Below are 72,089 nucleotides of genomic sequence, written 5' to 3' on the forward strand. Positions count from 1 at the left end.
GCCTATGTGTTGAATTCATATCAGTAAAGCATTTAAAGGCCGCATTTATACAGCAGATGTAGCCTTTGTATTCTATACTACAGTCACAGACTGTCTGTTTTGTAAAGCTGCATCACTTTTATGAATTTTGTTAACTTGGATCCCCATGGTTCTCCAACTTCAAAAAATAAATAAAAAAAGATTTTACGTAAAATATTTCTGTGATGTGCACCAGTCATCCAGCTCCGCTGTCACAAGGACCGATACAGGAGATCATTCCTCCCCACTGCAATCAGACTGTACAATAGCTCACCTCTGGCCAAATCGGTCCTTCTCCATTAACACTGTTGCACTGTTGTTTAATTTAATTTAATTTAATTGTATTCTATTCTATTTGTATACACTTTGTATTTAAAAAAAAAATAATAATAAAAAAAAAAAAAAAAAAAAAAAATATATATTTATATATTTACTACCTACTACTAGAATTTTTTTTTTTATTGTTTTTGCTGTATCTTCCATGCTGCTGTAACAAAAAGTTTCCCCTTGCGGGATCAATAAAGTCTGTCTGTCTGTTTATCTTATCAAAGGAAGTGATTACATATGATTTTTTTTTATCAGGTTATTCTTAATAAAAATTAAAAAAAATTATTCATCTCCTTGCAATTCTTTTGCTAATTTCAACAATTTTACCGCAAAAGAACTCACTTAAAACTCTGCACATTACATCACAATTTTTGAATGTAACAATAAAAAAAAAAACTGCAAAATCTTGGAGGGGCTGATCTATATATTCATAAATCTCACTACCTTAATACTTGAATATTTTTTGAGTCTACTTGATCTTTTTCTCTTTGTTTCTGTCTTTGTCTCCTCTTGATCTCTTAGAAGAGGCCTAATGTGACCCTTGTTACTCAACCATGCCACCCTCTCTTTGACTGTCTTCCTCCCTCTTTACTCCCACTCACCGTAAGTGGAGGCCCTGGCCTGGACTGGTCTCCTCCAAACACATCTAATTACCCCAATGCCAAGCATTTCCCATCCATCACATAATCTTTCGGAGACAAGGTATTAGCGCTCCCCGTCCCGTCGGCCAATTACCTTCAGCCTTCTGCTCGAGTCACCTGCATTGCAAATGTGACCTTTACTTAGAGGGCTGATTGCATGTTTCCGAGAGTGTGTGAGAGAACGCAGGGTTTTTGAAGTATGTGTGTGTGAGCGGGAGAGAGCATGTGATCTCCAAAAAGGTGTGTTAAGAGAATGAAATTGTGTAAGTGCGTGTGTGCACACACATGCAAGTGGTCATACATAACAGCCTGCATATGCTGCAGATGCACGACTTTAGGTGTGTTCGGCTGAGTATAATGTGCAATGTGCGGGATTATGTTTGTGTGTATGTGCATGTATGAAGTGCAGAGCTACTTCGTGTGTGAAATGCCTGAAGGCCGTGTGTGTGTGTGTGTGTGTGTGTGTGTGTGTGTGTGTGTGTGTGTGTGTGTGTGTGAGTGGGCCGGGGCAGTGAGCAAACCCTCTAAGACACCCTCCTGACCCCCCTCACCCTCCCTCATGTGATGGGCTGTCGTGAATGTTAATGTTCTGTGATGGCTGTGAAGCAAATAAGTGTTTCTGACACAGTACAGGCTCCCATTACAGGAGCAGGCCAAATGGGCTCGCCAGTGCCTTAATGAGCAGGCAGATCAGTCAGCCGCAGCCACTGTACCAGTCCCACACACTGCTTATGCAGGGACGGACCTCAACACCCTTGACCAGACCCAGGGAAAAAAACTGACTTCCGCTTATGTTGTCTGAAAACCTCTTGAATTCAGTGTGTTTCTTTAAAAGTGCAGGCTTACTTAGAGGCCAGGGACATTTTCTGTCTTGAAACCAAGTAAACATTATATTATATGCCTTTGTGGTATTCCCTGTAGATTTGACTGAAAACAAGACTCTTTACCTCTGGAAAGAGTTGATTTCCACATACAACCAATATTAAAAAAGCAACCCATCATTTTAATTCAGCCAGCCGACCATGTGACATAATCAAATCACTGTCAACATTTTTAATTAACATAACATTCCTGTTTACTCTAGGAATAGAAAAGAGAATATACAACACCTATTGTTTGTTGAGAAGTAAATGACCTGAATGCACTGTATACTCGAAAAAACAGAACCCTGTGTGCCCATTTCAATGCGTTTCTGAACCAGGGTGACCAACAACATCAAAAGATGAATGCAGAAAATATTTAAAGACCCATTCCCTGAATTAGTCTGTCGTAGATCGGACTGTTTACACGGTTCATGCCATTACATTACATTACATTTCATTTAGCTGACGCTTTTATCCAAAGCGACTTACAATAAGTGCATTTCAACCATGAGGGTACAAAAGCCAGAACAACAGGAATCAAGTAAATACAATTTATTGTATTCCTCTGAATAAAACTATTCATTTTAGATGGGGACCCATGCATTTTGATGTCCCAAGTAATTTCGAAGTTGGTAAATGTCACCTGTCAAATATGCTACAAAACCAGAAATTGGGAGTGCTTGCAAAATACCCCTCTGAAAGGCAGACTAAGAGCCTTGTCCATCGTGAAGTCCCATTTAGCCTGGCAGCCTGTGGACACTGTAAATTCAGTCCCAACCAGTCCAGTGCAGTTACAAGCTTTTGAACAAAGACACCGTCTCTCTCCTCTCCCTCTGGATTGTCAAGAGAAAGTACAGCTTGTAGGTTTGAGTCAAACGGTTATTTCTGAGGAAGGTGGAAAAACACATCGCTTGGCTGACTCATCACAATTTGGATGGAAAATGAATCCCCCTTCTTCCACCTGAGGAGAGATCAGATAGCAGGAAAAGCTAAGAGGAAGGAGGGTAAAGATAGAGAAGGCATGGAGCAGACATTAGGCTTGATTGAGACGCTTGGCAGACGGGGAATCACGTAGCGAGTCAGAGCACATCCTCACAGTTGGCCGGGCTGTCTCTCAAAACTCTCCAAATAGTCTAAAGTCGACCTGTTGGAGTTACTGAGTCGTCACACTACATGTTGTAGCCCAGGAGCAATGGGCCCACAAAAGTGTCTCTTTTCCTCTCTCTGCGGGACTTGTTAGAGGTGCTATTTTGGAATCTATCTGCCTTCATTCGCACTGCTGCAAAATACTGAAAGGTGTACCACACACCTCATACAACTCTGGTTCCTGGTGAAAAGCAATCTGAGGGAAATTGTCGGATCGGAATGTTGAAAATTTGAATGTTTTCACAGCAACTACAGTGCAAGAGTAACAACTAGTTTTCATGCATGGCCACAAAGCTGCACTTGTGTTCAGGATCACAGTACAGAATATCCTGGGCCATCTTTGACATGAACATCAGATCCAGTTTTGATCAAATGCCTGCTTTTTCTAAGATGTACAATGAGGAAGAAGAAGTAATGCTGCTCGTCTGGATACTTCCCGTTCATAAAAAAAACATACAACAAAAACCCACAGGTACTAAAGGATTGATAGGAAATTCTTAATACAAAGGGAATATAATTTTACAACAGCCTCTCCTTGCAAAGGGGCTTGCAAATAGTTTATACTACCTTAGCTTGGATATATGCTTCTTGAACTTCCATTTCATTGAAAAAAAAGTTTTTTATTGAGTCAGACGACACTGATGCACTACTTTCAGATAATCTAAGTGGAACTTTAGAAACGTTTTCCTATAATGACACTCAAAAGGACAAAACAAATTTGACAGGGAAAGACACCACATGGACACAAGACAATAAAAACAAACACCAGAGATAACTTAGTGAAAATATAATTGCCAATTAGCCTAACAAGACACACCATTGTTAAACAGTAATGCATAAAAACAACTAAATGCAGAAAGCATTTTTTTTTTCAGTGGCTGTATAATGCAGATGTTTTTCCCAATTCCATCTTTCTGCAATACATGCACACGGCAGCTATAATGTACTGCACATCAAAAGTAATTTAACGGTCCCTGAAAATCTTGTCTTTGTGGACCATGTGCAGGTGCACTCCAGGACACAGTGACATCACTGCTGGGTGCGGTTACATGTCTAACACACGTCTGATGTTGAGTAGGGTAGGTGAAATACTCCTCAAATCTTCCAATAGAGAGGGCTACAAAACATTGCCTTTCAGCCAGGTGTTAAGTTACTCTTTCTGTTTAAGGAACATATGAACTGTTGGTTCGCCACGCTCACATTTTCTGGCTGCAGCAGGCAGCTGTTATCAGCAACACAGCTCTAAAAACCCAATGTAAGCATCCCGCTCCACACCAAAAGACAGAGAAACAGCTGGACATAGTGGTGCATTTAGCAGTTTCATAGTCAGAATTGTTTACATTTTTGAATAGCCTATATATTTTGAATGAAGGAAGGATCTGGGAACTGCACCAAAATTAGGGTGAGGTGGTTAGGGTGGATGGATGCCTTTAAAAAGCACACAACTGTAACTGTATAGGCCAGGATGCACACCCTCATTATCCTTTGTTTTGACTTCCCAAATATTTTAGTTAACACCGTTTCATCTAAACATTAATTGAAAATATATTTTCCTCCTAAATTTTCTTGCTGTTGCAAATTAGTTTATACATTATGTATACGGATACACACACACACACAGCCTAAACAAATGTTACTTTAAGGAAGGAATGCTAGTGTTGCTCTAATGCTATGCTGCTCTGTGAGTGCAGGATTTTAACTGTTGGTTAATTAAACTTAAACCCACCTGCGGTCCTTCTGAGTTTTGTCCTCCTCGGTGTGCATGTCTACAGTGCTACAGTTCACATGTGTACTTGTGACATGTCTCAGGAAAGGTACGATTCTTGTGATTGCATTGCTATAAACAATTTCAAAACCAAATCACCACAGCTTTGTCAGACCACCACTGAACAAACAAAAGATTGCAGCATTGATGTGACTCACCAATGAAGCCTCATAGTCCAGATATGATCCATAAAAGTCAGACAACAGCGGTCTAGTTAAGTCAGCAAAGGTCCAGTAAACCCAATCCAGTAAAGTATCACATCCATATCATTTGGAATTTTGTGGCAGGGGTTCATAATTGTCCACTTTTTCTTCACTACCTGGAGTTAGCAGTAAATATTAGCGCTGGCTTCCACGTAGGTCTGCACCTGGTCGGCAAGCTGCACTTTTGATTGACACTTGGCTTCAGCCAATAGGAGCTTCCATATCGTGTTTACAGATTACAATAGCCAATCGGAGTCTGTGTTAAATGGAGGTGGATGTCTCGCATTTGTTGTTTACAAATCCAGCCAGTTGGAAGTCATGTTGGTGATGATTGATGTTTTGTGTAGTTAATGAAATTCTGAACATGAATTTATGCTGCATTGGTGAGTGGGTTTAAGCAAAGACTATCAGGTGTAGAGAACTCCCTGCCATTCAGAGCAGGTTTGAGAGTTTTATCATGAAAAATAATGCCTGATCCACATTTTGAAAAATGTTATAGTGCAATCTGTATGGCTGCAAATGGTTATATGTGTTCTCTTTTTAAATACATGGCATTTTTCGACAGAGTACTTGTTATGTCTCCAAATCTCTATAAATGGCATTTTCATCTTGAAATACATTGACATACCCTTGGACAAACGTCTAAAACAGACCAAACGTTGTACTACAAACGGTTCAAGTACAGCTTTAAGTTTACTTTCAGTATACCTTGACAAAGTGCTCTAGACAATTTTTACTGGAATATGTCAATGTTGTGTTTACAACTTTTTTCTGCTGCTCTCCAGTGACCTCTGCCAAAAAGGAAAAAAAAAAATGCAGAAATGTAACTCATAGCTACTCTGAACAAAACCTGCAGGTTGATAATAAGCCGCTCTACACACTTTGGGATTTGAAGTTTCGATTCAAGTTTAAATTTATTTTATGTGCACTGGTTACTTTTTTGGTGAGTCTAGAACAACAGGAACAGCCCAACACAGCGGAGAAAGGTCTGCATCAAATTTCGTCTACGTTTTTTTACGAGATTTATTGTACAAAAAAAAATATCCAATACTTTTGACAGTTCAACATTGACCCAGCACTTAAAGAAAGCTTTTGTTTCCACAGAAACCTCAGGGCCTCATTTGTATGTTTTGTTGGACCTCCTGAACACAATGGAAAATGGAACCAAAGGTCAGTGTTAAGTCTCCCCTGGCTTTTGTTCTTTAAACAACAATATTGTATTGATCTGTCCTGAATGATAAACACAAATGTCTTGGTAAAACACAGTCTCTTTTGACCTTTAGCAATTACTTCTACATGGCTTTAGCGGTACTGGGGATGAAAAACAATGTCTAACTAATTTTCTTTTGCTTTTTTTTTTTTTCCTTTTTGTGTGCATGTCTTGCTCAAGGAAGGTTTTTGGGTAAATATTTCACAGACGTGTCTCTTTACATTGTAAATGAATTATGATAGCAAGATACTGTTTCAAATTTACATTTGATCTACAACTAACTCTGAGGGCTTGATTCAGCATCGCTTCAACCAAATGAAAATGCATTACCAAAGATGGTTTGAGTATGTTTTTGAACTTCGATCAAGTGCAAATTAGTGGAAACATCAAATATACATATTCATTAAATTCCCTACTGACACAATACAGAACATCTTAACAAGGGAATATTAGATTTATGTTTGCAAAACCACACATAGCTGGCTGATTATCTAATTTGGAACACTTTTAGGACTGAATCTGCAAGTATTGTGATGTTAGATATTTGATGAAATCAGAATCTGTTTGACTTATATAGCAGGTTATAAATAAAATCACAATTCTGCCATACTACACAGACAGAACTCTGATGCTTGCTCAGTTATCTGGTGTCAAGCTTAACTGAGTCTAAGTTGTCCGACAGAGTTGAAGTGTGTCATGATGACCCAAGATTAGATCCTCTTGAATTTACTGACCTCAAAAGAGGGTGAGATTACAATCCTGGACCTTTTTGGGGACTACAGCCATTAAGCATGGTAAAGTAGCATATCATCTCTGCATCTCTATGCTAGATACACCTATTTTAGTTGTGGTTTTGGACCTACTCCAACTTACAGTGAAGAGTAGTAAATATGATATGAAATGGATAGTATTTTTCATTCATAGCATTAGTGGTTATGAATTTGGGGGAAGACTCTCAGTTCAGCACATCAGTCAGGCTCTGCACAGACGGCAGACGGAGATGATGAAAAGCACTGCACCTCAGGCTAAAACCTCTTGACCTGTGGAAAGACTGCGGGGAGGTGATGGCAGCAAGCGGCTGATAAAGGCCAATCACTGGGACCTCGAGGCACATCCCGGACATGTCCTTTTGGCAGTCGGGCTCTGAGCACAGCCACAAATACACACACGATCACACACAGGCCATATCTCCAAGCAGGAAGAAGAAGAATAACAGGAGGCACTTCAGACCTTAAAGCAGCAGGGGTACATATTCTACACCTCACCACAGTGGCAAGTGAATGATGACAAGATAAAAGACTCTCAGAATTAGATATGCCATTCACCACAAAACTCCACAGAAATGCAGACTTTGGTTTTTCAACAAACTCCTTTTCTCTGCACATTATATCAATCTATGAATTTGCCAAGTTCAACCATGCCAAGCACTTGCATCAACTGACATTTAGATGTTATTTAATCCTAATAAAAAAATATGTTTTTGAAATGTTATGATCACACACCTACAGGCTGTTTTGTTTAATCTAGCTTTGAGTATACATTTTTCTAATAATAATACAGTATGCTTCATTTTAATTGGAATAAAAGGCCATTCGTTCCATTGATTGTTGAAAGAGCAGCTCAGGCCACAACAGCACCGTGCCTAGACCCACTCATGTGTGTATGTGTGTTTGTGGGTGTGTGATCTCTCCGCTCTGCCCTTTGTGTGTGGTCATGCTTCACATTTTCCATTTAAACTTTGATCACATTACTGCTATTCTCACCATATTAATGTTAGTCAATGAATAGATTAAATATTCAATTAAGCGTGATGTGCACATGTGTGGCAATGTGTTTTAGAGTGATTCTGTGTGTGTGTGTCTGTGTGTGAGAGAGGGAGAGTTCGAGTGTGTGTATGTTGATGTGTAATGATGTGTAAATATATTTATGGCTCAGGGTCACAGTGGTATTAACCTGACCCAGGCTGGCTTTCTCTCTGGGGAAGCCCCACGCTGCTGATTGTTCAGAGTTTCTGTCAGCTTTTGTGGGCCTTCTACAGCTTTGAACAGAACACGTGTGCGTGACAGGAAGCTTATTTAAAAGAATAAAGGAAGTATAGTAGCACTAAGTTATTAAAATGGTTCCATAGTTTTCAGGGTATCAATTATAGCATTGTGGGAGGGAAAAAAAAAACCTGACTACCATGTTGCACAAGACTGGTGGACATTTTTTTCATAAAGTGCAATGAAGCTTTGTATTAATCCCTTGACTCAGCTGCCTCACAGGAGGACGACATACTGTGCTCATATAAGCACTGCTTTTACCAAGTGGGGAGGAGGCGTTCAGTTAAATGTCCCATCAGCCAGGCATATGCCAAAGGCCTACATCTTATTCAAGTTTTAAACCTCTAATTGGGAACGTTTAAAAGGCGTTTAAGAGTGCCCTTTCTTCTCCCTTTTCTCATTTCCCATTTAATGTGTTGTGTCAAAGTCTATTACCTCAGTTGGACGTTTCTGTCCCTTAAGTTAAAAAAAAAAGGAAAAGGGAGGGGGGAAAAAGGGGGTGGAGAGAGAGAGAGAGAAGGGTAGGATAGGGTGGAGAAAAAAAAAAAAAAAAAGAGAAGCCATCAGCTGAGGTTTGCCAGGTCGATAAAGCTTTTAGATTTGGAGATGTTTTCAGGGGGAGCCCATTTCCTGCGGCTAAGAGTTGTTAATGGAGCTTAAGGAATTATCTTATGACTCTCGGTTTGAGAGCAGTTTATTTCAGCCCGGACCCTGCTCCTGTGTCAGAGTGGCTGAATATGCTGCTGTCAAACCCGCTTAATGAAAAGTAACGCGTCGCTGATTACAGTTCTATTTGGTCTCTATGTAAAAAGCTCCTGTTAATTTACCATCCCGCTCCCTCTGTGCGTTCGTATTTGCCATGGCTGAATGATTTAGTTATAGCCGGCCTCGCTCTCTCTCTCTCTCTCTGGTTCTACATAGTCTACCTCTCTCCGAGGATCTGCCCCCCTCTCTCTCTCTCTTCCCCTTGTCTTACTTCATGTCTCTTTCTCTCAAATAAAAAGCCACTTGGTTCAGAGGTCTAATAAAATCTGTCTTCATGCTAAATTAATTACAAGTCGAGGCTATCTTATCTGCGGGGACTTAAACTCCCCTAATTTTCTATCAGCAGCTATGAAAAATTAAATGCACCATTTTGTATGCAGGCTAAACAGGTTGACGTCAAGTAAAACGTGAATATTATTTTTTTCCCAATAAAAAAGAAATCCCTGACAACACAGGCCTTTTCCTCGATTTTTATTTTGCGGTTAAGTCAATTTTGCTTCACTGTAAATGCCGCAGGCAAGGTAAAAAAACAAAAACAAACATACATCCTAGAGATATATAGAAAATCCCTTTTGTCCGCCTTAGCACTTTCTTCCAAGAAGGGGGGGGGGGGGGGGGGTCTCGATCGTTGGTGCTTTTTCCCATTAAAATTCATCACTGAAGCCCCCACCCACAGGACAGACAGAGTCCCCCGAGTGCTCCACTTTCGCCATTACTGTCAAGTACCCTTGACTCCTTTCTTTTTGCCCTTTTATCTACAACAACTAATTCGAGTTCCTTTGCCCTTTTCACTTTTAGACGACGTGAGTGCCTCTCGCGAAGCCCTCTCACTTCTCAGCGGAGGAATCAGCATCCAGGCTCTTTCCCGTAGCTCTAGGGCCCCCGCGTCTCATAGGAAATTGAGGGGTTAGTGTCAAAACGAAAACTCCTCACTTGAAATTATTTGGCGGGGGCCTCCGTTTTGAACCCATTAATGGACGTATGACGAATAACTTACCCTTTTGACAGCTGCATCATGGACGATGTTGAGATATTTCGATAATATTATCAGAGAGCAGGGAGGGGAAATCAATAGCCTGACATGAAATATGACTGTGAACATCCCAATTACAGCCTGTTTAGAGGGAATTAATGAGGCAGATCTTAGATGCTGATATTGTTCTGTCTTGGGGGTTGAGCTGCCTCATTTTCTCGCTGTCACTAAATGAGAGTGAATGTTTACTGACAAATAAAAAGGTGGGAGATGTTAGATCGCGCATGTTTTAGAGGGTTAAGAGTGAATTGGAGCGACAAAACTGCTTTATTTAATAGCAGAATGCCTTTAAAAAAAAAAAAAAAGGGAATTTTCTACCCAGACCTGTACAGTAAGCATCATGTTTCGTAGTTGTAAGCGAAATAAGTCATAATTTAAATGAAAGAAAATAGTAAGGCCGAGCTGCAGGCATTTCAGTACCACAGACAGCAACTCTCAGCATTAAGCCCACATCACAAGCCTCTTCAGAAAACGACTGCTTTTATTTTCAGTGAACAAAGTTGAAACGCTCTCATCCACTTCCCAGGAGAGCAGTGCATTTGTGAGACTTTTTATTTTTTATTTTAATAGTGATACTCAATTGCTGAGACCTAAATAATAAATCAATTACATTTGCATGCGCATAGTAAAGAAACTTTCCCAAAGAAAAATCATGTAAACCTTAGGCCTATTTTTTTCCAAGATGTAAACTTTTAGTTATACATTTCGATACGTTTTTGTGCGTGCGTTGAATCAAATAAGCCAAACGGATCCTGATGCTTCACGTCTGCAAATCCAATGTAACAGTATATGGCTACAATTGCTTTAAAAACGATTAAAACATAATAAGGGAATCATGAAGACGCAGTAGGCTCTTCTACGCGACTTTCCGTCACAAAAAAGTACCTCTCTTTTTTTTTTTTTTTTGCAATAAAGGGTCATTTGGTTTTGTTAGGAGCAGAAAAGTTTGTTGATAGTTTTTGGGAAAGTCATGGCACTGTCTTTGGCGGAGTCTTGATGCTGCTGCAAGGCCGCCGCGCTCCTCTCCGCCTCCAGAATGGCGCCTTTGGTGTTCGTGGTCCAAGAGACGGCGGTATTGGTCAGAGCCTGGCTCAAAGTGCTGTGCCTGAACAAGGGGTCGTGGAAAACCCCGTCCACCCAGTTTCTCAGGGTCGTGACCGGCGAGTCCTGCCTGTTGTCCAGGACGGTCACGGGTGAGGTAGCGGCGGGGGAAGGGGTGAGGGAGGAGGGCGGTGGCTGGCACCTCAGCATACAGGACGGGTACTCAGTCTGATTCAGGGACGTCGCGGTCTGGGCCAAAGACCAGATCCGAGGTTTGCCGTCTAATATCTGGTGCCCTTGTTGTTGTTGTTGCTGATTATAGCACGTCTTTGCCTGCTGCCTGCTGTCCGCTTGGAAGTCCTCCGGGCTCGTTTTGAGACAACTTTTGCCCAAGTCCTGCTCCCCTCCGAGAGAAACGGGGATGGAGATTTTTAGAGACGTGTCTTTGATGAGGTGCTCTGCGGGGCAGTCGCTTGTCGTCGTTGACATGTGCGTGTTCATGTGGTATCGGTGCTTCAGCTCGCACTCCGAGCTCTCAGACTCCAGCGTGTCGAAATCGTCCAAGTCGCTCAACTGGAGGTCCTTATCAGGCCGACTTCTGGTCTCTGGGAGAAGGAGAACAGAAAGGATGTCAGTGGAAGACATCAACAGAACATGAAATATGATATATTAGACAATCACTCCTCAATCAAACAATAAACCTCTTTCCAGTCATAAGTAAAAATGACACCTGTTTGGTTTAAAATAGAGCAATGTTAAAGCTGGAAATTAGGAATAAATATAACGTCCAACTCGTCATTATTACCAAATTAACGATCAGTTTTATAATACAAACAATTCTACTTTAATATAATGTATTAACTGAATCAAGTTGGGCATATAGCAGAAATGTAAATAAGTTAAAGTCAGCTTCATCACTGAAAAGGTATCTCAACCTATTGGTTTGACCCTCCAGTGTGTCCCTGTGTAATACTGACTAGGGCCTGTATAGTAGCGCACCATAAATTCTTCATGATGACCAAAGTCTGATGGCAGGCATGTGCTGAAAAGTTCTGCAACTGATGCTTTTGACAGGTTTCATTTTTCATGCAGCCTATGTTAGAATAAAATGAATCATTTTAAGTGGCTATAATGCAGTTTTACAAAACAAAACAGTTAAACTAATTGTATGGCAACAGTGTAATTTGTTCCCAATACTAACAGTATCACACACTTTTGTTTTTGTTACAGATATGAAACTAAAAGACAAGACTGATTGTGTTTCAGAGATTCAAAACACTAGACAGCCTGTCCAAACTAAGGATCTGCATACAGCTTGTTCTAAAATTCAGCATTTCAAAAATGCAACAATTTGCAAATTTATGCAAAGAAAAAACATCTGTCTTGAAAGTGTTACAACAGCAAATTAATAATAATAATAATAATAATTTAAAAAAAAACAGTATATTTAAGTTTTTTTAAGATATGCATTTGCTGTGGAACTTAAAATAAAAAGTATAATTGCATTCATCTTCTATCACCATGATACCTCAGAGTAGAATTAACGTACAGTCAAAAGTTATCCTACGATGTACTTTACAGAAGCTTTACTTTACTCCTACAAGGCGTTTGACACTGACCATCGTCGTTGTTCTCGCTTTTTATCTGCTCCTCCTGAGACCCGTCCTCGTCGTCGTCATATCTTTTCTCCTCTGAGCCCTTGTTCCTGGGCGGCCACGTCATCTTGTTCTCCTTCTTGAGCCTCCTCCTGGCGTTTGCGAACCAGGTGGAGACCTGCGTCAGGGTCATTTTGGTGATGATGGCCAGCATGATCTTCTCCCCTTTAGTTGGGTACGGGTTCTTCCTGTGTTCCTGCAGCCAGGCCTTCAGCGTGCTGGTCGTCTCACGTGTGGCGTTCTTTCGCCTTGTTCCCCCGTCCATGGAACCATATCTGTTAATGACAAGGAATATGACGTGTAATGCTAGATGCCTGACAATTTCTAAAGCATTGGGTTTGGAAGTTTCTGTCCTGAAAAGCCTGACAGAGCTGTTTCTTGGAATTTTCCTGAAATGATGGATAATATGCTTCATCAGCCTTAAAGTCTCATTCATATTCTTGTGTCCTGCATAAATATATACATATGGCAATATAATTTTATAAGTGGATATCATATGAGAAAAAGTAAAGTGAAGGGACATGTTGTCGTCTATTGTAAAGGGAAAAACAGCGCTCTATCAAACATAACAAAGTGCATGCTCTATGTCTTACCATGCTGTAAAATAACTTGCAAGACATGCTAGAATAGGCTTCTATGAATTAAAAAGAAAGAAGTTTAAAATACTTTAAAAGGCTCACATTACAGAGGACAAGAGAATGAGAATTTGTTTCATACAATGTCCTGATGATCCAAAGTTCTCGAAGCACTGCCTGCTCTGGTATCCATGGTTAATATACTTTCATTATCATTTGAAAATGTTCAAAAGATTCTAGCGTGCATGTTTTATCAGTATTAATACAGAGTAATATAATGTATGCACTGCTTATTTTCCTACCGTTTTAATGTATTACTACCTATTAAAACCATCCTTTACGCAGCGTACGGCTCTGTCCCTACTCCCGCCTCTCTCAAAAATATCAACCATAAACGTACATTTAAAATGCATGGTGTTGATCTTCAGTCAGCAGTGAGCTGTAAAAATCCTCTCACGGGAGGCTTTTATGAGGCCTTTATTGCTCTGTATAGCTTAGTGCAGGTCAAGCACTGCTAAGGGAATCAGAAGGAGAGGAGCGCTGCACTTTTCCTTACCCTACGTTGCTCCCTCGAAGATAAAATAGACTGTAAAATTGCTTTATTGAGTGTAATGATGAGCCCTCAGGTAAAAGACGGATGCATGCAGACTGATGTAGGCCTACTTGTTTATCTGAATGCGCACAACTTATGTTGGGCCTTTTGCTGTGTATGCACTTATACTCAGATTCCTCCAGATTTTGTTGTAAAAGAAGCCGGCTCATTGGTTTTAGGTTACATGACCCCTTGTTTGGCTGCAAAGCTTAGTGTCAGTATGATATAGAGCACAGCATATTCTTGTGCGTGATCAGTTAATGCAGACACTTATAAAAGAAAGAGAGTTTTCCCCATGCAGTTCTTTTTGAACTGGCTTCATTAAAGTTGATGGTTCTATTCAGAGGAAATGCAGTCAGGCAGCGTTATCATTCACACACTATATTTTCACCATATCCCAGACTTAATTTGGACGTCATTTGATTATTGGGAAGACCTTTCAATATGGCAGGCATGCTCTTCACAACAGCTAAGAGGGCTCATGTTTCGATGAAAGTGTTTCTGAAGCAATTTACCCCATCAGAAAAGAAAGGTGTCCTGAGATAAGGGTGATCACCCAGTGTTGCTGGACGTGATGAGAATGGCCTTGACCTCTCAGGAGTGATTGATTTAACGCCTCAAATATCACCTTGTACTGCAGCACAATACTTTGAGAGTTACCTTTTGCTTAAATTTTTAGTCCCATCCCGCGTCTGTCACCTTAAACAGCTGGCATAAGTGTCCAATTCTTTCTGACCGTGGACTAAAACTACACCCTTACATGTCTTTAGCTCACTTTAACATCTCTACCACATGGTACCAAAGTAGCTTATACAGTTCAAACTAAATGGCCTGATGTTTTCATCGATAATTGAGCTTCTAAAAATGATTTAAAAAAAACCATATACATACCTGTCATACTGATACTGTCCCAGGGTAGGATCATAAGGGTAGTAGGCTGTTGCCTGGGTTATTCCCGCATGCGCAGAAGCTGTGGCATCTTTATCAAATGTACCCTGCAATCATACATGAAGACAAGTGTTATGAAGAGTGACACAATTAGGAGGGCAATTTTGGCTTATGAAGTGACTCACCTGGTGAGAAAAAATTAACGAGAAAAGTAGGTGTGAATTGTTTTTTTGTTTTTTTTAAAGCTGCTATTAAGAGTGATGACAAATTGAGTAAGAAATACAAATATCAAAGAGTAAGAGTGAAACATGAAAAAAACTACTGTAATATAAGTTTTCCAGGGGTTGCATTCTGTTCACATACATATATTTACATAACAACTTCAACGACAAAACTTTTTAAAGTCAAAGACTTTAACTTTTTTAACTCAAATTAAGTTTTAGAAATCAAACTTCTGAAAAAAACAAATGGAAATTGTAGGTTTACATGGTTAAGGGCAAATATATCTGTGAGATGATTCCTAGGAGGGTCTACAGACAGATAAGGATCCATGTAATTATTATAAAGCAACCCATCAATTAGAACATCAAATAAGTATTCATAATATCTGTCTTACTACAAATTCACTAATAATGTCAGTAATTAAATGTAACATTAAAGTAAACAATATTCTTGGACCAAAGATCCATGTATTATTGTATTGCATGTAATTCTGTTAAAGTCTGTTATAAAAATGTAGGATAATTAATTTGTAATGAAGTTTGAATGATTTGATCAAATACTGAGTCTTCAAAGTCAAAATCTGTCTGAAAGTACATTTCAACTTCTTTTCACTGCATGTCTTATTAACAGGAACACTGAAGTTTTTTTCTGCCTGGTTCTATGTCTCAAAACAAACTGACACAAGGGAAATATATGTTTACTAAGAAGTTAGTTTTAATTAATAAAACCAAAATAAAAGTTGCCTTGAATGATGATGAGAGAATAAATCACGCTCAGTAAAAGCTTTGTATTTTACGGTGCAGAGCATAAAAAAAAAAAAAAAGAGGAGAGGTATGCCTGCTTGGACTCTCTGCACCCTGCAGCTCCATAAATCAATGCCAAGAGGGATCAGATGAAGGGCTTACCAGCGAGTAGAAAGCCGACGCGTCCGTGCCGTATGCAACGTAATTCCCATAGCCTTGACCGCCGGTGTAAGGACTCCCGTACACACCCAGCGCGGCGGCTGAGCTGAGTTCATGCCTCGCCGTGGCCAGTAGCCGGCTCTCGTACACGGGACAGTAGACTGGTGTCTGTCCGGACGCCGCTACTCCGGAGTCGGCTATGGGTCTGCCGGTGGACTCGCAGCAAGTGGTCACAGAGTTGGTTGTCATCAGGAACTGCAGAGCACGAGAGCATTTTTTTTTTTTTTAAAGTTATTGGTATGCTTTATGCGATGCTGTACTGTAACAACATATTGTGTTTATTTTCACAACAGATTGAAGTTAGGTTAAAAGTTAAATTTTTCTAAAAGGGAAAAATCGGATTAATAAAATTACCTTAACATTCTACTGTTTCCAACACAGTTCACTTGTCTGACTGCAAAATTACATATGAATTAATACATCTTGACAACATTTATATTTGACTTCTTCGGAAATAATCTAAGTGGTCTTGCGCTTATTCGTATAAACTCACATTGTCAAAATGAAAGAAGTAAAATATAACATACAATGACTTATAAAGACTGCTATCTGATGATAAATGATGTAGCGTATTCGTGTGATAATGTGCGCGTAAAAACGTGTCCAAACCGAGCCGTCTATTAGCCTCGATCCAAATGAACCACATGCCTCACAAACAGATACAACACGTTTTCCCAACATCGCTCAGTAATACCCAAAGTAATGCCCAAATGATTTTTTTATGGCTCAAAGCCAAAACAAAACAGCAGCTGGGTTAACGCAAAACACACACGGCGTGTGCCGAACAACTTGGCATGTGTGTTCCAGAGCAGATAAACATATGGTTGACATTACACAGCGCCTATTATCTTACAGAAATCAGTGAAACGAGAGGTCGGGGGTCTCGGTGGTTTCTGGTTTCCCTCGCTTTTACCTTTTTTTTTTTTCTTGCTGGAGAATCACCGGTATCACTGGATGCAACGCAAAACCTTTCCGATACCCGAAAGGATATTAAAAGTCTCCCCGAATCTTGTCTTAAGTGCGTAAAAGGATCAAGATGAAATCGATGAGACAATCAATCGCTGCAATATCAAAAACAAAACTAACAAAGGCAGTTACGTGGACTTACTTGTGGAGCAGACGAATAGGGGTATCCAAATTGTGGATATGACATGGTAGAGAGGTCCCCCAATATCCAGAAATAAAGCGAGACTGAAGGTCTCCACTCTAACGCGGGCTGCGGCTCTGTTTGACTGTACCAATTGATTGGTAAGCACAGGCTCCTAGGATGCTTATAGGACGAAGCAGAGTAGCATGTTTAATTTGTGTAAAATGCCCCCCCACTCAAACGCCTTTCAAAGGGAATAAAATAATAATAAAAACAAGATCCTAATCCTTTTTTTTCTTTTTCAAAGTCTATTACAAATAAATATATGAATTAAAGTGAAACGAGTCTCTTTGTCTAGAATAATCACTTTGTTGTCAGATACATATTTTTGCCTTATAAAAAAGTAGTATAAAAGACGTCAGCAGCAGAGGCAGGTCGTTTTAAACGGCGGCGACTCTGACGTCAGAAGTTTCCCACTCTAAAAATGACCAGACTGTAACTTTAATATGCATTTTCTTTCTCGGGATGACGACAGAAAAAAAACCCCCAGAAAGAACAATCCAAGAGGAAAATGTTTCAAGGGGGGAAACAAGGGAAGAAGGACCTTTTTAACAAAAGATGTCCCGGAGATTAATTTGGTACTCCCAATCAATCAATTAGGCCAATCAGTGTCTTGAATATGCAAACGTGTGTATCAGTTTAAATGTATTAGCCCTAATTAAGCACATTCCTATCATTCCTCCACACTGATGCTAATCAGAGAAGCAACTAATTGATTTTAAATTAATTAGTAAAGGATATTGCCGTACTGAGCAGACAAAAAACAACACATTAATAGTAAATAATACAACATGAAATAGCCTACACTTACAAATATTAACATTTGTTTATGTATATTTTTGTTTCATATTAAGCCACAAATAAAATTATCTATCTATCTATCTATCTATTTATCTATCTATCTATCTATCTATCTATCTATCTATCTATCTATCTATCTATCTATCTATCTATCTATCTATCTATCTATCTATCTCTTTCACTTGTGTTTTGGTCAGGTGGAATTGTGAAACTGCAGTAACCAAGTAGGCAAAAAAAACAACAACCCAAAACTGACTCGCCACCGTGCCAGCGCCGGTACGCGCTGCCTTGCTTGGAGAAACCCGGGTTGAGACATGTGGATAGCCCCAGGGGTCACTCCTCAAATTAATGATGATGTACTCCTCCTCCTTCTCCTCCCTCCTCCTCCTCCCTCTCTCCTCTCCAGCTGGATCTCTGCCTGCCGGTGACAGGTCGATTGAGAGTGATTGATGACTATCTAGGGGACCGGGGCCAACATAATAATATGATACCGGCACCTTGCAATAATTGCTCGCTTTCATTTACAGATGAAAGAAGTAATAAAGAGCTATAAAGAAGGACAGGCTTGTGCTTCGGTTAAGTAACTTGTGTCTTGCTTTTTCCCCCTGTTTTATTTCGTGAGGAAGTTGGGGTGCTGTGGGAGGATGGGCTCTATAAAATGTCTGTTCTCTCATTCATTTTGACAAATTGAATTATAGGGGGTTAGTACCTCCAAGCAAATGGCCGCATTAACGCTGTGAACGGGGGGGGGGGGGGGGTCAAAAGGGATCAGCCAGCCCTTTTTAATTTGCATTAACTCTAATGCCACCTTAACATTAACAACCCGTCTGAACCGCTCAAGCATACACTCTCTCTCTCTCTCTCTCTCACACACACACACACACACACACACACACACACACACGCACACACACACGCACGCACGCACGCTCACTCGCTCGCTCGCTCGCACGCACGAACACTCACTCACTCACTCACTCACACACACACACACACACACACACATACACACACACACACACACACACACACTCACTCACTCACTCACTCACTCACTCATTTTTTCCTATTAATTTATACTTTTTGTTAGATTAATTGGTGTTCATTTAACATGCAGGGCATTAAGGCAGGATGGTACCCAATTTATCTTCAACATCCAATGAGCAAAACGACAGAGACATTTTTGACACTTTGATTTTGGGGATGTCACTAACTCACACACACAGACACAGAGATATGGACATGCCAGGGCTTCGAGTTGTGTCTACTGCTATTTGCATGCACCTCTTCCTTGTGTACAGACAATGGGAGACAGTGGAAAAACCTGATAGACACATTCACTGAACTATTCGGCCCTCACCTCCTTCCCCCTTCCCCTCAGTGTATACCTTTTCATTATCCACTGCGTTACCCAATGTTATCAGGCGCCTTTAATAAAATATTTAGGCGCACTAGTGTATGCTTTTAGACGGAAAATGAAGGCGACGGCAGGAGTTCATGCTTGTTTAGCGTTTAAAGATTAAAAGAGAAGGTTCTGTTTTTTTCTTGGACAGATGTGGGGAAGGAGGGATGCTCTGCGTTTTATGTGGAGCAAGTGAGCGAGAAGATGCTTTTCCCTGTCAGGACAAAGGGGCTATGGGCCTGTGCTTCTGTCCTGATTATATTTTCTTTGCTCCCCTCCCTTTTTTAGGTGAAATCAAACATGATTATCACCAGAGAAATGAATAATCTAGATTAATGTGTGATTTTAAGGCGGTTTTAGGATAGATAGCTGTGTTCCGTATAGTGATCTGCTGTAGGAGTATCCATCATGTTCAATGAGCAACATAAATCAACTCTTTCACTCAAATTAGACTATATATTAAACTATGTATCACTGTATCACAAGTCAGCTTTGCAGTCATAAATGTACCCATAACAATCTTGAGATATTGTGTTCATTTAGTTACTGTGGTGGAATTTAACTATAAATTTACTCAAATGAAATGTCAATATTTGTACTTGAATATTTCCATTTTATTTTTCTTTAAACTTCTACTCCACTACATTTCAGAGGTATATGTCTACTTTTTACTCCCATATAGTTGTCTGACAACTTTAGTTATAGTTACTTTTAAGAGTACAATTTTTCATGCCTTTCCTGTCCAGTTAAATTGATCTCCAAATGTATTAATTTTGAGTTTTGTTGTTGTTGTTGTTGTTTTTTGATAAACTGGAGGATTACATGTTCCCTTATTGGTTGAGAAAATGTTGCTAATTTGTAAAATAAATAAATCATTTAAAAACCTTTTCAAGTATTTGTAACTAGAATGTTGCAAAGCTAAAAGCAGGATTATTTCTCTGTGCTCATGAAAAGTTGACTAGAGATATGTGGTTCTCACAGGATTTTGCTGACAATACTAACATACTTTGATTTAATTAAAGTTTGCAGGACTTTGGTGTTTTCACTTGAGTTTGAGAAGTTTCCCTTAAGTAAAGGACCTTAATACTTATTCCACTCGTGTTTAGTTATGTATTGAAGATTCAGTGTTTGCCACATGACATTAGCCCCAAACTGTAATCTGAATGATCACTGAGTTGCACTTTTAAAGTAAGCATGCAAATTTGCATCGCCTCTCCAACTGAACTCATATTACCAAGTTCCCTAGAAACATTGTAATCACGGAGGTGTCACTTTCCTGATAATCTGTTGTTGATTAATGAGCCACATGGAGGGGAGTGCGTGAGTGTGTGTTTGTGCGTGTGTGTGTTTATGCGTGAAAGAAACACAGAGGTAGGAAGAGAGAGTGGTGACAAGAGGAGTGTAAAAACACTTCTTTCAATTTCAGTCTACGGAGTTTAAAGTGAGACATGCTACAAAACAAAGGTCCCTGTTGAATCAGTGATGCACAAAGTTCAGTCTTTTATTACACCAATGAGTGTATCAAAATACCTTTTGATATTTTGTCTTTTATGTTGAACAACATTGTTAAAGAATTAACAGTTACTGACAATGTTTGTTGGTATTATGAGTTCTTAATGTACATCTGAGGTGTTCTGAGGAAATCCCACATCTGATCACAAAACAGTCTCACTTACATTTTAGCAAACTATATATGTTAAGCAGGTTGTAAAAAAATAATAATTTTGTGATTTGAAACTATCAAATGAAATTGACTAAATGTCTAGTCTGCCAGCTCTTCAACGATTAATTACCACCGAGGCATCTACACAGTCTAAATCTACAACATTGATACACATATATTTTTTTCAACTGAGTTTAATCCCAAAATATCTTTAACAAGCATAATTCATTTTTTTGGAATCAGTAAAGATATATCATTTGCAGATTCAACTTTTCTCATAAAAAAAGTAGAGTTAATGACCCCAATATAAAAGTGTATGTTCGTAAGTAATGCCCCAACTGAAATCATCATGACAGTTATTAAGGGAAGAAAAAAAAAATACTTTTGAATAATTTTGTCAAACAGCCCAGTCTCACGTCCAAATGTGTTCTAGCTACATGGGACCACAGCATACAATATTTTGGATTAACTATCATCTCTAAAACTGTGAGATACCTACATTCGAGACTGGGTTGTCAAAGAGAGAATTCATATGACAAAATAGAAAAAGGGATATAATGTTCGCGTGAGAAAGAGGCCAGTAGTGGTTCGATGCATCAAACACAAGACATTCACACAGGAGCGCCGTGTTCAAGTCTGCGAGAAAGGAAAAATAACCGAGGATTTGTTTCAAGTAACCATAGACTATAGTGGACGTAGCTTCTGGGTCTTAAAAGTGAAGCCAATGTGGATGTGCCTTAAAGTGCAATGCCACTGAGTGCCATTAGGGGCTGATACCAAAAAGCCCCAGGCACCATAGACTCCCGTTCAATTTCTATCGTTATAGACAAAGTCAATAAAAAAATTTCCACAAATCAATATGGTGTCATTCGCTAGATTCACTTCCTCAGTGTGCTGGTGGTCCATCTAAAAATAATTCCATAATTAATCAGATATTTGGCTTTAAAGAATGGTGTATTTGGGTGAATGTCTGGTTTGATTGACAGGCCTAGGGTGCAGTCAGGCTTCTGCTATAGGTGGGAGGGTGTAGTGCCCTCAGGTTTTCAGTCAGATCTAGTCGGATCCACCGCTTGTTTTTTGTTTGGTTACTTCTGGCTCCGTGAAAACAAGATGGCAACGGAGGAAATGCCGAACTCGAGGATTAAAAGAAAAAAGTCCTTTTAATAGTGAACACTTTTGTATGGACTTTGATGTTCATGGTACTCTCCCCAAAGAAGACACCGGCTTGATTTGCAGTAGAAGTAAAATACTGGTTTTCATAAGATAAACAATTCTTTTCCAAATAATTCAATTGAAGGTTCTTAATATCAGAGGAAAAATGTGTGAATGAGCACTGAGAAAGGAAACTTGCCTCAATCAAGTGTCGTTTAGTGATAGTGTTGATGTTAACCTCTGCAATGTACGAACTCCTCAATGTGGGTTAGCATTAGGTGAAATAACTCAATTCATCGTCTTTAATTCTTCTCTTCTCTTCTCATGATTGAAAAGTAAATGCTTATTCATATTCAGATCCTATAATCTCAAAGACTTTGCCCCTTTTTGTTACCGCATGTCTGCCTTTTGTTCCAACTTTATGAAATGTTATTCTACTCTGTTTCCACTTGTAGGAGGATGATGCTCCAGCGCTCTGATGTCTTATGGTCCACTGTCTCATGCACATTTTTTGAGTCCGCAATGTCGAAAACCAAATTGACCTCAATAGTTGAAGACAGCTGCACAGACCGACTCGATCTTTGACATGAAGCCCCGAGCAGCTTCGAGGCTTTCCAACAGCTACCGTATTTCTCTTTCTGTACTCGTAGAAATAATGTCCAAGCATTCTTATACACACACACACACACACACACACACACACACACACACACACACACACACACACACACACACACACACACACACACACACACACACACACACACACACACATAATGCTTATCCAGCACAACATTAGCCTATCTACTGTCTCGTCTAGTCTTGGAGTCCAAATGGAATATTGATCCCCAACGATCTTCTCAAAGTATTTCTTATTTCTTCTCTTGAACAACACAATGATTTTTTTTTTTTCCACTTCTCCTGTTTTGGCTCTGAAGCCCTAATGGTTTCTGCATGAGTTGAGTAGTAAGCTTGGCTCCCTCAGGCACTTTGTTTAAAAATGGTGACTTTTGTTATGGTTGCTGAAGATGCCTCGGTGGATTGTGCACAGTAGCCAACATTCTATGTCTTTACAAGCTAAGTTGGTTTGTAAAATTGCTTCCTTTAAAGAGCTGTTTATCAAGTTAGCTCAGTCCTTCTATCATTTTTCTAACCCCTTTCTCAGGCCAGGGAAGTCGAGCTGGGTACCTGTACCAGGATAAATATGTGAATACGTGGTAAGAAGATACGGACTAACAAGTAACAAGAGAAAATTGCACCTTCTTCACGGTAGATATTTTGATTTGTCACGCTCACAAAAGTACAGGTGATTTGAATGGTGGCTCAGTTCCATGAAGTATCCAAGTAAATGAACCAGCATTCGCAAAGGCAGGACTTCTCCGAAGTGGAATGCAGCCATCATTACATAATACACCTGTGCTTTCCCCACTATGACAAGACAAAATGAAAGCAGTGAAAAAAGGTCTATTGAGATTTAGCAGACAAATTATAGCATAAAGAAAAGTGAGGTAAGCTTTTTTTTATCAATTAATCATGTTTTAAAGAGCCATTTTTTGAAATCATGAATGAGTAATTCCAGCTGAGGTAGTAATGGTTAGGTTTTAGTGACAGTACAGTGCCATCAGGTCGCAGCAACGAAGATGCTACCTTATAACAGCGTAAGTTTGGGGTATGCGGGTTGTTAATTGAAGCAGTCCATCGTCCACTCTTTTTTCCAGTTTTTTTTTAAAACTGGCTAAGCAGTTTGGTATCACGCCAAAGTGTGTGATACACTCATCAGTCCACTGGATACCATGTCAGTGTCAGGTTTTGCCTCGCCTCTGTGTGAAGATGACACACACAACCATGGTCGGAGAATGAGGTCATGTGACAGGGACAATCTGATGAAGTTCTAGCGACAGATGTCACAAGATGAAGTCTAAGGAGTGATAATGTTCAAGTGGGGAAGTCGGTTGAAGGTGGTTTGATGGATGAAACCTTGGAGTCTCACCCACGTGACCAGGGTTTGAGTCCATGAGAAGTTCTGAATCATTTATTTCCGAACGCAAGTAAGTTCCTTGCTTAATGTATTTGACTTGGACAGCATAAGTTAAGAAACTTACATGTCATTAATTACATAAAATAACTTATTTTTAAACCCAAAGCCTTGTCTAAGTTTTTTTTTTTTTTTTTTTCTTCTAAATCTAACCACATGGTTTTTGGTTGCTAAACCTAAGGCAACTTACTTTTCACGTTTAGGTGAGGCAAAATGTGACACTGACACGCTATCCTAATATGGACTGGCTGGTGTAATAGATGCTTTGGCATGATACTGTACTGGGCTAACATGTTAGATAGTTGGCAGAATTTGTAAGATATACATTTTTTTTTATTGACACTGTTATCTATGAGCTGTAATCTGAAAGCAAAAAAAGAAAGCAAAGTGCAGAGTCTGAAATATTATATATTGGATAAAGTGACATATTTCTGTTTATGTCACACATCCGTCCAAGTAAACATTTTAGTCAGCCAGATAAGATGCGGCAGAGTAGATTCCATGCTACCTACTGCATTAGGCACATTATGATGGTGGACATACAAATGAATTATGCAAATCATGCAGCATTAGCACCTTGAATGATAAGCATGTCCATTATCCGTCATGTATCATTCCGAACAGGGTGGAAAGCAGCAGCGATGAAATCCAATGAAATGGAGCTTTATTTTAACAATACCATGATAATATGTTTGAGATGAGTCCACCCAGCCCTCTATTTCTCTACCTTCCTCTCACTCCCATCTCTCTTGGTGTTACTCCTCTTCAGCCACTCTAAGAGGTTTAACATGTCAAAGTTCTCTCGGCTCATCCATAATTGATCAGCACAATGGGAGCATCTTCGCTGCACTTAGTTAACTAGCTATCTGCAGGTGTTCCCTCAGCAACTGGCCAGGGACTGAAACATTGAAGTACTGTATGTAGACTCCCAAGCCCCCAAAATGTGAACCCGATGTGTCTTGTAAATCTTGGTGTTCGGCCCTTGTTCACTGGTTGTGTTCTTGGACTCAGTATGTATGTCTGCCCATTACACAGTCCAGGATATGGGTGAAAACAATCAAATGTCTTGTAACGTTGGCATGTGTGGTTGCTCCTGTGGTCATCCCCGTGATTTAAATGAGTGTAAGAGATGATATTCTTTTTACACCAATAAGCAAAGCAGTGAAACTCAAACTACAATAACCTTTTACTTAATTTTTGTCACTATTTGTTTTCTTATTTTATCTAGATATTTGCAAGGGACCTATTCTTTTGCATGGGAATATTATTATTCTTACAAAAGAAGTACATTTTTGAGGGTTTAAATATGCCCAAAAACTCATTACACTTGGCATACGTGTCTGTCGTGGTGAAAAATTATGTATTCTATGTATTTTTTTTTTTTACTTTACCTGCCACTTAAATGAAGGGGTCTTGTTCTGAATATATCACTCCTGGCTACCTACCTTCTGATAACAATTAATGCTCCCAACAGCATACTCTAGTGATGTCCACTGCTACTTTTAGCCAGATATTGTGACGCATTCTTTTGTTACAAGTTCAATCAAATCTGTTTATTGAAAGATATGCAATTGCTCTGTTCTTGCTTCTAGCAAGTTATATCTACTCTCATGTCCTAACATCTGTAGCAGATAAAACTGTAATTGGATGCAGAGATTAGCAGCATTACCTTGAGGAAGAATTCACTGACCAAGCTCTTCTATTTTACTCCAAAACACTTATGGCCCCAACGCTCTGTTGTTAAATATTACTCCAATCCTTTCTAAATTCATCGAACCATAGATTAAGGGAAATGTAGGTAGATTGTATATTTTTATGGATCTCACAATGATGAAGCTTTTTCTTCACTGTTTTTAGCGAGCAAAATGCAGACAGGCTGGCTAAACAATGAGACTTGTCAATCAATGTGTGTGTGTGTGTGTGTGTGTGTGTGTGTGTGCGCGCGCGCCTGCATGTGTCACCAACAGCCGTCCGATCATGTCAGACACTGGAAACACACTGATCGTATTGTGACACGGACGCACGCATGCAGGCGCACACGCACGCAAGCACGCACACACACACACACACACACACACACACACACACACACACACACACACACACACACACACACACACACACACACACACACACACACACACACACACACACAGGGTCCAGGTGGCTGCTTTCTCTGTCATGACAGACCCCAGACCAGAAAACTGACTTCCTCGACTCCTCAGACACCTGCGACCACCAATAGTGTAGCCAACCCAGCTGCAGTCATGTGCAGCCACCATTTATTGAATACATTTTCACCATACGAAATTTACAAAAGAACATTTTGTTTCATATTTATATACAGCCTGTTGTACAAGACAGGGGAGCTGCTTATTGCTGTTTTGATGGCGATAACATGGCCTAAAAGAGGAGCTCTAACCCATGTGCCACTGTTTGCACAAATATGTAGGCTTTTATTCAAACTAAATACTGCAACATCCCATTCAAATGTAGATTTGCTGGCGTCTTACCACAAATTAAAATGTTAGAACTCAGCTTCAAGTACTGTAATGTTAAATCCACGCTGCCCGGTAGACACATCAATACCAAAAGTGATTTAAGGTTACTTTCCATGTACTAGAGAATCAGACAGGACCTCACCATGATGTGCCAAAGTGGCATGAACAAGTGCTTGAGAGAGTTAGCTAGCTCTCCAAATACAACTTTGAAAGTGATCAAGGCAATGTTGGTACATCTGTGAAGACATGGTTATAACTTGAGTGCCTTTATAGCTCAGCTCTGTAACTTTTCTAAATTTCTCTTTCCTTGGTCTCCTTTTCTTTTCATCTCTTTGTCTAGAAATAACCAGAGCAAGAATCACCAGAAATAAACCCTTTTCATCCTCTTCCACCAGTTTTCCATTTGTTTCTGCTTGTGATGCACAGGGATATTATAAAGTCATGATCCTCTTTCAAATATTCACCTCCATAATAGAACTAGTACATCGAGAGTAGCTGCGTTAAGGGGCAGAGAATGTGTTATAGGCAGTGATAATCTTCCTGAAGACAATGCAGCCCAGGCAGGCACTTACAATTATTTATTCATAATGCATCCACTAAAACACAAATGCACTTTATTGTCTCATTCTGCATCTTATTTTACCCATAAACCAGAAAATGGGCTGGGTTTCTAATGAAAGAGCCATGTTAATATCAAGGTAGATAAGGGCTGGCATGTGCAGACGGGAGCATAATGTGGAAACCCAATCACAAGTCCCTTCAATCACTCAAAACCAGAACAAGAGGGAATGGATGCATTTGAATATTTTTGTCTACCTGGACATATTAAAACTATACAATTTTAATACCTATTTAACATGCAGCTGCTTTTTGTGCCTCTCATTTTTGCAGTTCTGTATAAAAAGCAGGCAGGTAATGCAGGAGTAACTGTGGCAGCTATGGGCATGACATGGTTTTTCAACCAGGCACATCTGCAGTATGTCCTGACTTTAATCGTTGCATTAAGATCTCACTCGCTGAGTGGACTATTCTCTCCCAGGAGGCTAATCTTGGCTTTTTTTCCCCCCCTGTTGTCTTCAATGTGCTCCAAAAATTGGGCCACATAAAGTACATCATTCTTTATAATTCAATACTTTATTACTTTTTGTTGAAAGCCTCTCTCTATGAGAAAAGTGTTCATTTTATTCTTGGGAAGATAATTCATATACAGTGTGAAGGGAAATTATTACAGTCTCTTAAAAGTGTCTTAAAAAGTCAAGACTGGATAACACAGACACATTCAGGAGTGGCAAAGCTAATTTACTATAGACTAATAACCTGCTTGGTGTGCTTTAGTTCAACTTGTGCTTACACAATCAGTGTCTCACAAATTAAACACATTTAGGGCCTATGTTGAAACAGTCACATTTTCATTTAATTCCAACCATTTTCAGACGTACAAGAACATTTTTTGTTTAAGTCAATTCTCTCCAGTAGTTCAGACTAAAGTGTAGACAAACCAGCTTTAGTTAAAAGTCATCTGATTTGAGCAAAAAAAATAAAAAAAAAAAATGCATCCAACTGCATTAGCAATATACTGCTACTCAAACAGACAAAGTTAAGAGCAAAAAGGAGAGAGACTGGAAGAAAATTAAATAACAGAAAGGAATTAAATTTGTGGCGAGTTCTAAGAAAAACACTCAGTCTTGGTGACTTTACAGCTAACGTGTGAAGATGTGGCGCACTGGCTAACTACCATAAATAAACATGGACTGCACAGTCGAACGGGCAGATTCATGTAAACGAAGCAAGGCTAAACTCTGCTTTGCTTTCTGCCTGATCCTGCCTCAAGGCCTTGGGAGGAAAAAGCTTCATTTAACTTAATTAACCCTCTCAAACATCCACATTGTTTGGTCCTCCTGTGTCAGGGTCACTTTGAAAAATAAAGTAAAGGAGAAAATGAGTAGTGATATGAATATTATGAAGGAGTAGGGAGAAGAGGGAAGTCATTCCACACATCCACGTTCCTTTATTTTCCACTCCGCCGATCACATTTGAATATTTTGAAAGGAGTGCCTATGTTTGCCTTATCATGCATTATTCTGAGGCATTACCTGGGCCTTAACACCGCAATAAAGATGGCGAGGAAGTCTCTCTCCCTTTTTCACATAGATGCACAACAATAATAATATTCATACACTACCCGCCTGTAGGTGAGGGGTCTTTCGTTTAACTTTATAATCCTTTTAAATATGTGCATGTTAGTGGCATAGATTTATCCAGTATAAATGATATTAGTTTTTTCCTTTTTCTTAATGTGTCAACACAAGGACAGATTTTTGAGGCAACGAAGCAAAGTGATATTACCGTCAAATTGGAACGTGAATTGCCAAACTGCAATAGAGAACCAACAATACACACATATACAATACATATTTCGCACAGTAAAATATATATATAAAAAAAAAAGCATTTACAATATAAATTTGTAGGAACTAAATGAAAACATATAACATGATTTACGTCCAGTTCTTGGTAAAGTGCTCAGAAATGTGTATTATTTTATGTATTTATGATTTAATTTATATTTTTATGCAAAGTTTGAAATTGCAAAAACTTTAAAAAAAAAAAACATTATGACATTTTAAAAAAATAATTGCAGCATTTTTACAATGTTCCATTATGAGCTTTGTTAAACACGCTTTAGAGAGAAACTTATTAGAGATCTGCCTAAGTTCCGTTTTTACTGTGTTCATTCACTGTTGCAGCCTACAGTTATGGCTACACTGCATTATGTGATAATATAAGGTACAGTATATCTGTGTTAAATTAATTAATTAATTATCTTTCCCTGACACAGAGACACAGATCACTTTCTTGTTTAGCATTGCCAAAGCTATCGCCACAATACAGGCCATCCCCCATGACATACACACAACCACATACACACATAGCATGTTGGAAAAAAAGATGTCACATTATTCCCTTATCATTAACTTCTTTCATTAGGGTATACAGTGCTCTCAACATATGTTTTTGCCAAAATGATAAAAGAAAACATTATTCTTCAGGCCAGCCTGCCAAGCAACATGACAACTGGACTATTGCATAGTTTTATTCTCTAGATAAACAGCCACTTCAAGATTTGTGCACGAGGGAGCTGAGGGAGCTGAGGGAGCTTTGACCTGTCATTCAAAGGTATTCTGGAGTTGCAATGCGGACATTTAGCTATATGCATGTTAGTGATGTGACAGTATTTTTTTCGTTGTTATTTGCTCCGCACAGCGCTCCATTCTCTCTGTTCGTTTTTGCCTCAGTGCTCACAGACAAATGATGTATGCTGGCCTTTCGCCCTATGTCTCAAAAAAGTTTGAGCTGATCTGAAAAACAATCACATTTTCAGTGGAGATAGTTGAGGGAAATGAGCGGGTCTCCTGGCCTGGTGATGGAGATTTGTGGCTTGGGGGTTTACACCTTTCCTATACACCTTCCCTTTCCCCCCCCCAAAAAAAAAAAAAAATGCTTGTGTGACATTAGTCTTTGAACAAGTATAGTGCCCCGAAACCATGAATAAAAATACATTCCCTGCTTCCACCCTGACCCTGAGCCCTATAGCCCACGGCCATTACTGTCAAACACCCACAAAGGGTCAACTCTCAAACCCCCTGAATAAAACCTTTTCTACCTTTCAGAGAGAGGTGGTGGTGGAGCACGACAGAGAAAAAGAAAAACAGAAGGACGGACAGAAAGAAAGAAGCATCCCTGTGTCTGATGAGTTGTTGTTTGTCTCCCTGATGTCGCCCGCAGCCTTCATGCTTTTTGTCTAGCCTCTGGACCTGTTTTAGTCCCTTCTCTCCTCCCTCGATATTTCTCACTCTTGCTCCATCTCTTTTCCCTGTTCTCCCCATCACTCTTCCTCCATCTATGTTTCTCTGCCTCTCTCTCTTTATCCACTTTTCCGTCCAAAGGCTAAGGATTCCTGCAGCCCCTCTGAGAGAAGTGTGTGAAAATGCACAATGCAGGTCCCCTGGCGTGCCCACCCCCAGCACAGAGTGTGAGAAGAGGGCCCTGCATTTGATGCCTGACTGACCAAATCTTCTGCCAGATAGCTGGGCCTTTCTATTCCCAGCGGCGCAGCGAGAGCGTAGCCAGAAGTGGTGCGGAAGGAGAGGGGAAGGCACAGTAATTGTATCAAGGTCTGTAGAGATCCCCCCCCCCAACACACACATACACACACCCGCCACGACCACCACTACCCATACCCCCCCACCCAGACCCCCCGCCCCCCTCTCTCTCTCTCTCTCCCCGCACACACACCCTCCTAAACCGCTCCTGAACTGCTTCTCAGTTAAAAGGAAAAGGGTCCCTGGGCAGCAAGAAGAAACTTCTCTCCAGAATAACCAAAAAACAGTGTGCACTCATATATGAATAACGTTCAATTTATCACATGAAAGCCCATTTATTGAATACAACACCTTGCACTGTCCCCAATTCCATCTATTTTTCAACACTCCGATGAAATAAAAAAAAGAAATAAAAGCTGAGTTTAATTCCCAAAGTCACTTTTGGATTGTATTCTGCTAAGGAAATCTATACAGTAAACACTGATTTTTTTTTTTTTTTGTCATAAAATTGTCATTACAATGACAACCTTTACATATTTGCAGCCGAGAGCAAGATTTTTACACATCTTGCAATTGAGCCGGTGTGTCTTCCGTTTCTCAGAGACTATATCACAGTGTTGCTTATATTGCTCTGCTATGGAAATTTCCAGTGGCATATTACAGCATATCCACCCACCTGTCACGCCAAGAAACGAACATTAAAACAGAATAACTGATGGCAATTATCTAAAATATTACAGATTAACATCAAAAACACACTAACACTGCTGGAATACAACAATGGATCCAAGTCAGCGACACCCTCCTTCCTTAAAGAGGCTGCTATTGTAATGCTAAATATTTCATCAGTTGGCTGAGAGAGAAGTTCAGAGGGTCTCAGGAGAGAATACCATCCACTACAAGAGCTTGTCAAACCTGCTCCATGAGTAAACATAGCAATTAATTACTGGTCTTTAAAAAGAATGCATTCCATTGTTTGTTATTTTGATCTTATTTCATTACTAAGATGTTTTGTGTTTAACCACAATTGTGTGTTTTTGGGGAAATCGTTGCAACTGTTGATGGAGCGAGATGACGATTTAGCAAAAATAATCCTCATTTAAAGAGGTTGGGAAAGTAAAAAGCCACCTGACTGACCTTTGAGAGTGCAAAGCATTCAACAACAACTCACATTCGCTGTCCACCACAACAATGGCAGTAGTGGATGGGGTGAGGAGTCTACCTACACATCTTTTTACGTTCTGTGTGCACAACGATGACGATGGCTAGTCTGATTCACCGGATGTAGAATGTTGGTATAAACCTGCCATTGGCCGAATAGTTCACTCGACATTCTCCTCCTCTTCTGTTTTTTGTGTGTTACCATTTTCAAAATCTGGATCTCAGTGGGAAACAACATCAACCTCTGAGCAACAACCTACACCACACACAAAATAGCAAGAGTGAGCAAAAATTTGGATCATGCAATAAGTCCAGCCTACTTAGTTCTTTCGGGTATTTTGCAGGGATTTTGACATTTTAATGGCAGGTGGTTCCCCCCCCCCCCCCCCCCCCCCCAAAAAAAAAAAAAAAAAAAAAAAAAAAAAAAAAAAAAAAAAAAAAAAAGTGGCAGCCTACAATAATGTCAACCATTGGTTTGTGAACTGTTTTGAAGCCTGTTTGGAAGCCTTAAGTTCTGTGTTTTGGTCATCGCCATTTTGTTTTTATGAGCGAATAGCGACCACCTCTGGGCAAGCTGGGGAGGATTTGACTGAAAATCGGAGGACACCTTTCACGGAAATTTGACTGCACCTCAGGCATGTCAATCAAAGTAGACATGCCCCAAAACATATCGTTTGTTGAGGCCTGATAGCAAATTATTCATGGGATTGTTTGTAGATGGACTGTTAGAAAGCTAATCAGAAGGAGTCAATTTGATCTTAACTTTTACATAGCTGATGGGCAAACACAAGAAGTAGCTAAAAGAGGTTAGACACTCTTTTAATTAATAACAGTGTTTGAACCAAGTGTGAATTTCTTTAAAGAACTAGAAATATTCAACCGGAAACAACATGCCATTACTGGCATGTTGTTCTTCAAGTGTTATTTGTTTACCATGTAGACAAGCACAGCCCTAAAAGCAGCAATGATCCACAAGGAGTGCACTGCCTTTTAACTTACAGGCTTTGAAACAGTTTCATACCGATGAAGCGTGAGCCACATGGAGGGCTTTTGATACTATTGCCATAACAGAGGAACAGTTGCTACTGGAATCACAAAGATGTTGTGCCGTGCACAAAGCCAAAGCATGAACAGGAGGCAGACGCCCCAGTTTATCTCCTCTTTTCCCTCAGCAATGGAAAAGGGAATTGGATATTAAACTACAATACAACATGTATGGTTCTTGCTACAAATGAGAGGAGGAGTAAAAATGTAGAATACAGAATCACTTCAGTCCCCTCAAATTAGCAACCAGCTCAAGTCGACTGGCAGATAACACAAACCCCTGACTTACTTTGACATAGGTCAGAACCAATGAACAATAAAATACTTTAAAATACAATCAATGGGTTCAAATGAGAGATCCCTGAGCAGAGCTCCCACTGTGGGCCACATGGATCAACAGCTAACAATGCTTAATAATGGCACAAACCAATGTACATATCCAACCCTATCTAGTTGAGAGCCATAATATCAGAATTAGCTGGAGGATAGTCATCACTCTCGGACGAAGAAGTTTCAGAGGGAATCTGAGTGATATTTTCTGAGAACTCCCCATCCATTTCAAAGGGGCCATGCACAACGCTCCACATTTTCCGCATCCCTTCCAATTCATTACCCCCTCGCCCACATGTATTATTCTGCCCGCTACGCGTTCCCTCTTGTCTCCGGGGGCAAATTTATTGGTTGAAGCATTTTGACTCCATTTACCTTTTAAAAGCGACCATTTAAGGCTCGATATTTTTCTCTCTCAACTCCATTCCTCGATAGCATGGGATCTATGAGAGTGCCTTCCTTCTGCTTTGATGAGCAGTGTAACTTTATTCACTCCCACATTGGAAATATAGGAGATGAGATTAGTTAGCTGAGTTATTTGTAGGTTAAAGTACATGCTATTTGTGTTATTTTTTTTTTAATTCAGTATCTATAAAACAGTACAGCTAAAGCAATTCTTTAATTATACTTGATGTATGTCACACTCAACACTGTGCATTATGAGAGCTCAAACGAGGTGGTGATCTTACAGTATATAGGACATGACTCTCCTCGCTGACTTCCGCCAGTCTGCGGGAGAGATGGGTAACATTATGCATATTTCAAACGGATTTAAGCAGTGTCCTGTGGGTCCTTTAAGAGCCCATCATATTTATGAAGACGGAATATTGTCGCCATCAGGAGAGTGTCACAGAAGCTCACAGAGACCGCGACTGTAATTGTTGTTGGCGCCTGGAGAACACACTGCCGTGGATACCGTTTCTCCTTCCGCTCAATAGGACGATGGCCAAGTTTGGACACAGACGGCAACAAGGGGAGGGAAACGATTGTGTCTCAACGCCCATCAGCAACAGTATCAGTTTATATCGCCTTTTTTTTGTTTTTGTTTACTTGCTTGTGTTGATTTCAGTTTAAACATTATAATTTTTGTGCTATGCGAAAATGTCTTTGTTCTATTCCACTAATTTGTGTTACAGGAGTAGAATGTATGGGTGAGCCTTTCCTCCTCGCACATTTTTTTTTTTTCCAGGAGACTAATGTAGTCGTCACAAACCATTCTGAGACTGTGCAATTTGGGTCGTAGTCAATTTGACAAACTCACTTGAATTCATCTCCTCCAGTGATTCTTAAAACGTGGTAAGTGAGGCTCCAGCTGGGGGTTACGCAAGTGCCTTGCTGAAAGGCGTAACATTGCTCCCATACTGGCCAATTAAAAAAAAAAAACGCTGTCATTTAATGTAATTTTATTACAGACATATATTACACATACAAGTTACATAATGATGATGTAAAAATAGTTGCTGTCATGTCACGTTCTACGTAGCATGATGCTAACGCTGGCTTGCCATAGTCGGATTTGGACTACTCAGTCAGGGATTTTAAAACGCATAGTGAGACAAATTTGGAAATGACTACAAGTCCAAAAAAAACAGTGTCAAGAAAAGTAACAACACTGGACCTGGTGGAGTTATACCACTTTTAGCAAGAGATGTAAATGTATTCTTTGATTTTAAAACAGTAGCTTTATGTTGCTGTTATTTAGCCTGTCTGAGGCTTTCGTATGGTTAAATCACAGAATTTTATTTTATGAAAAAAAAAAAAAAAAAAATGCTGCTTGGGAAATTTGGTTTGGTACATCGTGGTAAATGGTCTGAAAAGTTTGGGAACCTTTGATCTACTCTCTCGGAAACAAAGTAATAAGGTTGTCATTCATGAGATTTAGCCAGGGAGCAATATGTCCCAACAGAGGAGGGTTGTACATTGTGAGTTAGACCACACAGTTCTGTGTTCAGCCAATTCAAAAGTTTAACTATCCCAGCAAGGGACCCCGAGTAGTAGTACAAGCATTAATTTACTCGTATACATTTATTCTCATACACACCCACGCATACACACACATACGAACGTACACTACACAGCAGGACAAAGCTCGGGCTGTAGTCGTTCATTGGCAGGACAGAGACATAAATCTTGGTGCCCTGAGGACAGGTGTTAGAACCAGGGAGGGAGAAGTTTAAAGGCCCGCACACAGCAGCTTCGACTCACTGTAATTGTCACAGTACAGTAGAGAACAGCAGAGTTACCTCTCTACAGAGACCACCCACCGTTCAAACATGTCAGAAAGTTTAAATTAGAACTTGTTCGATGGGACTAAGTTGCAATTAGTGGGAATCAAATTTAGCAATACGAGGTCTGCTATCCACTGTTATACGAAGTAATGTGAGAAAAAAATAAATTATGTCTTTATCTCAGCTTTAGGGGTTACACTATTTTTAATTCATTGTATGCTTCCCGTAATTGTCAGTCTGGCATAAAAGTCAAGCCAGTGCAAGTATATGAGGCTACATTAAGGGGCAAACCATTGTGCACCCAAAAGGATTACAGTTGCAGCCATTATAAAACTCCCCAGTTGAGTTTCTCTAGCACATCTATTTTCAAGGACAACAGAGCAGTAGCAGAAAAAAAAAATCAATAAAGTAAAATAAAAGTATCAATAATTGTGGCTGCCATGATTTTAAATTGGACCGGTGATGAACTGAATTGTTGTGTGGCCATTATACTGATGTTTTTCAAAACTTTTGTCACTTGGTTGGTGTGGTTTGAGGTACTGGGAAAATAAACCAATACTCTATGGAGGAAGCTGGTAAGGCACATACATGTATCCAATCATAAATGAACTCCATCATTCATCTTTGGCTCTTCTGATGCAGATCTATAACATGATTGACAAGTAGGAATGTTGGTGAACAGCGCTGCATTTGTCCGAGCAGGCCCTGATTGCATCAGTCACACCTGGCGACTGCCTTGGGCTTACCAGCCTGTAATTTCATGGCTCAAAAGTACAATGTCTCATTCTGTCAACAGTCACTCCTGATGGGGAACTTGCTCATTTACTGTGGTATCCAGCATGCCTGGACTACAATTTTTATTTTTATTTTTATTGTGAGACTGTTGCACTTTATATTTACAGAATTAAAATTTTGCACAACTTTTTATTCATTATGTCGGTGACAGAAAGGAATATGTGCTGAGAGATAAGGCTGAGACTGATGACAGCTGTGAATCACATTTCAGCCTCACTGGGGACACTCTTCAAGGATAGTGGTCTGCAATATTTTGGCTTCCTACATTACTGTAAGTTATGAATGCAGCCTCCCTCTCGTTCTCTCTCTCTGTTGATTGTATAGTATTGTATTACAATCCACATGGCAAATCAACCACAAGGACTCTCCAAGAACACACTGCTTCATGCATCATTAACAATATTTATCTCTTCTTGTCTTTTCCTTTGCATAATTATTAAGCTATACTGACTGTCCTGTACTTCTATCTGTGTCTAGGAAATAATTAACAATAAGATATGCCTGTGTTTGTTCAATCATTGTGTTAATGGTTTTCAGATAATCAATATGCATATAGTTGTACATTTAAATTAGGATCAATACGCTTTGCTAAAGTAATACTTTATGCTAACAAGGTGTGTCATTAGGTAATTTAGGAGCAGTGTTTAAGTACACAGTTTGGTATTAGGGCTTGAAAGCGGTAATGCCTGAGGAATTCATATGAGGCAGTGTTAAAGAGAGTTAATAGCTCATAACCCTGGAAAGAGTCTGTACAGATACATGTTCCCTCTGCAGCACTGTGTGGTTTCATATACTCTAATACTAAACTGGACAAGTTAAACATTTACTAATATTGAACTCTTACTGTTATATTGTAAACAATGGCTTGTATTTAATTTTTCATTCACGACTGCATTTACTCCCTTGAGGTTTAAATCAGTCATTCTCGCAGAAAAAAAAACGCAGAACAACCTTTTAATTGTATTCAAAGCATGAGAGCTCTTAAATGTGTCTGAATGTCATGTTGAACTTTACAATCCACGTCTGCCAAAAAGCCAGGGGGCAACAGTGGCAAGAGTTCAAAGGTTAGGCAAAGTGTGATGCTTTATTACTGGTGGAAAAGTAATCTCCTATCAGTCGATTTCAAATGATCGTATGGGCCCCGCAGGGCATCGATGCTTTATTATCGTCCCATTCAAACCGAACTAAGAACACAGGTAAAGAGGAAAGTAGATGTTTGATTTTTAATCTAGTTTATGGACTGGCCTCATTTAATTGCTGTGATAGTGGATACAACATTTATATAAAAAAATAAGGATGATAACATGATCACATATTTGACTGTATTGTCTAAATCCTTTGAGGAAAATACAACAAAAATAGATTCTCTATGAACTGAGTGTATCCACTATCAAAATGTGCTATCTCATGCATATACTATGATTTACATGGAAAAATAATTTGATATAGTCATCTGTAAATATTCTATCACGCTGAAATAAAACATTGCTGCAAATAGCATGTTTGCACTCGTGGGCTTATTCATGAATATGTGTATCCTTGTGTGTTTCCCTGCTTTGACAATGGAGCCCTCTTTAGATTTGCTACTAATGGCGTGTCACGCTGAAATAGATCCCCCTCAGCACTGACACCAGGAGTCAGACTGTTTGATGGTTCCCAACTTGGATAGCCTCCCCTTGATTGACGGTTGGTAGATTGCTTGCCGACCAAACACGAGTGTGAGGGAGACACAGCCTAGTCAATATCCCCCCCACCCACCTCCTGATGTGTTTTAATGCCTGTGCTTGCATAGAGGTGAGCGAACACCTGCAAAAAACACACACACACACGCACACACACGCACACACACACACACACGCACACACACGCACACACACACTCTCGCACACACGCTGCTCTTATCAAAGTTAACTTTTTGCCTTCCTGATGTAAGTTGCGTTTAATTTCTTGGCGCTTATTTTTGTTTATTAATTATGTGCAACTATAAGTGCATGGCAACAAAATGATTGATAAAAATACAGATATTAACACAAACAAACATGGGGACGAAGAAGAAAATGATAAATAACATTATTAAGAAAAGCAAAAGAGGGAAAATGTGATTATAGATAAAACTATCCTCATACTTAAGTTTGTCATATTTTCTTGTTGTCATTTTAACGAATTGATTTGTTTTACAATAACTCGTACATATATACAGTCCCATAGAAATGGGGTTTGGACATAAACACCATAGAAACACACAGTGCACACTGACACTAACACACACCCATGCGCACGCCCACATGCACGCACACGTGCACGCACACACACGGCCTGGTGAACTGAGGCTATCATCAAATCACGCTGAGCATTGTTATATTTGAACAGGAGAGTCAGTGGGCCGGAAAGACCCTATGTAAGTCTGAGAGAGGGTAAGAGAGGGAATAGTGCCCTGTGTTTGTGTGTGTGTGTGTGTGTGTGTGTGTGTGTGTGTGTGTGTGTGTGTGTGCGTGCGTGCGTGCGTGCGTGCGTGCGTGCGTGTGTGTGTGTGTGTGTGTGTGTACATGTGTGTGTGTGCGTGTGTGCGTGCGTGCGTGTGTGTTGGTAGTAGGTGGAGGACTAGGGTGGGGCGGATGATGGAGGGAAGGAGTGAAGTAAGAGGGAGAAGAATTAAGGCCAGATAGGGAGAAAGAGTAAAGAAAGAAATGGCCACCAGACGCAGAAGAGGGAAAACATGGAAGAAAAAACAAAACTAAAGAAAAAGACAAGAATGCTACAGAGGAACAGAGCAGAGAGAACGAAAGACAGGGGTACAGAGGAGAGAGAAGAGGAGACCAGAAGAAGTGGGAGTGAAAAAAAAAAAAAGAGTAGGAGGGGTGGTGGGTGGGGGGGGGGGGGGGTGGTGGAAAAGGCAGGAAGGCACCCAGGGGAAGATGGGGAAAAAGGGTTGAAAAGGTGGGAGTAGAGGAGAAGTGTGGAAAGGAGCGAGTGAAGTCAGTGGGGAATAGCTCCTGTTGCCCATCCACGCTGCTGCTGCGGGTCAGCAATGAATTCCTCCTGTTTTGCTTTCGTGATGCACATTCTTGTGCTTCTGTTTCTAGCCCCTTTATGTTTCTTTCAGGAGGATTGTCCTCCATTCCTGTATGGATAAAGGGGATTGAAGGGGTAAAGAAGAAAAAAATAAACCTGTACGTGTGTAAATTTATTTGAAGATGGATTGTCAGTGTTTAAATCACATCACAGAGTGAGGGAACAGGTGAAAGAAAGACAGAAAGAAAAGGTCATTCTGTTGGTAGTGACCAGAGGGGGTATTTCGTGCAGGGAAATTGCAGTGTATTGCTTTTGTGACAGAGGAAATGTAAACTGGCCGTGTGGGTGTGTGACCTCTCAGACAGAAAGAAAGGGGACTAAATGGACACAAAACACCCCCTGGGAAGGTTTTCAATCCCTGTAATGTAATCAAACCCGGTACTGGTATGGACGTGGCCATGGCTGATTGTTCCTTCTTTTGTGCCTGTGAGTCTGTCATTGCAAAACATTTCAGAATTTGATGATGGTGGTACTTGTGCAGAGGTTTGAAAGTCATGTCAGTCACTTAGAAAATAGTGTCAGAAGACAATTTGATCCACAAATGTAACCTTAAAAAGTCAATTGGATTTTTATCACTGAAAATAAAAAATAAAGTGGGATTAATGACACTTAAAGTCAGTTTTAATTCAAACATTTTTTAGAGCTCAGATTCTTAAACAATTAAAAAAAAAAAATAGCCTCAACTTGATTTTACTCATTTATCATCCTCCCGAAACTCAAATAAATCATTCTTCTTTGTTTTGTTAAATTAGTGAAAATAATAGGATGCTGCTGGTAGGGTAATGGCTGATGGGTGGGAAGCTTGTGGAAAGAGTATAAGAGCTGCCACCTCCTGGTTTCTTGACATATTGCAACTGTCCTGCTCAAAATCAGGAAATGAAACGAGCCCAGTACTTCATGGGGTTGTATTACAAAAGCCCTGTGTGGAAACACAGACTGAGAGATAAAATTACCATAAATGTCACATATGTGTAGCTCAAATGAGTTAGGATAGTGGAAACTAGATTATGGTAAGCATAATAAATGTAACATTGAATATGTTCTGTTGAGTAAATACTGGAAATAAAATATAAAATAGTATAGTAAAGTATAAAAAAAAAAATTATACCAAGAAACACATATATCCCACAACAATAAATCTATAGTTAAATATGAAGATGAATAGTATATGAAAAAAAATATCCTGCATGTCCTACATGAGTTACATTGACTGATGTGAATGTAACAGTCTCCTGTGCAGTAGCCCATTAACGCAGAACTAAACACTCTATAATGCTATATCTAACCCTTAACAGTCGACTGGGCCCAGTCACACCTTATCAGTGCTGCGACATTTAAACACGGCAGCGGACATCAACATCTGCACCATGCAAAACTAAATGTGATTTAATACCACTTAAACATCTGATGCAACACACATGCTTGCACTTCCGTTTGCAGCCACACAAAAGCATTCACACTTGCGCGTTGCTTTCCCCACGTTCATTAACCCTCCATGTGGTTTTGCAAAGGATGGTTTTTACTTTTGTGAGAACAGAAACCCACCACACACATGCATATATACATGGGGAGTGTATGGAAAGTTTAGCATGATGCAAATGTGTGTGTGTGTGTGTTGAAGTAAAAGTGTCTGACTCTTTTCCATTACTGTTGATTAGTTAACCTTTAAGACACTAGACAGTGGTGTTTAATAGGTCACATGTTCCCCTCTCATTCCCTTGTCAGGAAATCAATAGAGTGATAGAAGAGAGAGAAGAGCGAGTTCAAAAAGAATCTTCCTCTCTTCTCTGATTATATATATGTGTGTGTGTGTGTGTGTGTGTGTGTGTGTGTGTGTGACAGTTGTAGTTCTGTATGGGGTTGAATGAGGACATTTTATTTTCTGATTTAAAGCGTAGTCAATAAATATTTAGACATCGACACATATTTTTTCTTGGTTCTGGCACATTAAATCTAGCATGAAACAATTCCATTAAAGTAATGACTTTCAGCAGGATTTTGAATAGTGTCTGAATTGTAACCCTTTAATTGTCCTGCTGTTCTGTCTTAAACTTGAAGAATGATGTGTACTATTTTAAAACGCTATAAATGTGGAAACTTTTAAACACACTTCAATGGGGCAAGTACTGTAACCACAGGTACTGCTTCAATTGAAATTCATTTGCTGGAATAGAGAACCAAAACATGAGAAAATGTGTGACTGTATAAACGCAGACTGCATTTCATTCCGATAAATTAATTGAGGTAAATATAACTGAACTGAAGTCATTGGTGACTAAAACTAAAAAATAAATTGAGTAAATCAGTGCTAAGATGCAACATTAAGCTCCTCCAACTGGTTTGAATGTTTTACATGCTGTAAATACTTTTGGATGTAACGAAAAAGTTATTGTTTTAGTCAAAATGGCAAATACATTCATAGTTTATTAGGGACCTGTTTTTTGCAAGTGTGTGACCTTATGGTACCGATACACATCTGGAGCTGTCAGTGTTTGTAACTACAATTGCTTCATATTTAGTTTTTTCCGCAGGGTTTATTGTCTTTTTTAGTGGTCATAAATATCATTAATTTCCAAAAAGTGATGAGGCTTAAGCTCAATGGCATATTTGGTGCTAGCATTTGAAAATGATCTTGTTGAAAACAGATAATTTACAGTTGTATATACCATATATCATTATCATATCATTTTATGATCAAAGCAGACTGAATGCTTCTAGGACAGTTTATATTGTGTAAAGACTATCAAGCAGCTTCATTCAAAATAATGATTTTCATGACCGCTTCCAAATGTGGTATCAATGAGACTCGCATATATAATAATTTAGCTTTCGCATCATTCTAGCTTTTAGTCTGTTATGTTGTCAGGCTGATCTGCGACAGGTTTTTCTAATTGTACTTTCTTCACCAAAATTGTCCACTTAAATAGATTTTGGAAGACATATCTATTTTAATTAAGTAGCTCAAGTCTTTGGTACCCATCGTTGTCAATAACAACAAACATTGTCACTCTACTGATAATTGATTCTGTTTGCAGTGATGAAATAATCACCAATTTCACACTAGAATGGAGCATGCTGATTGGGTCAGTTTTAAGTGGCCATGTGCATTAACCTGTCTCCTTTGGACTGTTGCTCACAGCTTCAGTTTTCTTTGCTTTGATTATAGTCTGGAAACCCTCTTCACATTAACGTTTGCAAAGCCACTCTGAAAGGTGGACCAATCAGTGCCCAGTGGCTGTGGTTAAGTGGTGGCGTTGAAGTCAAGAGTTTTTTTTCTAAATGGAGTCTAAGCACTTATGGTGGCCAATTTTGATTGGTTAAAGGCTGCTGCAGTAGTTTTAAAATTAACCCGAGGTCTACGCCCAATAGGCCACAATGACTGAAACGGCCAGTGAATATTTGGATCTGGTAACACCAGGCTACATGTGCATCGCTTCGTTCAACAACTAGCTACACTGCTGTACCGACTGGGCAATTTTTCTATCGCCCTAGAAGAGCTGTTTATAGAGAGCAAGCAGACAGGAAGGTACTGCTGCCAGCCCCATTCCGAACAGTAATAATCAGTGTATCATATATGTTACAGAGTGAGTTGGGTTATCAAAAAAATAAAATACTTTCTGGTAAAGAATGCACTCTAGTGCCCTCTATTGGCCAGTTGACCCTGCTTACAGCATTGGAGAGTAACAACAGCAACAGCGACTATAATACCACACGATGTGGGACAATGACTTCATATGCAGCCATAGTGGAGAAATATAGCAGTGGAAGGTGGGGCTTGTGTTTTGCTGTTGAATTGATTTTCTCTTCAAATAGAAGTATGTGGCCACTCATCTTTCCCATCCAAAGCATTTCATTTGTTCAGGATCATTTCACTGGGCTACCCCTGATGTGGGCTACCACAGATAGAAATACTGATGCACAAACGCGCACGCACACACGCACGCACTATATCAAACCAAGTGTTGGCTGTAAAGTAAAAAAAATCCCGCACATTTCATCTGTGTTCTGTCAGTTATGATGCGCTGGATGTCACCATCCCAAATGCAACTAGCTCTTTATCAATTTGTTCATTAGCAGTAATAAATTAGCACATAGGGTGTACATAGTGGGATACAAAGGGAGTGAGAGCGCATTTAAATGAGTGTTGAACAGACATTAAAAAGGAGCAATCCATGAATTTTCTACAGTAAAGATTATTTTTAGCATTGCTGGCTTTATTCAGAAAGAAAACAGGGGAATGACATGCAGTAAATGTGTGGTTGGCTGAGAATTGAACTGGGGACTCGCTGCTGACAGCATTTGTGCCCATGTAGTACACACCCTAACCACTAAATTATCAGGTCACCCAAAGTTTTACACATCAAAGGATAACTGGTTTATTCAAACTTGCTGTAAATGTGTTAATGTTTATGACAGCCACACCCTTCTTTGTGCAACTCCTCTTTTCACTGAACCTCTACAGCAGAGGTCGAGAGGGAACAGTTGGCAACCCCCATAGAGCCAAAATAGCCACATTGGTGGGACATATGCCAGGCTGAAATAAACCAAAATTATCCTTTAAGTTCAGTTGAGTCACAATGGGGAGAGCGAATTAGAAATTTAAAATGAAATCCCTCCTTTCAAACAGGGGTATGACGTCTGGGCAGGATAACTCAAATGAAAAATGCTGACTTGTTGGGGCAACAAGTCAGGAAATGTCAACCTATGCTGCTTTGACTTGAAAACTCAGTTTTAGTCTCTTGCAGGTCTCCCATATTTAGGGAAGTTAGACGCTAATAAAGTACTTCTTTAGAGACAAAATAGTTCCTAAAAAAAAAAATCAACTTTTGATATTTCACAGTAAAGAGGAGGGGGTGGCACAGTCAGAATTAGAGAGGAAGATGAGTTTTGGCAGCTTTAAATAGGAAAGCGGAAACTTAAACTGTCTGGTTGACATCTGGTGCCTCTGGTGGGCTCGGATCATAATCAATAATGGAAGGTGAAGAGTGCTTCCTTGCTCCCTCTCCTCCGTATCCCTCTCTTCACATTCTATCACTGTCTTTCTTCTGCCTACTAATCCAACTTCCTCTCCATCTACTGGCTTCACTCACAACGTTGCTTTACAGCGCACTGCCACCCAGTGCCATTCATCATAATATATTTGGTAAACAAAAATCAGTTTTAATGGACCACGTGTCACTTACTTCGAGTCAAATCTGACTCTCCCGTTACTTCTTTTACAAGATCCTGACAAGTGACCAAATCAAAGTACATTTCAAAATCAAATATTTACACCTTTAAAGGGAGAACCCTTTAAAGCCTTCTCTTATTGTCCTCATGCTTTTACAAATTCCTCACCTTGGAGAACACAATCTTAACCTTTCCCTCCTCCCACATGTCTGTCTCTGCCTGTTGGTCTTTGCAGACCACCCACAGCAACAGATTACCCAGTATCTCTGTCTGATTACTTGTTACACATCCTCTCTTCTTCCACTCTAACCTTCAACCCACCCTTCATCTCCCCTCTAAAATATTCCAGTACCCTCTGGATCTCTTCTCTCCCGCTCCCCCGTTTCCTCTCCGGGGCCCCCCACCCTCCCCAGTAAGACCCCCCGCACCAGTAGCAGATTGCTGTGCTATCATTCTCTCCTCTCCTCCCAGCTCCTCCCCAATCCCCTGGTCACTCTTTAGGTTTCAAACTCCATTTGGCTGATCTATAGGCCTCCCCTTGGCAAATGACTCTGAAGTGGTTTGGACAGTTGTAGACAGCTTGTTGGAAGGCCAGCTGCCACATATCCCACTTATTTATTCATCTTACATTGATTAATGGAGAGAGGGGTCATGGGTCAACTTCTTGTTATAGAAGAAGGCTGACCCGAAAACAAATAAATACTGATGTTTTTTTTGGTCGGATACTTGACACTTTAGTTGAGATCAAACTGTCGATAGTTAAAGGGAAAGTGGGATTGTGTATTTCTGTAACAGCTGGCCAAGAATTGAGGTTAAATATTCAATGAACAGTCATTTGAGAACGTGAAAAGATGTATGATGAGGCTTGGCTTGTCAAATACTGAAATAAATCACTTTAACAGGGTTGTTTTCCTTTTATTCCATATGTTCTGACAGTGTCTCCCCCAGGATTAATGGTGGTTAAATGTACGTACCTCTTGGGGTGAATCATTGATTCTGACCAAATGTCATTCCTATCGCTTTTCTGTCTTAAATACGAACAGAACTCGGTGTTAAACTAGTTTAGGCATTTTATATGATACATTTCTAAGTCTTCTGCACTCCATTACCTTCTAACATGTTTTTAGGCATGTTGTCCAAATTGAGTCCTTTTAGTGTAAACTACTGTACGCATGACTAAAACATCATTCATTACAAACAGTGCAATTGGTTCAAATGCACTGGATTTTTTTGAGGAAATGTGAACTGTTCTCTCTATATGCGTTTTGCTTCCAAAGTGTTAACTTAGATAAACAGGCAGCCAAACTCCTTTTCAAGAGGCAGGAATGCAAGTGTGCTTGCTCCTTTAATTACTTCATTCAACAATAAGTCAGCTTGACAACGTTCAATCTGAGTGAAACTGGAAAAGACAATACAAAAACATCTTAATCGCCTGCTATATGAATAACACGTTAATATAAACAGCCTTATGTTCACATTGTTGACCACTAGGTGCGTAACAGCTCCATATCTGGAGACTGCTAAAGGTCAACAATCAGCAGGATCGTATATATAGCAAAAACACATGTTCGCTACCATGTTCGTATAAAACGTTGAAAAGCTTATAAAAGTCACCATTCTTAATCATTTAACATATGAAGAACGTGGAACACTTACAGTCATTGCTTTCTGAGGAATATACGCAAAGGATTACTTTGGATTAAACATGGGTTTGAATCCGGTCCTGGGCCTTTCTGTGCAGAGTTTGCATGTTCTCCCTGTGCTTGCGTGGGTCCTCTCCGGGTGCTCCGGCTTCCTCCCAACATCCAAAAAACATGCACTTCAGGTTAATTGGTGGTTCTAGAAATTGCCCTTAGGTGTGAATGAGAGTGTGAATGGTCTTTGTTTCCGTCAGTCTCTCTGTGGCCCTGGGAGGGAGTCTGTAGCTCAGTCAGTAGACTGGGTTGCACACTAATCAGAAGGTTGGTGACTCGGTCCCCAGCTCCCCCTGCCCATGTGCCCAAGCGTCCCCGAGCAAGACACTGAACCCTAAATTGCTCCCGATGGTGTACCATCGGTATGTTGTAAGTCGCTTTGGATAGAAGCGTCAGCTAAATGTAATGTAATAAAAAAAAAAAAAAAAAAAGGAAGTTGTGGGTTGAGGATTTTCTTAGTTCACCAGTTTTAATTATTATAGATCTTGACTTCAATGTGGAGTTAAAACTACTCTGGAACAAAAAGGAAGACAATTACAAATGAAACAGCAAGAGAACATTTTTTTGTATTGGTATTGCTGGTCGAATATTATTTTTATTTATTTTTAAAAGGGGAGTACCAAAGGGTGGCTAATTTAGGAGCAACATTTTGAGCATGAATATTTAATATTTTTACCTTTTGCAAACTTTCATCAGTGGAACCCTCTGGGACCACGTCCATGTAGGAAAATGAGGTGGTCATAATGTATTATATAATGTAAAAGCAGTTGATTGTGTGCATAAACTGCAGACACAGAATAGCAAAACAAAAATTGGGGGTTATAATGTGCAGCCTGTCAACAATAAGGGGAAAAATCCACAACCTGTGTGACCTGACGCTCAGCATCTCGCTCTGCTGATTGGCAGTAATGCTATTTAATCAAATGTCAAACATCACAGGTTTGTGATACACAAGCCAACCTTTGAATCACTGCTTCAAGTGAATGGACGTTGTGTGTGCACACAAACAAACCTGCTGAAACATACAGAGAGACCTAAGCACACACGCTGAATGCTTTTACTAAGCAGTTTGAGCTTTTGAGTCAATAATTTAGATATCAGAAACAACACTCTATCCATTGTGTGTATGTTATGTGTGTGTGAAGGGAAAAGGAGGGGGAGAAAGTCATCGCTTCACGTCTTGTTTATGTGCTTGTCATTTATTCGCTGTCTGCAGTATATATCCCTGGAAACATTCTCACATTTCAAAAACTCCCTTGCCATTTCAGAAATAATTGGCCAGTTCCTTGTGCTGAGCCGACTCCACGTCCAGTAGATTTTTTTTTTTCTTTTACATGCAGCCGAGCTGCCAAAGCGCTCTCTCCCTCTCTCTTTTCCTTTACTGCTGACAATGTGTCAACAAGTCGATGTCAGCAACAATAACAATAAAACTGGTCTGTGTGAATGATTGAGATCTCACTTTGGTCTGGTGTCATACAAGATACATTACAATGAAATACAACTGGGTACAGAGTCAATCCCAGAGTCTTGTGCAATGCAGTAGATCGTATTCTTATAGGTTATTACATTGAAATTGGCAGATTACATTTAATCTTTCAAATTAAATGTGTATCACACTACCAGTTTTTATGAGGTATTATTTTCTGTAAAATAGTTACCTGGAGTTTTCCAGATTGAAACAGCTGCTTGTATGCATTTCAGCTTACCTGCACAATATGTGTTGCAGTAAATGTACATGCCTGTGTGTATGTGTTTGTGTTTATTACAGAAATAGTCTCTGCATTTTGATGTTTATCCTCATGTTGAATCAAGTCAAATTCACACGCCAGTAGAACTGCTGAGCTAAGGACAAATTAGAACAAGCTCATGAGCTCATTGACTCTGTTTTGATTTTCTCCTCAGGCTCACTTTTTTCATTATCTCCTCATTTGTTCCTGTCCCCAAAGTGGCTCGCAGTACAAAACACCCACTTTCAATCTCTGTAGCTGTCATGGAATATATATATATATATATATATATATATATATATATATTTTTTTTTTTTAAAGAAATAGAAAATAAAGTTTGTGAGGTCACCATGGCTGTCATTTCTGAAAAAAAAACCTGGCGATGAAGAATAATAACATCACAGACACTATACCACTAGGATTAACAACTAAATCAAATGATCATGAACTTAACACCATCTGATTTTACTCAAACACACACACACACACACACACACACACACACACACTTGCACTTTTTAAAGCTGCTGGGCCAAATCCTTCGACACCTGACCTATACTATATGAAACGTTTCTATCTCAGAGGTTTTAGGTGTTTTCTGCTCTAGATTTGTGTCTTCTGGAATAAGTATTGTTTCTATTGAGCAGTAAATTCTACCTCTACACTCTGCAGTTCATTTTTGAGAATCCCCTCCTATAAGAAATTAACTCCATAGGTCGCTTGTAGAAGCAGCTTGTTGCGAACCATAGTTATATTTCATTGCTACAGCTGCCTCTACTGGCCGGAGTAGACATGACGGGAGCAAAGGAGAAACTGAGGTGACGAAGTTAGGGCCACAAAGTTCGCATACAGGGAGGAAGTTGGGTTGGACGGGTGGAATGACAAGTGGAATTTTACATTTGGTCGTTTGCTTTCCATTTTAATATTCAAGGTTTCAAGCATTCCATAACACCTAAACCGTAACTATGATGGTCCTGTATTTTAACTTAACTTTAACTTAAAAGCCCAAACTCTCTCCAGGTGGTTTTTGTATGCTTTTTTACTTTTTTTTTTTATGGTATCTTAGTCCCATTTCTATATGGCACAACATGTTTTCTCTGATAGTTAACCTTCACTAATACTATTTTTATTATTGCAAAATTATTCCACTCATTAAGACGATTAAGGTTATATTTTTGTGTTAATTTAACAACTGTGTGAAAAGTGGTGCCCTTGGTTGACCCTTTCCGTTATATTTCTAATAGATAGCCTCCAGCAAATGTGCACATGCTGAATATTACTGGAAGAAGGGCTGGTAGTCCAGAGTGTCAAATAATTGAACAGTGCTTCAACCCGGAATTAGTCCATGACTCATCCACTCTTCAGTCATGCAATCCTGCCTTAAGGGTATGGAATAACCATGATGAAAAAGAGAGAAGGGGTGAGGTAAAGTACCCCATATCAGAGCAAAAGAGAGGCCCTGCCATGAGCTATGGGATTGCAATGGAGAGCCATGGATGTATCTTATCTATGCAGAGTTATGAGCAGTTGGTTTTTAGCTTCCTTGACATTTACTTGGAGAGCTTTCCTCGATGTCTTTCTGCACTGACTTCATTTATCTGTGTCTGCTGTTGCCATTTCTTCCCCCGAGTGCAGAAAATCACACATGATGCTGTAGTTTGCATTAGTATATCACACCATGACTACATGTCAAGAATCATTAAACCTGTTACATGCTGAACTGGTCAGTAGCAATGGATTTATTTTTAGTGATATACCACAAGTGGGGAGATGTAACCCAGTATCACACCAAAGTGTGTAATACACTCATCAGTCCACTAGAAGATACCATGTCAGTGTCATGTTTCGCCTTGTCTAGGCATGAAACATAAGGCGCTAAGGCTTGGCCACCAAAAACCATGTGGTTAGGTTTAGGAAAAGATTATGGTCTGGGTTAAAACAAGCACTTATACGCAAGCAACGTTACTCGTTTCATGACTTACTTTGTGTAAATGACTTACTTGTGTTACTTAAAACAAATCGATGTTGACTTTTGCTTTCTTATGGACTTGAACAACACTGTTATTGGGTAAAAGTCCTCTGATTTTTCAGTCCAACCAGCCCTAACCTTCTTTTTAGATGGACTTTATCTCTATGTACTTTGTCACATGACCTCCTTAACGGTCTGGTTAAACATGCGTTTATTATTCACGCCAAGCTGAGGCAAAATGTGACACTGGCATGATGCAGTGTTCTCTAGTTGACTGACTGGTGTATGACATGCTTTGATACCAGGCTGGGAGAGAAGTGATTTTATTCTAGAAGTTAAAGTTTAACATCAGTTAAGGTCAAGATTTGCTGTATTGTACTGGTGACACTAATGCTGCAAACAGCAGCCTTTCACTCCTACACTATTTATCTGTAAAACAGTTTGTTCTAAAACTTATACAAGCAAATACAACTCTCCTGCAAATCCTCCTTTGTGGGTATTACAGAGTTCAGTTCCTAATGAAACTGCTTTTGAGGGGTGTTTATTCAACTTTGCAGCCATTCTGTACTTTGTCGTGTCTTTGAACTGTATTGTATCACACTGAGAGGTGTTCCTTAGTCCACGAGAAGATATTGTGTCAGTATCACATTTTGCCTCAGCTCAGCGTGAAAAGTAACCACATCAATAACAAGGGTCAAAGAAGGAGGTCATGTGACAAAGGTCATATGACGAGGATCATGTGAGGTCATTTGACAAAGTACAGACATGTCCAAATAGGGAGATAGGACTTTCAGCCAGGTGACGTAGGTTTGAATCAGTGCCAAAGCGACATGGATGTTCCTAAAGATATTTTTTCAGAACCCTAACCACGTGTTTTTTTTCCCTGAACAAAACCACATGGTTTTCCTGCCTCGCGAGGCAAAACATGACACTGACACATTATCCTCCAGTGGACTGATGGGTGTATTACACGCTTTGGCGTGATAACGGGTTGCAGTTGGTGTACCCTCTGAATCATATATTTCAGAGCACAACTTTCAACGCTCAGCCAAAGAAAAGTGACCAATGTTATTTATTACAATATGACTATTATGAATGTCAAAGAAAAAAATGCTGTGACATTATTTGAACTTTAAAGTATATGTATACGGTACCACATGTAAGAATGGGTAATTAATAGCTACAAACAAGCTGCACTTCAAATTGATTGATACAGTGAATCCACAAACTAATAAACAAAGATAACAAAAAAAAAAAAAAAAAAAAAAAAACAGCTCCTTTCAACAGATATTTCCATCAAGCCAACTGCACTTGTTATAGTTCCCTAGGGTCCAACTTTTCTTCCAATCTGCGTCCACTCCTATATTCATTCAAATACACACAGGCATTCACACACACACACACACACACACACACACACACACACACACACACACACACACACACACACACACACACACAGATGATCCCGCTCAAGTTGCTTAAATGGCTGCGTCAGTCCCCCACAACCAGCAGTAATAAAATATCTCCAGTGTGCATTCTGATCAATGGAGGAGAGAAGAGGCACAAGCTGGCAGGGTTAATGGGCCCCATTCCACTTAAATACCATATGAGTGACTCTGGGGAAACAGAGCTGGGTAGAGAGCAGGAGGGAGAGGAGGGGAGGGGAATGGGTCTCTGGTTGAAAGATGGAAAAAAACAGAGGAGAAGGAAGGATGTCTCACTAATATGATGTTGTGAGACAAAGAGAGGGAATAAGTATGGAGGAAAGAGGGACTGAGGAGTGAGGACACTGAAGAGATGTACTGGGGAGGGAGAGGCAGGATGAATAATTAAGTCAGGGTAAAGGTGTTAGGATAGATGCCAGATCATGGAAGTAGAGAAGAAGAATGAGAACATGTGGGACAAAGGGTGAGAAAGAGAGGAGAAAAAAAAAAAATCACAATGCACTGGAAATTGGATAACAATTTAATTTGAAATCAAGAGTATAGTATACTGTAGATAATAGTAATACTTGGGAAATGTAGGGATATTGTACTTAATGTACTTGATTCTGGCCATCTCTGTGTGTGCACAAGCATTGTATTTACATCCTTGTCTGTCCAGTGTGTACAAGTGAATGTGGGCCATGTGTTCTTTGCTGTTGCTCAGGATTGATTGTCACTTGAAGGGAATTTCTCACCCTCACAGTACTAGCAGCAGGTGATTATTGACTGCATTTGGTAGCTGTAATGCCATAATCTCAGACTTGACCAAATGTTTTCCAGCATGAGTTCTAGATAACAGAAGACATCAACATATATTTAGTGGGATCTCGATCTATTTCTAGGTCAGCAATCAAATTTATCAGATTGGTGTCACTGACCATGTTACCTCCTTTGTACAAAAGGTCAAAAGGTCAGTTCCTTGAGTTGGATTCTTCCATTGAAGCAGCTTTCAGATGACACTCAGGAGAATTGGATAAACTTATCTTGTTCATGTAAATCAACATGAAGCCATTGTTAACAGATTATAGATATGGCTGTTCCTCAAGTTTCCATCTGAAAATTGGTGATCAAGTAGCATTGTCAAATTATGGCTAGACTGAATGTTTCTAAGGGGACAAAAACGCTTTGCAAAAACTGGGTCAGCTGTATCCAAAGCACTATCAGAGAAAAAGTGAGAGAAGTAAATGCAACATGCTTGCGATGGGCAATCAGCATTTTACTGGGATCATAGGAAAAAGTCACTATCACTGATGAATCCAAGTTAGATATTATTGCAGTACAGAAGGGTGTATGTGGAGAGACACTGATGTGTTACACCCACAGTGAAACATAGAGGTGGAAATATTCAATTCTGGGGATATTTTGCTACTCTGGAGTTGGACACCTGCACTCTGTTTCTCTTTTCTTTTTAAGCTATGAAATGCAGTTCCATTTGTGCAATATTTCTTAAGTGTTGGATGGTATTGTTTCTTTTTAAGTGAAATGCAGTCTCTTTTCACTTAAACCTTTCTATTTCTGGCACATACATGTATGTTTTTTAGAAATAATGTTATGTTATGGCCAAGAAAAACATTCTCCATAGGGACAGTAAAGTATATGGTATGGTATGGTATGGTATGGTATGGTATGGTATGGTATGGTATGGTATGGTATGGTACGGTATGGTATGGTATTGTATCGTACTGACTAAGGAAAAGTAGCCCTCTGTTCTACAGCCTCTGGTTTAAAACTTTGTGGGGAAGGATTCACACTGCAGCAGGATAATGAACCCAAACACGCCTCAAGGCTTTGCAAAACTGCCTAAAATACCAAAGAAGATGAAATAAGACCAAAGAGTGCTGACTATCATTGACATTTCCACTTCCATTTCATACTGGGATAATATGGGTTAAAAGGTTTACACAGACTTCTCAAATTGTTAAGTTGTCATGATCATTTTTAATAAAAATCTAAAATCCAAAATAAATGCAAAAGGTCTAATACTTTTGGAGCCCACTCTGGGTTGTTTGTCCCTACCCTCTATACAACCAATAGAAGGATACGAGTTGCCAGAGGAGTGTTGCGTCAGTAAGAGATAAATTCCCCTATTATGATGTGACATTACGATGACTGGTTTCATTAGGTTTAATAAATACAATTTGGTGAGTTTGACGACCATTCAAGATGCAGGTGGATGGAGAATGTAGCATTATCCCGTTTTGAAGTAGAATCTCGTAATATACTGTTGTAAACAGTCAAAACAATGAATACAATTCATATGATATGAATCGTAAACAAATATGTATGGAATTTCTGTGTCAATATTAATGTTTGTTTATTTAATTTATTGCGAAATGATGTGTACTATATGATTGTCAGTGATGTTGAAGGGTGTTAACACTACCTATATTTACATTTATTGCGACCTCTACTGGTCACACTATATGTGACAGGAGGAGTAGAGAAAGTTAGCTCGGGTTGGTTGAATGGATCAAACACGGGACTTCTACCCAGGAGACTGCTGTTGATGTTCCATGTGGAACCAAAAGTCAGCGTGGACTTTGTTTAACTTGTAAAATGTATAAACATACATAACGTAACTTAAATACCGTATGTAATGTAACATAACTTACGATAAGTATGTAACATGCATTGAGTAAGCAGTTTTGGTGCCTAAACCCAACCAAACTATGACCGTTTAACAACATTAACCATGTATTTATTATTGTTTCCGTGACAGCGAAGGTCGAGGACACCCACCGTTGGTACTCACCAGCGGTCAAATGACCAATTCTGTCCTATAGGTAAGGGTGTCTTAGTCCCATAGAGGGCACTCAAAACGTTCAAAGATGTCATTTTGAAAGTCAGTGAAAACTGATCAGTTGTGTGAGGATGTTGACAATTGCATATAGTACATTGTCAAAATGAATAAAACTACATTAGTTGTATATTAAAATACCTCTTGCAACCACCCCCTGAAACTGTGGTCCGAGTTTATACACTATGCAAGTATTTAAACACACACACAGGCACACACAGGCACACACATTCCCCTCTGAATCTCTGTGTCAATATAGGTTGAACCAGCTGCATCTGTGAACACTGATACCAGCATTGATCCAACCTGGGTCTTTGTAATGGACTCCAATAACAACTCCATTACTGCTGGCACACTGATTAGTGTGTGGGGCTGACTATAAAATTAGCTGCAAAGGAGCCCTCCAGGTTACAAACACACACACACACACACACACACACACACACACACACACACACACACACACACACACACACACACATACACACACACACACACACACACACACACACACACACACACACACACACATACACACACATAAAATATGCTTAGAGTTAATACTTGTGCTATCCAATCAGGCACTGGGGGAAATATATGCATGGACAACACAGACATTACGAATTCATACAGATGAGTGCACACACACACAAACACACACACACTGTGTCAATAGTCATTCAGCATGCAGGCAGAGATTAGCTGGCTACAGGAGAACAAAGGTGTCCCCTCCATTGGCAGCCCGACATCCTCCTCGTCAAATTTAAGCCCAGGTATTGATTTTCCTCAACTCCACTTTCTCTCTCCTTCTCTGTGTCTTTACTCTTTCACTTGCATTGCACAGAAGAATATGAGGTGTAGTGGAAGCACATATCCACTGAGGAGGAACAGGGGAGTGTGTAGCGACATGGCAACAACTGCATGCGCACAAACACCCCATGACCACTCTCTTTGAACTCAAGTTCAATGAGGGATGTGCGTATCTGTCGCCTCTTTTTCTAAAGGCACAAAGTGGAGCCCGGATTGCATCAGGGGTAAAACCACAAGGCAAATTAAATCAATGGGCTTCCCACTGGCAGATGGCTCACTTTAACACTCAGTTAGCCTTTAGATAATTGAGGCGTTGACTCTGCGGCGGTCGTAAAAAACGGATGGCTTGTTTATACGTTTCACTGGAATAGATCAGCAGAGGTTAAATAAATGAAATCCCATTTGTCAGGGAGAGGAACCCCAGTAATAATAAATGCCCCCCTTCACGCCCCCCTCCGCAAACACCTCCACTGTTTGGCCTCATAAATACAGAAGGAGAGGGAAGATGTTACCCACTCGCCCCAGCCATCCGCGCTGCCTCACCACAACGCCATCCTGCTATTGATAGGGTAGTCCTGCTTAATGAAACGGTCCTTCCTTCCCCTCTCCGCCGCTTGTTTTTTGGTCCTCCTCCCTCCTGCACGCAGTGTGATAAGTAGCGAACCAGTGAAGCCTGTAATTACAATCTTACCGAGGAACCCTAGCCCAATCTGTGAATAAATCTCGCCATCCAATTACAAGATGTAATAATTTTGCAGTCAAGCTGGTAATGAGGTCTAATACTCATGCATGTGATAATCCCCCCTGGATGCTGACTCTATCAGATGTTAGCTTTGTAATTATACTGGCAGAAAATCATTATTTCATGTTCAGCAGAAAAATGAGCTTGGTGGGGGGAAGTTAATTTTCTCTATGCTCTGTGAAGCATAGACTAAATTTTAATGATCTAATCATTACCCCCGACTATCCCCGGCTGCAATTGACCCATGTAACTTGTGTGAGGCAACATTTTGCTCGTTTAAGAGTCCCTGATACGCAGTAAGGTTTGCCAGGTAAGAGCCTTTTTATTTAGTAATTATACAACAATAAAACTATTATGCTAATGATATGGAAATCGATATTGTTGGGCCACAGTGTCATTTAATAGCTGCACAGAACATAAATCACATTTTTAATTGTAAGTTGTTAACATTTCCACATTATTGCTTTGTGGTTTTTTTTCCTCCATGTATGTGTGTATGTGTGTGTGTGTGTGTGTGTGTGTGTGTGTGTGTGTGTGTGTGAGTGTGTGTGTGTGTGTTTGAAGGATTGATACCAACAGTGAGAGAAAAGGTCACCCGCTGCTGTCTAGCTGAGAACATCTCTGTTTTATCCTTTCTTGTTCTCTCTCTTTCTGATGTATTCTGTTGTAAATATCTCCAACCTGACAGGCCGCAGCTTGAGTAATACATTGTACGTATGTGTATCGATATCTACTGTGATATATAGAGTATAAAGTAGCATTTGCTGGAAGCATATGACATCTGTATGTTTCCAAGTTAGACTGTGCCATGGTTGCAAATGTCGGAGTTACTACTTGAATTTGCCATTACAGGCCAACAAGCCCCGAGATAAACTACAAATTGTTATTTGAGCACTACAAAGGCAAGTATGTCACTACACACAATGTACGTTGAAAAAGAGCTCAAGGGTGTTGTAAAAATATGTATTTTTCCCACTCTCCACTCATTGCCTATTAACGTCATACATAATTACATGAATTAACAACATGTAATTAGTATATGGTGATATGAATAAAATATAATTTGTTTTGAATGCCTGTAAACACTGCACTGCAAGTATGCAGCATTATTTTGCAGCTTTATATACAATTTTATTAAATAGGATACAATTATTTTTTTGTTTTTTATCTATTATGCTTTACTGTAATGTAGAGTATAAAGTTGTGGTTATTAAATAACACTCTTAACACAACTTTTTTCCATATGTTTGATAATAAAATCAAATGTCTGTCACTGATTGAGTGAGAGAGAAAGAGATCAAGTTGTGCTATTGGTCGTCCAAAAACTAACTTTCTGTATCTATATTGCCGACAGTGATTGCTCTCTCATTAAGTGTTTATTGAAATAACAATAGTAATAATAATAATGGCTTAATAGTTTGCATAACAGTTAAAGGAATAACATACACACAGAGATACTATCAAAAGTATGATACTGTTACACCTATAACTATTAACTATTAGGAAATCATTATGCTGTCATATAATTTTGTCTTTATAATTACTAGTCTGTAATGTTTATCTTTTTTCATTCCTTTGTGCACTGTATGGTATTCTATTATTTTAGATTTAGGCTATTTTAAAGTGATTGCCTCAGAATTCAGCTATCTGTGTGGAGTTCAGGCCTCTGAGATGTTTTAGGTTATTCAGGTTACCACAGGGCCACAATGCGCAATTGTAGCAGCCAGATAAAACAAGTACAAGACAACAGGAGGCTTATAACACCACGAGCCGACAGCAGAGAGAGGCGTAATGCAACATAAGGGGTGTCAGGGAAAGTAAAATGTGGCATGCATGTGCTGATAAAATCTGAGCTCAGCTGTCCAGGGGTCACGGCTGGCGGAGCACGAGATATGGCCGTTAATAGAGATGATTGATTACAGTGAGGAGACCCAAAAGCATCTGAAACATGGGAAATTTTTTAAACGTGTTGTCTGCGTCTTTTGTAAAAGCTGTTTTTTGATGTGATAGAGTCAGATGAAAAGGTTTAATATGCAGATAATATACAAACAAGGAAGGACAAAGGTTAGGCTTTCTGACAAATGTTGGCCTAATCTGAATGTCAGTAAATGTCAAAGATTACACTGTGTTGTGTGTCCCAAGTAAAGTTCACTGTTGATACATACAGTATGCTGTTTGCAGCGCAATGTTTTTACTCCAAATCTGACCAGATTAGACGATGCTTACATATTTATTTTGGATTTCATGACAACACCTTAGGCTACAAAGTTATCTTCCTGCAGTCCATTGGGACTGAAGTTCAAAGCTGACACATATTGTTGTTTTAGTAACTGCTATACATAAAACAAATTGTTGATTGTCACTGTGTGCCACACTGAAAATGGAGTGATCATTTTCAGGTTTGCAGCCACACTACAATACTCAACACAAAGTCAGAGTGCTTTGTTTATTTTTATCAACATGTAAATATAATGTGCATTTAGATTGTGAATAATAAACACTTTATGTATTTGTACTTTATAGATCATAATGAATGCATTATTATTATTTTCATCCCAAAGGTAAAATTAAACTGAAGTATGCCTGGTCTGATGTGATATTGATATTTACCTAAAAGAGTGCCTCTTATCGCATATTTGATATGCAAAAAACGTAAACATATTTGATACTCTGCTTATGCCCTTGACATAGTTATTGCTGTACCAGGGCATGGCAGATTATGTTTTCATATGTGGTCCCTGCTAGGAGTGATACTGAAATCAGCATGCATTGGGCACTGGAGCGTACATTCACCTTTTTCTCAGCGTGATGGATGGGCATCCCACTCCAAAGTGATAAGAGTCATTATTTGATGATCAACCATCCATTGTATAGCATACATTTAGTAGGCCTCATGAATAAGGTTCACTAAATCATGAGCATGAACTAATGTTGCACAATATTACATCAAATAGTGGTATTATCTGATTACAAATCTTGATGTGTTCATTCTGCCGAAATCAACTTGAATAAATTTAAACATTGTATATCCAAGTCCTTCTCTTTAGTGTGGTCTACAGTCGTTTCAGTACTATATTTTATTTAAAAGTATTTGTTAATACTATAGAACTCCACAAAGACTATTCTAAAGTCTCCAAAGAGTATTCTGTTGGGGTGAAACCTCTTACATTTACTCTTACTTCCTATGAGATGTTATTTAAATGTTATTCAGCGTCTCGTGCGCATCTAGCACCCATGCCATGTGAAATTTACTTATTGAAACTTTTAGTCACACATGGAAAGTTGAGCAGATGGTGCATCTAGCACTCAGACTCTTGTGCACTGACATACACGCACACAACACCATCAAGAGAGCTGGAGAGACTGGGGCCCCTTTGTATCCTCCTTTCTCTCCTCTTCTGCTCTCGATTCCTCCCCCTTTCCCCTGATGCCGTTATATGTATTATCTTTATGCCTGCCCATCTCTGGACACGAACGCCTCTTGTTTCGCCATTTTAAACAGATCTAATCAGCAGTGTGTTAAACAAGAGTGGATCTTTTATGCATTGGGTGTTAGGACAAGCAAATCACCGCTGTAGATCAACCGAATAAACAACTCCACCCTGATTCAATTACAACAGCTGGGGTCTGTGCTTTTATCTGGCGCGGACATCATTTCAATCAAAATGTAAAATAATCCAATCCAATAGATGCAATAGCCGAGATAGGATACAGACTGCTGAGCTTAGTTGTTTTATTAAAAAAAAGGAAGAAATACAAGGCATTCTCGACCCGCTCTCTTGCGCTCTCTTTCTGACAGCTATCAAGAAGTTCCCATTCCCAAACTCCATTACCTTGTGTAATAGCATTCAAAACGGAATTGAAAGCAAGAAGATGGAGAGATTGTTGGCTATATTTTTATTACCCAAAGCTGTTTTCCAAGACACAGCCTGGTGCAATTTTATTCATTTAATTAACAGTAGCACCCATTTTTTTTCTTGTCCCCCTCATGGACCTCCTCGCTTTTTTGTCTTTCCAGGCAAGAGCAACTATTGTATAAGATCATACTTAGCGGGAATTAAAAAGTTGGCACAGGCGGTATTAATGGCAAATAAATGTAAATGTTTTCTCCCTAAGTTATGGATTTGATGTCAATAGGATACAGGCCACTGCACTTTAGCCCCGTTTAATTAACTGAGCAGAATGCACCATGGCAGAAATTTGGAACAATCTTGAGAAGGAAGAAAGAGAGAGACGGCGCAGGAAGGCGAGAGTGATTTCTCTCAATAATGATGTTCAAGGAAATTGAATGTAGGAGAATGTACAACAATGTTAATAATATGGTTTGGTCTATCTACAATAATGTAATCTAATAGAAAGCAATTAATTTAGGACACAGGCCACTGCACTTTTTACTCATTTAATTAACACATGGGGTATTTGCAAGGAGTTGGAATATAAAGCTTTATAAAGTATTACACCTCCCCTGTCACACTATGAGATGTGGTAGCTAAACTCCCTCGAAGGTAAATTATACATAGTGTAAGCTGTAATTGAACTGTTTTTTTTTGTAATATGTATATGCCATAAACTGAACTATATGCATAGCATATGCTTTGTATGAGGTAAAAAAACTCACCACTTTGTATACTCTTGCAAATGTTATATAAATTCTCTAACACTAAAGACGGAAAGAGTTCAATGAAATATTAAAGCATATATGGTTGCGTATATGTATATCTGTTGATATTCTATTATCTTACATTGTGTTACGGGCTGTTTCAACTACCTTTATTATACATGCAATCAAACCAAATGTGTAGGCACTATGGCCAACCTCCCTGTGATATAAAAAAAACATGAGGATAGCCCAGTCTCGAGCCAACAGCATTTCAGGGCTCATCTCATAAATCTCTGGTACTTTGCCAGCCTGGCTCTGCCATACTATTGCTCACAATTTTAGTTTTCTTCTCTGTGATTATAGTCTCTGTACCTGGCCAGATTAAGTTTAGCAGACTGACGGCCCACCCGCGAGCCGTCGGAGCTTTAACGGCACCCACCTTCTGTCAACACAGTTAAAAGTTAACATATCTACTCATGCCAGAAGTCTATGGAGAGCTAAGATTCTTGTGATTCAATCTGTATAAACCATTTTAATATCCAATAACCACAGCAGGTACAGTAAACAGCATTGTCAGACCACCACTGAACAAACAAACGATCACAGTATTGATGTAACTCAACAATGAAGTGTCAGAGTCCAACAATGATCAGGAAAAGTCAGACAGAAACCCTCTGGTCAGCAAGGATCCAGTAAATGCAATCTAGCAAAGTATTTAGTAAAAAAATACATGATTACATCCATAACAAATGTGATCTGCTGTCTGTCGTTTGGAGTTACACACCTGCATTCATAAATCTCCACAGATTGTCTGATAAAAACATGAGCTATACTGGCACAAAGCCAACTCCACCGTCTGCTCCACACTCTACCTAACTTGGCCAACACATTTGATTGCCACCTCACTGAGCCAATAGGACCTTCTAATTCCTGTCTCCAGCCTACAGAAGCCAACTGGAGTGTGTGAGGCGCAAAGGCGCCCTCCTCTCCTGTTTTTTACAACTGCAGCCAATTGCAAGCTACGTTAGCAATGATTGACGCTTTGTATAGCCAATGAGATTCTTAACAAGGAGATATGCGACTTCCGGGGGCAGTTCTTCCTGCTTCATAACGCATTGGCTGTGTCAAGATGGTAATCTGCACTCTCTTCTTGTGTGTCATGTGTATGGGCAGAAATGCGTTTTCTTAGCTGGTTTTTAAGAGTTTTATCCTGAAAACAATGCCAGATTGACCTTTTAAAAGCGTTATAGTGCTTATATGTGTTATTGTAAATCATTTGATCTAAACAAATTACATGTTTCATCATTCCACTTGTTATGTCTCCAAATCTCTCGAAATGGCATTTCTTCGGAAAATGCCCGGGCATACCCTCAGAAAAACAAGTGTAAAACATGATTTTTCTGTATTATTGTTATCAACTTTGAATGTGGACATGGTCAGATTTTATACTGTGGCCCCATTGTGTTGTCCAGGTAATCAATTAACAAAAAAACAACTTTAGTGTGTTCAAACTTCTATAACTTCAGTTATAGCTGCCAGTAACACCTGTAGTGAATATGACTGTTGGGGATACAACTTCAGAGTGTTTCCTATCAAAAGAGATCAAACTTATGCTTGTTTTACCAATGCTTCAAGAACAGCTTTCAGTTTACTTTGGGTACGCCTTGACTTGATACACTTGACTTTGTGTTTTATGCAAATTCTGCTGGAATGTTGAGGGGATCACTCAGCCACTCTGAAGGGCGGCCTCATTCAACAACCAGTGGCGGTGGCTAGCTGCCTTGATCCTCCTGCAATAAGTTCCCTAGTAGTTGGCCAAATTTAAAACTTGGTAAGCCAAAAGATCCAACAAATGAGCACTCTCCATGGAAATGTAACCATTCAGCTCCTGTGACAACAGCTTGGGGGAAAATAAAGTAGTGAAATAATTTCCAAAGTTAATGATGCTCCACAAGTCTTTAGTTTGTCCAGTAACAAAACCACTGCAGCCTAAAATCTCCCACAAAGTTGTTGGAGCTGCCACATTTGTTCCTCTGCGCTTAATCGCAAAACAGCGCAGTGGTGCATGCTTTGGAAAATAATCACAAGCATATGATTACTGTGCTGACTAATTTGGGTTTCATAGGGTCCATAAGAAGTAACAGCAAGACAAATCAGTAGCCTACACAAAATATACATCATTAAACACTGACAGATATTAATATTGAAATTTGAAAAACACATTTTTTTTCTGACATCTATAAATGATGCTAATAATTTCAGAAATGACAAAACATTGTTTTGTGTGTTTCTTTTAGTTAATACTGAGGAATGAGAAGGTTACGAGCAATTTTAACGCATCTGCCTTCTCTAAGTCACCAACCAACAATCCAACATATGGAGCCTCTGAAAAACAACCCATGCATTTGAGAGTTTAACAGTATGTTGCTGGCTCTTTCATTTACAGCCTGGCCTCACAAATTACTGCCTGTGAATGGCTGGTATGAACAAAAAGACGATGTACAGGAAGTGCAGTTCCCTCCTGTTTACTCAATTCACGTCTCTGTAACTCAGTGACACTTGTGCACAGACTTTATGCCCAGTTCCCACACATATTGGGGGACTGATGGCACAGGTTCTAACATGTATTAAACTCCCTTTTTTACTGAAATGTACGCCCCCACCACCCCACCCTCTTTTTTTTTTTATACAGTCATAGCAAAGGTTATAGAAGTAAGGAGAAGGAGGGGAGTCATACTGCCACTTTTCCACCCCCCTCACACCCAAACAAGCATTTGATAATTCATCACCAGGCCATGACAGATGAGTCCTGCTGGAGAATATTAGAAAATGTCTCAAATCTCATATATATGCTAATGGTATGCTGAGACCTGGTTGGGTAGTGTGGCAGACTTTCTAATCTTCTCTTGCTACTACTAGGACCACTGAGTAAAAGTGGAGGAGACAAGTCATTGCACTTCAACAATTTACGATCAAACAAGTTGAGTTTTGGAAGAAACACAGGGACAGAGTTGGATCGAGACAGAAGGAGGGAGGATGAAATTATTTAAAGAATGGTGTTAGAAAAAGAGGGCAGGGCTTGTTTTTGGTAATTCAACAGATGTTTTATACCAAATAGCAGAAATTCAAGCTATTGACCATGAAAGATGTTGAATTAGTCTTGTCACCGCCTGTTAGTGGCAGTGCTGCATTGTGATCCATTTCATTTTCAACTTGATTTATGGCATTTTGTGTTCTGTGTGAATGCATTATGCATTCCTGTTAAGGAAAGGACTTGTAATAGAGATATTACTGTGATACACACATGTATGCCCACTACAGTTAACTGCTGAGCTGGTTTGCTTTTTCATGCCTTGCAATGTATTAATGATGATTTGATGGTAACTGCAAGCAGTTACATCGTATATTTTACCAAAAAAGAAAAAAAAAGATACAATTATTATTTCACTGATAACTGGTGACATTATTATATTGCACCGCATGTTCTTAGTGATAAACTGAATTGAATAATTGAAATGTACTACCGGTCCCATTTATCCAATTCAAATAAGTTGCTTCCTCAAATAAGTTGCCTCCTCTCTATCTGGGATTTTCTTCCATCTGTTTTCTCTGTGCTATTTGTCATCTATGTTAATTTCTTTAAGCCTTTAAGAAAAAAAATGGAATAGAAGGCAGAGCATTTGCAAATACATACAAAAAAATGATATAAATGTTGAAGTATGCTTTGCCTCCTTGTATTTTAATATATTGCATTTGTGTAGGGCCAAGTAAGGCAAGATACTGTTTCACATTTGCAAAGTCTACCTTCCTCTTTCTCTGCGTGCCCCTCTTTAAAACCTGCGCACGTCTATGCAAAACATACACTAAAAGTGATAACATAATCACTCAAAGCCCGTGATTCTCTGCTCTATTGGAGCTTGTGACGAGGCATTAATAACAGTGAGCCTGGTGCTTTATTTTTCATAAATTACATATGTCAAAGATAAAACTCCTTTGTTGAATGCCCATAGGTTGGGTTGGGCACCGGGATAATAAAGATTCACATAATTCTAATGACACCTTTTCTTAGTCATTTAAAGAAAAATGAAAGGAAAAGCACAATGAATCGATGACTTTAAAACAGACATTATTTTCTAATTAAAAATATAATGTTTGGGATCTCATATAAAACAAAATAAAACAGTCAAACAGGAATTTTGCTTTGACTTGCAAGAGGCTCTTAAAATAAAGAAAAGACAATAAATGTTTTCTGGACTGACATCAATTTCTAAACTGTACAAGACAGTCGATAACTTGTTTGTGCATTTCAGCAATATTACATATCCGCTCACGTGTTACGGTGCAGGTGCTCGGAGCGACAAAAAAGGACCGAAAAAGACCAGATTTCGCCAAATGGGTCACAATTAGTAGGCCTATAACAAGTAAAAACAACATTATATTAAATTCAATTCTAATTATATATTCCCATTGAGAAGGCAAGAGAGTGATATTTCTAGTAATGAGCAGGGTGTGCTTTATGGTGATTTAAGCATGCTCCAAATGTATAGTTGACCAATCAGATCGCTGGGTTGGAACTACTTGTTGTATAATTATTATTGTGCACCCTGAGGGGATTGAGAAAAGTAAAATAGCCACTGTGATAATCACTGTTAGGTTATAATCACGGTAAGAGAGCATTGCAGTATTACATAACATGTATACCGTTATGGTGGCACTCTATTAAGATAAATCCTCTTCTCCTCATATACTCTTAAATTACTTCTTAGCATGGCCATAAAAAAAATTTTTCATGTGTGTATCAAACCTCTTTTGACACAAGAAGAAATTATATGCTACCTGAAGGAGGGAAATTACAATGAATTAAATAGAGTGCAACTGCATGTTGTTTCTTTTATGGGTGGTAGATACAAAAATTGGACATATTTACATGGTAGTATGGGATCACTCAGAAAACTTTGGTTGTCTTATTTAGGGATTAAGTGCTGGACTCATTTTCAATAGGATGATTTTCAGTTTTTTAGAGACCCTTTTAACTTCTAACTGTGGCAACTACCAAGGAGGTTAACCTTGTTTATCTTGGGCGATTAATGAAAAACCAATACAAATGTGTAATACAATAGGTGTCCTGATATGGGTTTACAGCTGTAATCTAACTCCAACAACTGCATTCTCCTCGGGGCATCTACTATTCCTTTGATACACCAGTAACTGATTTCATTGTAGTTGCCTCTTCCCACATTACACAATCCAACATGTCAGCTCTCATTTGTTTGGATTTGTGTAAAACTTAATGTTTTTTCTGTCTCTTCACTCCTCCCCCAACTGAGGAGACCTGCCTCATCTACTAACTGACAACAGTGACAGAAAATTATGACACGTCATTACACTCCTTAAATCACAATTTACCCAGCCTCAGCAAATTATGCTCCGGTGGGTGCCAGGGGTAATGGAAACTGTCTTCACCATTTTACATCCAGTGCCTCTCCCACTCGGTCACAACCACATCAAGTGTCTGTCTCTAGAAGTGGTAAAGTCAAAGCACTTCCTTCCTTGCATCTGTCTAAACCTTCTTCCTTTTATACTTTCTTCGTTCTCCACCTTTTTTGCCCTTTATTTTTCATGAGAGAGTTTCCAGCGTGGCTCTTCAGGCTGACAATGTTTGTCTCTAAATTAGATACTATGGTAACTGAAGGTGCGACACTCAGGCGTCTATTAGATTCGTTTCTAGACGGAGCAGTACTGACAGGGCATTGTCTTCAACAATTTTATTTAGCAGACAGAGGAACAACATATTTTTATTTTATTCTGAGGTGATGTACGGTAATTTTGAGGGAGTTTCCAATAATCAAAAGACAAATCAGCTTATAGCCTGTGAGCCATAGTTATCACTGATCGGTTCCTGGCTCACCCACAGTCTCCATACAGCGCATACCGACTCGCTTTCTTTCCACTCTGGACAGGGCTATTTATGCCCTTCTAGCTTGACTTATGGGCTCCATTTTATGTTGGCAGTGTTCATAAGAGTGGAAAGACTACCCTGGGGGCATTTGCCTCCAGCTTTAAGGACACTTCCTACTCCTCTTCTTCTGTCTCTCACCAGCTCTGTTCTTTACTTCAACTGGAATTTGTGCAATACTTCATTCTTTCCCCTTCCTCACTCTCTTTCTGATCTCTACTAACTTTTGGTCTGTCTCTTTGAGTCCATAATCTCATTCCTTCTTTCCTTTTGTGCTGTCCCTCCATCTGTTTTTCTCTTCCCAAATGTCTTTCCAGCTAACTCTTCTTCCAGGGAGCTTCCATATCCTCTCTTCCCTGGTACAGTCAAACCACACGGAGGCCAAAAGTGCTGCCTATCCCGCAGCCCTGCGGCTCTGCCATTTTCAGAACAGCTGGAAGATGTAGAATCTTCCAGACATTTGTCACAGTTTTGCCTGAAATAATTTGGGGGAATTTATAGGCCGGGATGAATGGGCCTGGCTGGCATTAAGTGCCCCCAAAAGTGTCCAGGGATATGAGCAAAGAGGGAAAGAGTGAGAGCTGGAGATTAATTGTGGAGGGAAAAATAATAAGAGACAGTGGTGAGCGAGATGGGTAGAGAATGGAGCACTTTATAGCTCGATTTTCCTCTTTTACTCCCCCTTTTGCTTTCCTCTCATCTGTTTTACCTTTGCTTAACATCCAGTCATCCCTCCCTGCCTGTTCCATTACGCTTCAGTGGTAGAATGATGATGAATCGCCTAGCTGCGAGGAAGCAAAATATATCAAGTCCGGGTGGGTTTGGGAATTGGTTAAGTACTTCTGCAGAGCCCTGACCTCATAATCGCTTTGAGCCTGCAAGGACCTCCTGATTTATAAAGTAGCCGTTGATTAATGCCCTTTTAAGTGGACAAGGCAGGCCAAAGACGCAGAGGCCCAACCACTCAAACATGAATAGCACTAGTAAAAAAAAAGAGAAAGTAGTGTGTGTGTGTGTGTGTGTGTGTGTGTGTGTGTGTGTGTGTGTGTGTGTGTGTGTGTTACTGTGTCAGTGCGTGTTTAAGGCAGTGGCTGTGGCAGCAGCAGACGGAACAACATGCAGTCAGTGTGTGAGTTTTGCAGTGACGGTAATTGTGGCAGCAGCAGATTCTCACCAGTCAAATCTTGCTGGCTATAAATCATTGCCGTTTGGCCTCCCTTTGACACCAATTGCTGCCTGTCCCCAAAGCCTGCCTAAAGCCTCTGTAGGTCAGCAGCGAGATCTTTAAATACGTCTTGTCAGACAGACAGGCGAGGTGGGTAGCTGCTGCTGCTGCAATGGAATAAGTGATGCTACAAATAGAGCAATTTGAAATAGTAACATGTTACAAAAAAAAAAAAAATACTCTGTCTTGCATAGTTAGTGGAGGCAAAATCAGATAAATGCATTGTTCCGTCATGACTGCTACAAAGCCAAAATGCACCAACTACATACTTTATATTTGAAATCTGACTTTTTGCATCTGTTTTACGACATACAAAAACATAACTATGGAAACATAGACTGTAAACCACATGTTAAAGATGCAGAACAGATGCACGTTGAGTTGGACATTTCTGATCTCTTGAACTTCTTGTACCCACTGCACGCTGTGTCCCAAAGAGATTACTTAAGCACAATAACTGTATTGTGTGTTCGCTAGCTGGTGTGACAGCCTTAGCTAAAGCTTCAGCAAAATGTACCTTCTGCCCTCTTGCTGTAATTAAAAAACATATATTGAAAATTGTTCTAATAATACAATTATGCCAAATAACTGAATGTACATAAATGTTCGAGTGACTTTGATAGTTGTGAACTTGGTGTGGTTAAGCGACATTATCTATAGTAAAATCTGTTCAAGTTTAAAATAATTGTATTAATTTCAAGACAAATGTTAATAGTAGACATACAAGCACACATCTAGCAAATCAAATGTATACAGTGTGTTTAAATGCTCATAAAAACACTTGTTTTGATGCTGCCGCAAACATTCTATTCATTCATTCTATAAGTTGATAGGGTTTAATTATCAACATTTATCATAGAATTCTCAGTCAGCTCATAAGTTGCTTTTCAGAGGTCAGAAAGGGAAATCTGTGCCTATTCCTCTACAAGTCTCTCGACAAAGACACCTTCTGATCTCATTAGGTGAATTTAATTAGACAGTGTCACTTTACATTTAAGAGACAGTATCTCAGGCAGTGATTCTGCTCAACTCTCTCCCTTCCCCTCTCTCTCTCTCTCTCTCTTATTTCTGCATGAGACTGGAGACTGTCTGAGTTATAATTGAATGAAGGCTGATTAATTTATGGGGTATTAATTGGTCAAATTGGTGGCGGGAAGTGACATGTACAGTTTCTGGGGTGGCGGTGGCGAAAGATTTAGAGGAATTTAAAGAGGATATTTATTATTTTAGCACCACATTTTATAGACAAAAAACTGCAAAAGATGATTTGCCCCATCGTGAGTTTTAAATCATAATATTGAAATGGTACATGCATCGCATTTACAACACGGGTATTCAAAAACTTTAGATTCTTTGTTATTGTCTGTGCCGGCAAAGCTGAATAAAACAGGTATGTTATTTATTCAGATAGATACACAATGTTGACCATGTTCCACTTCACTAGAGTATGGTGCACCAATCTGATGAGGTGACATTTTGAAATCTATTTTTCTCAACGTAAAACTTTCTCCTCCTTGTCTCTTTCACAGCGCAGTGTTCTGAGATTGACAGCTTGCTCTCCGGGTTCTAGAGGAAGGTGTGAAAAGAAATTTGCTCTGGCGAGTTCTTTCCTCCCCTTGCTTCACCTGCGGCAAGCGAGATGGCCTGGCGTGTGGTAGAGATGTGGCGAAGGGGGGGGGGGGGACGAGACATCGCCTTGCAGTGGAAATGGCAGTGTCAATTAAATATCACTTTCAATTTCCTTGTTTTATGATCCCCAGGCTACTAAGCACCAATAATCCCCCCTCGGCAGGCCCTCCTACCTTGTCTTGAGGAAGATTGATTACACTTGTCGCCTCCTATAAAAAAGACATTTACATGAAAATAAGAAAACAACTTCTTTGTTTGCATGGAAGTGAATCAGGGAAAAAAGCAATTCCCAATTTGATTTTCATACAAAGGCGAGGCAAGATAACAATCTCATGGCGTCTCATCTGAGTGAGTTTTGGAGGTAGAGCAAGGAGGGCAGTGAAGACGTATGTAGATTGAATAAAGCTGGCAAATTATTTTCATGCAACGTTGATGGATGTTGTCTTCACTCACACAATGAAGATGTCTCCGATTCTGCAGCAGAGATGGCTTTCGACATGTGTGTTACATGCAGTGTGTTTCACATATTTCTGCCCTGTAGTGTAATCAAATATAAGACACACTCAAACACAAACACACATACAAAAGTTTTTGACTGGAAATATTGCAATAATATCAATTTCTTTTTTTTCTTTTTTTTTTGTCAGCAGATGAAACTACAGTTAGACATAATGAATTGTTTAGAATTTGTTTTATTTAATACATTTTCTGTACTTGAGGTGTGTTATTTTGTTTTACTGTCTGCTGTTGTATTAGAAAGATTTTACCTGTAAAATATATTTAATTTACTAAATTTTGCTGTTATGTGTTTATGTCATTAGCATTGTCTCTTTATTTATTATTATTATTTATGCTCTTATTTGTCTTTTGCCAATTTATTTACACAGCACATTTCATGCACGTTGCAATTCAAACAGGTTTACATACCACAGTATAAGGCTTCAGTATGGAAATCAGCTGGAAGAAACTCGAGAGAAATCCATTACAATTATTATATGACCTTTAACTTCATGAAAGTTCTCTAATTGTTGTAATGAAATACACATAGTAATCAAACTTATTTGTAAAATGTACTATTGAGTGAGGTGCTGAACAGCAATGTAATGATTTTGTTGAAAAGTCTAAACCAGACAGACACATGGTGTTGTGAAAAGGCAACATTTACCTTTGTGTGTGTGTGTGTCAGTATTTATAATGACATGAATCACACTACTTTGGTTTGGAAATCTCATAACATCACACTGGAAACTTCTGAAAACCTCAAGCAAACTATATTGCACAATGACTTTATAAGCAAATGCTTCAGCATAACTTGTCCAAACTAGCAAAACTCAAGTGGTGTCAGAAGCTACCTGTCATAGTCGCAAGTCGCCAAAGATACAACAGATTAATTGTGGGGGAGTTTATGTGTAAATCACTGGTTGCATTCTATTGTAAAGTATTACACATGAGCTTTCTTTACTTGCCAGCTGGCCTGTGTCCTCCTGTGCATTGAGTGTAATATGGGTCGAACTACTTTCCTTTTGAGGCTGCAGCAGTAAGGTAACAAAGTGTGTGAAAAGGTGATGACACCAACAACAAAAATGCTACTTGTCACATAGGCCCTTCAGCCATTCAGTATATGTATTATACAATATATTATGAAAATAAGGCCAAGTCTCTACAAAGTTCTACAAAATGGCCTGCAGTCTACTTGTCCCTCATTTACAGCAACTATTTACAATCTGTATGTGTAGGACCTCTGAAATAAAATGATCTTACTGCCATTTATTGTACTATTGGGACAAGTTAGAGATCATTTTAAAGAAAGTAATTAATGTTGGGATCAGAAATGTGTACCTGCGTCTGCTTTCTGTAATTTCATAGAGCTGTATTCTTGTTCAGTTATCTCAAACATGGTAAAATTATTTTACACACAACACTGCCTTTTAGTGGCCACTTCTGAGGAGATCAGCTTTGCAGACATGTTTTCCTTTTATTCTAAAGAGGATTCCTGTACCAGAATCTATTTCACTTTTGTCTATGCTGATCGATTAAGACAATGACGTTCAAAAATCACTGAGAAAAGAAAGGGGAAAAAGGCAGAAAGGAGGTCATAATAATGGGGAAAAAAAGGGACAGACAGAAAAGTAGACAGGTGGCAAAGTAGAGACGGAGTTAGAAAAAAAAGGGAGGTGTGAAGTGGTGGGGGTCAAAGAGAGAAAAAAGGGATTACAATGGCTATTATCAGATATAGCAACCATAGGTATTTCTCAAACAATGGCAGGAGCAGCTGATATGTCCATGCATATATGGTAAACAGTGAAGAGAGATTAGTTTAAACCAAATCTCCTCTGTGCACCTTTAAGTCTTTTGTCAGTGCCACAGAGGCTGTGTAGCAACCGGGTGTGTTGAGCATGTTTACACAAAGCATAAGAGCATCGGTGTCCAATAATTCGTGTCTCACATGGTCTTTCACTACTTAAACAAGGTCAGAGCAGCAACATGAACAACTGAGTTTACACACACACACACACACACACACACACACACACACACACACACACACACACACACACACACATATATACAGAGTCATATCTGGCCTTTGAACAGTGCCGTATTGTGCAACTCTGTGTGTGTGCCGAGATAAGCTAGGCCGCTAATGCCGAGCATAAGACACTAATAAACAAACAGTGTTTAAATTGGCCTGAAAGGAATCAGTGATGCGTAGGAAGCACCCCCAAAGCTTCAATGGCTTAATCTGCCTCCTTCTCACTCTACTTTTTCACATTCTCACAACAGATTAGGTTGTAAATGGACAGAGAAGAAGGGATCGCGATCCCTGCGACACTAGGACTTCCCACCCTTACAAGATTTTTTTTGTTATTTCAATGATTAGCTGCATGTCTGGTTTGATGAG

General features: G+C 39.5%; 1 protein-coding gene across 2 annotated transcripts; it reads right to left on the reverse strand.

The window, feature by feature from the left end:
- Window positions 1-10,868: 10,868 nt before the first annotated feature.
- On the reverse strand, window positions 10,869-17,112 carry irx4a (iroquois homeobox 4a). 2 transcript variants are annotated; one of them, XM_069140008.1, is made up of 5 exons: window positions 17,057-17,112; window positions 15,892-16,143; window positions 14,768-14,871; window positions 12,674-12,984; window positions 10,869-11,659 (listed from the first exon to the last, which is right to left on the reverse strand). In XM_069140008.1, exons 1-5 carry the CDS (start codon window positions 17,099-17,101, stop codon window positions 10,944-10,946), a joined length of 1,428 nt encoding a protein of 475 aa, XP_068996109.1. In that variant the 5' UTR covers window positions 17,102-17,112; the 3' UTR covers window positions 10,869-10,943. The 2 variants fall into 2 exon arrangements, with proteins under 2 accessions (XP_068996109.1, XP_068996116.1); XM_069140015.1 differs by lacking the exon at window positions 17,057-17,112 and adding an exon at window positions 16,303-16,327.
- Between the last annotated feature and the right edge of the window lie 54,977 nt (window positions 17,113-72,089).

This window comes from Embiotoca jacksoni, unplaced genomic scaffold, assembly GCF_022577435.1.
Source record: "Embiotoca jacksoni isolate LCO1_2020_lvr unplaced genomic scaffold, fEmbJac1.0.p SCAF_11, whole genome shotgun sequence".
Classification (NCBI taxonomy): domain Eukaryota; kingdom Metazoa; phylum Chordata; class Actinopteri; family Embiotocidae; genus Embiotoca; species Embiotoca jacksoni.

Coding starts and splice junctions, on each gene's coding strand:
- irx4a (XM_069140008.1), bottom strand. CDS start 17,101: ATGTCATATCCACAATTTGGATACCCCTATTCGTCTGCTCCACAA. Junction 16,144..17,056: donor CCTATTCGTCTGCTCCACAA/GTAAGTCCACGT, acceptor CGTGCTCTGCAG/TTCCTGATGACAACCAACTC. Junction 12,985..14,767: donor GGACAGTATCAGTATGACAG/GTATGTATATGG, acceptor TGTCATTAACAG/ATATGGTTCCATGGACGGGG.